The sequence below is a fragment of the Vicia villosa genome, unplaced genomic scaffold (genome assembly GCF_029867415.1).
Source record: "Vicia villosa cultivar HV-30 ecotype Madison, WI unplaced genomic scaffold, Vvil1.0 ctg.000680F_1_1, whole genome shotgun sequence".
Classification (NCBI taxonomy): Eukaryota; Viridiplantae; Streptophyta; class Magnoliopsida; order Fabales; family Fabaceae; genus Vicia; species Vicia villosa.
This window is the reverse complement of record NW_026705304.1, coordinates 38,910-110,998: the sequence shown is the minus strand read 5'-3', so window position 1 is coordinate 110,998 and position 72,089 is coordinate 38,910. Positions and strand designations below refer to the sequence as shown.

The 72,089-nt window shown below is 39.0% G+C and overlaps 1 protein-coding gene and 1 long non-coding RNA gene across 4 annotated transcripts; one reads left to right on the top strand and one right to left on the bottom strand.

Moving 5' to 3' along the window:
* The first annotated feature begins 25,026 nt into the window (after positions 1-25,026).
* LOC131630408 (uncharacterized) lies at positions 25,027-26,316 on the top strand. Its single transcript, XM_058901187.1, has one exon. The coding sequence runs from the start codon at positions 25,027-25,029 to the stop codon at positions 26,314-26,316; it is 1,290 nt and encodes a 429-aa protein (XP_058757170.1).
* A 17,535-nt stretch (positions 26,317-43,851) lies between these two features.
* On the bottom strand, positions 43,852-46,188 carry LOC131630424 (uncharacterized). 3 transcript variants are annotated; one of them, XR_009292326.1, is made up of 5 exons: positions 45,696-46,188; positions 45,488-45,598; positions 45,105-45,397; positions 44,834-45,027; positions 43,852-44,650 (listed from the first exon to the last, which is right to left on the bottom strand). It is a non-coding gene; the product is annotated as an uncharacterized LOC131630424 (long non-coding RNA). The 3 variants fall into 3 exon arrangements; XR_009292325.1 differs by having other exon boundaries at positions 45,279-45,397; positions 45,696-46,161; XR_009292324.1 differs by having other exon boundaries at positions 44,834-45,397.
* Between the last annotated feature and the right edge of the window lie 25,901 nt (positions 46,189-72,089).

Below are 72,089 nucleotides of genomic sequence, written 5' to 3'. Positions count from 1 at the left end.
TGATTCTGAAGAAACCCCAAACTAATGATTTGAAGTAGATGTTTAGGGCTTTCCAAATTGTTCTCAACCTTCTCCAAATTCATTTTGAGCTAGGAGTTATGCTTGTTCAAAGTTGGCCTCATGAAGTGAAATTATAGGTCATGCCTCATTTTTGAACTTTGAAATTTTGTGCACATGACCTCACTTATGGATGCTACACGACCCATAACACATCTGAAAACATGCCATGCATTCATTTTCACCATAGCATAAGAATTGAGGAAGATTCCCAAAACAAGAACATGTGATTATGTAATGATTACATTTGGGAATTTATGGCAAATTGATGAATCACCCAAGGAATCTTCTCACCAACCAATTAGAGCTCATTTCTGTCTCAGAATTGTCCCCTGAGATCAAGCAAAATCGAGGGCTAGGGGATTGATCAAATGGAATCAAAATTCTCATCATTGCATAAGAGATATTTGCAAACTTCCTTCATGGCCAAGAAAACCAAATCAACCTTACTAAGCAAGCTCACTCCTCTGCAACTATACTGAACCATTTGCCTATAAATAGGAGGGCATACCTCAGTAGAAAATCACACCAAAGCAACAGAATTCTTGCTTTCTCTCTTCTTTCTTCATACTTAGTTTTTTCAAAGGTCCTTTGGCAAGAAGACTCGGATTCTTCAAACCAAAGCTCTCTCTTTGGAAGTAAGTATTCAAACACATTGGGGGAAGCATTTAGAGGTGATCCAGACCTCTGGAATACTTTTGGGCGTGGAGAATCATCATCTTCACCTCTCACTTGGAGCTGTTGCAGTTGGGGTCGAGCAAGAGGTTCTGGGCACTTTCAGTCCAAGTTAAGCATCTCAACACCTTCCAGGAGGATCACTGAAGCTATCTGGATCGTTGCAACAACTCTACAACACACTTTGATCAGAGCCAAATCTTCATTTTTCAGGTAAGTTTCAAGAACTTCAAACTCTATAATTCACGCATGATAAATTAGAAATGAGGTTACCAATTGGTTTCTGCACCTTTAAGGATCATTAGCCCTCAATCAATTGCATCATATCATGCATATATAGTATTTCATGTTAAATTTCAGTTTTAGGGTTCTTAGTGTTCATACGTGCGAATTTTGAGTTACACTGAAAATAAATGAAATTAAAGGATACCATCATGATCCTCGTTCAAAAACGAGCAAAATCCATGTTTACATCTTTAAGTTTGGTTGAGAAACGAAGGAGATAGCAAATTCAAAATTTGAAGCTTGAGGTTGAAGATGAAGATGGTGGCGCCATTTTTTGAATTTCCCAGATTTGAGTTTATTTTATTTTGAATGATGGGTGTGTTATCTACGAATTCATCGTAGTGTCCCAGTGGTTACAGCGCGCGTCCAAAAGCCTTGCCTTGCCATAGGTCTGGGGTTCGATCCCCCCCTCAGACCTTTTGTTCATTTATTTTCTTTTTTAGCTCATTCATTGCTTTGTTCTACATATAATCATATGGGCTCCCTTCTCAAACAAGCCACACGCGTGGCCCAGTTGGTATTTGTTTTGTTTGGTAACCTATAGGGCGTGGGTTCAAGCCTTGAAGGAGACAAACCCAATTTTTTACCACTATTTTCCTTTGTTTTATTCACAAATTTCACATAAATTTAACCTATCAAACTAATCCATTTTCACTTCATTTTTCACACACTTGTTATTTAATATACCTATTTTATGAATAATCAAAAAAATCATAAAAAATATTATTTATTTCATATATTTTTATTAGGTTTAAAATAGTATGTTTTAAGTGTTTTCTTAAATACTTTAAATATACATTTTTATTTTGTTTTGACCTAATTATTCTTGTGAGTAATTTTATGATAAAACCCTAATCACTTAGGTCTTAATTAGGTATAGATTTTATCTTTACCTTGATTGAGTTGACTTTTGTCAATTTGCAAAACTGTTTTCAATCTCCGATTAAACGGATGATTAAGGTTTTCAAACAACAAAACCTAATATCATTTCAATCATTTTCAACTGTTTCTCATAAATAGTAAATCATTTTTAAGTGGGCCTCTAATAGAGTGTAAGTCCCTACACCTTCTTCTCTTCTTAGCTTGTTTTCAAAACTGTATTTTCAAAATCTTCTTTCTGTTTTCAAAACATTCTTCTGGTATTTGAAGGGCATTATTCCCGGTGAAACTCTTCAGATACCTATGTGACCTATGTCCATCTTCACTTCTTCTGTTTTCAAAAACCATTAACTGTTTATCATATATATATTCAACTGTTATCCACCAATTACTGTTAAGGCTCTGTACATACTTCTTCAATGGCCTCCACTCCATCCAGGTTAGGCTTTACAAGCTTTCCATTTACAGTCTTTATTTAAATTACTGTCAAATATAAACTGTGCATATATATTAGTTTAGAACTACGTTTGAGTATAAACCTTAGGACAGTTAAACTATATATATATTATAGGAATATGACCTAGGATTGAGAATGTCTTCCCGGTGAAGGCTCTTTCCTAATTAGAGATCTGTAGTTCAAACCCCCAAGATGAATTATTCCCGGTGAAACATCTTGGCAAAAACCTTAGAATCCAAAAAAATAGGACACATCCACCCAAAGAGGAATTATTCCCAGTGAAACCTCTTACCCATTTGCTTAAAGCCAAAATAAGTTCAAAACCACATAGCCTCCTCTTGGGCTTCGTACAAGGACCCACAGGCTTCTTAAAAGCATTTCCAGCTTCCTCTTGAGCTTGTATACAAGGACCCATCAGGTTTCTTATAAACATAGGAACAGGTCTTTAGTCACCTCTTAACATACCCTGGTGAGTTTCTTCCAATTTAAACCAGACTTTAAACAAGCTAAGTTTGTCTCAATTTTACATTGAGTACACCTTTTGGAATGAGAGACATGGACAGTCTATGTCACCCTTATCTTCATCAATTTTCCTTAGCAAAGTCTAGGATCCATGTTTGCTTATCCTCAGCAAGTGTCAGCCTCCATCTTGGGCTTTAAACAAGAAGTCTCCACTAGATAATCTTTCTGTCAATCATTTTAACAAAAACCCCTGGAAAGGGTTAGCCTCCAAATCATTTCTTTCATCTTAATAAAAACCCCTGGAAAGGGTTAGCCTCCAAAATCATTCCTTTCATTCTCTTAAGAGATAATTTCCCAAAAAAAAAGAGTCAAAACCCCTGGAAAGGGTCAGCCTCCAAAATCATTCCTTTCATTCTCTTAAGAGATAATTTCCCCAAAAAAAACAGAGTCAAAACCCCTGGAAAGGGTCAGCCTCCAAAAACATGACAAAAATCAGTCTTTTAACAGACAATTTCACCAGCTAAGTCAAAATCCCTGGAAAGGGTTAGCTTCCAAAAAATCAGTCTTTTAATAAATAAATTCTTCAGTAGAGTCAAAACCCAACAAAAAACAGTTAGCCTCAACCTTGGGCTTCATACAAGGCACCAAAACAATAAAACTTCCCTGTTAATAGTAAGCCTCAACCTTGGGCATTGTACAAGGCAGATAATAGAGTCTCCCCAGTGAGTCCTTCATTGTTCAGTAGCCACAACCTTGGGCTTTATACAAGGCAGATAAACCATATGTCGTGTGTCAAAGATTCCTAACATCTAGGATCTTTTCCCATAGAGTCATCCATACTCAGTTTATTTAAGAGTCCGCCACAACCTTGGGCTTCATACAAGGCAGAAAATAATATTTTTCCCAGTTAGAGTCAGCCTCAATTCTGGGCTTTGTACAGAACACCAAATAAAACCCATCAAAATAGATTTTCCCTAAGTAGAGTCAACCTCAATTCTGGGCTTTGTACAGAACATAAAAATCCCTTGTAAATTAATCCCCAATGGAGTTTTCTCCCAGAGTCATAATAATTATCAATCAATCAAAAAGCCTCAAGCTTGGGCCTCATACAAGCAAGTTAAAAAAATCAAATCTTTTATACAGTAGATAGACATAGCTTATCTCTATAGAGAGATCTTTCCTCTATCTCACCACATTCAAACAAACAAACATTACACATTTCAATTTCAATCAAAGTCTCCCATTTAGGACTCTGAAAGACATGCTCTGGCACATCCCAAGACTTGTACACTTTCCCTAATTTGGACGAGCATCTTTCTTTCATTTAAGAGATACTAGCATACTTGCAAACACACAAGTAAGGTACCTCTCTTAATGAAATGAATTCAATCATTATGTCACTCTTTTAAAATGTTTGTGGTGGAATAGTAGAAATACCTCTCTATAAAGATGACTTCATGTCTCTTTACTGTAAACAGAGATTTAATTCAAGCTTCAACCTTGAGCTTCAAGCAAGGCACCCAAAAATAATTAATAATTAATTAGTTCCCCGAACTACATTAAGCTCTGACTTCCATTAGGGATATGTAGGCATGAGGTTCACAAGGAATCTCAGCGAGCTAATAAAATACCAAAAATAGTCAGTCTGTCTGTCTGTCTTTCTTTTATTTCAATTCAATTCCTTCTCCTAACACAAAGGAGAAACTTTCCCAATCAATCATTAGCAAACACAAACACAAATGACACAGAGAAGGTTCCTGTAGAGTACTACAGATATGTAGGGTGTTTAAACACTTCCCTATGTATAACCGACCTCCCGGACTCCAGAATTTCTAGTCTAGGTGAAATCCCCACACTTAGCAAACTCCTAGGGTTTAGTTGAGATCTTTTTTCCCCTTTCCTACTCGTAGGACAAATAAGAAAGTTCGTGTGATAAACTGAAATAAAATTCCTCCCACCACGGGCGCATTCTCCTTCCAAATTTCGCGTGAAGGGTCTAGCGTGCCGTCCTCCCAAGTGAAACGGGGAGGTAAAAACAATGACACCACACTCTCCTTCATAACCTTATGGAAAAACCTACTATTCGAATCACCTTCATTAAGCCATTTAAGCCTAGACTTTTGAACAAGCATATTTTCCTTTATTCTTAAATTTAACCAAAATCTCTTTTTCGCCCCTCTCCTTTTTAAAATTGCCTCTTCAAAGAGTTCTTCCGAAGCATTCTCCAAAACCTCATCACCCAAATTTAACTCTCTCACACTTTCTTCGACTTCCAAATCAAATCTACCGAACACATTGTTATTCCACCAAACCAACCTATCTTTCAATCTTCTTAACTTTTCTTTAAGAACAAAATCACCCCTTCCCTCCACAACCATCCCGTTCCACTCTTTCTCGACGAAAGGAAGAAAAGAAGGCAAGGAAAACCATTCGTTGTTAAACTTGAACGGTTTTGGTCCCCAATTAGTATCATCCACCACTAACCACACCGGGCTATGGTCCGAAATGTCTCTCTTACCGATAAGTTTCCCCACCGCACTCCACTTGTTTACAATATTATTCGAGATCAAGAAACGGTCGATTCTACTCATAGATCTCCCATCTCCACTAAACCACGAAAACCGCTTTCCTTTACAAGGAACATCCACCAAACCACTTTCCCCGATAAAGCCTCCAAACAAATCGGACCCAATGTCGCCTTCATAATTCCTCCTACCCTTTCTTTCACTAGAACTTTTAGTGGCGTTGAAATCCCCTCCAATTATCCATTCCCCATCACACAACCTACGTTTCAATTCCAACAAATTTCTCCACAAGACTTTTTTCTTCTCCAGACTACAAGAAGAGTAAACGTTAACCACATAATAAACACCTTCCTTCCACACAACTTTATTACCCAAAAAACCTTCGCCTCTAAAACTATGAATAACCTCCACCCTATCTGATCAGTGGTTTTCACACATATATTTATCGTGGTTTTTAAGTATGTTTAAGTTATGTTATTGAGTGTTTTATTTCTTTATTCGTCATTTTATGCTTTGGTTGTATGTTTTAATGTTTTCAGACATATATGGAGAAATCGGAGTAAATCAGTGCGAAACTCGGAGTTTTGAGGAAGTTCAGAAAACAACTTTCAGCAGGCCTGACACGGGTGGCCGTGTTGCTCAACACGGGCCGTGTCAGGAAGAGAGCTGGGAGCAAAGTTTGAGTGAAAGGAAAAACAGTGAAGCAACACGGGTTCCCGTGTTGCACAACACGGCCCGTGTTGCACATCCTGGGACTCAACAATAAAAATTAATAGGACAGCGGACCAACACGGGTGCCCGTGTTGCACAACACGGCCCGTGTTGGGTTTGACACTGATTTCAGTGATTTTTGTGATTTTGTTCAGTGGTTTGCCTGCAAGGGTGGGATTTCCAACCAACTTAAGTGAGTCTGCACTATTTAGGAGGGTTTTCAAGATGAATTAGGGATCTTTTTTGCCACACAAAGAAAAGGGAGGATTGAGAAAAGAAGCCTATGCAATTGGAGAAGAACAGAGAACTCTCATGAGCGGAAGCCATTGAAGATCAAAGTTCATCATCTCTATTGTAATGTCTTTATTTGATATCTTTGTAATTTCTTTGGATAATATGAATAGCTAAACACCCCAATGCTAGGGGGTGTCCCTGATTAACATTCGTGATGATTCTGAATTCCGAATTTCAATAACATATTTCTCTTTCATGTTCAATTTAATGGTGTAATGTTTTTAATGCTTTCCTCGTCGGACCAACTGGATTGATTTATGACTGACAATTAGGATTGACCTCCATTGTTAGGGTTTTTATACCATTATACTATAGTAGATATCACCTAGGACTAGGGATACCCTATAGTAACCGGATTGTTCTTAATTATAATAATACTTGATTTGATCACTAATTTCGAAGGACTTTGGGATTAGGATTTCAATGTTCAAAGGTTTGCCCACTAAGGACTTAGGAGCAAATACCCTTAAGAACCGGTAATTGATAAGTTGAATTTTGTTAATGAAACAAGGGTTCAGAATTGTTACATGTTAATGCACACACCTACCCTGGCATGTTACTCATATTTGGCTAAATCAACCTTTTTAAGTTTATTTGCAATTTAATTCGTACTCATAAAAACCAAAACCCCAAGGCTTTTTGTTTAATTGAATTCCTACTAACTCTATAATATCACGCAGTCCTTAAGATCGATATTCGGGGAATTTTCCCTTTATTACTACAGAGGCAAAATAGTACACTTGCTATTTTACCAATCAAGTTTTTGGCGCCGTTGCCGGGGACTGCCGAAAATTATAGAGTTTTTAGATTTATTTCAATTAGAATTTTGTTCCTCTGCGACTAAAATTTTACTTTCTGAAAAAAAAAATTATTTTATTTTTGTTCAATTCTAACTAATCTGCTCTAATCCTTGTATGCGAGGAAAGTCCTCAGTTGATTTATCTTTTGACGCAGAACCTGAAAGATCTTTACACGCTAGGCTTAGAAAAGCTAAACAAGCAAGACTGGCAGAGTCAACCATAGAACTCGTAATTCAAGAACCAGAAAAAGAGGAAGAAGCTTCAGATCATTCTGGTCGTTCAAATACAGGGTCAAAATCAGATACAGAGTCAGAGACAGAGACGGTTATGGGGGAACCTCAAGAAAGGCTCCTCGGAGACTATGGTGTTGTGAATACACCGGGTGGGAGACTAACAATTGTCAACCAACCGGTGAATGTTCCTAATTTTCAATTGCATCCAAGCACCATCACTCAGCTCGAAAGAAAGCCTTTCACCGGAAAGGTTGATGAAGATGCAAACAAGCACTTGCAAAGATTTTTGACCATGAGCACCACTCTGAAAATTGATGGTCATGCTGAAGAAGCCAAGAAGCTTAGGATGTTTCCTTTCACCTTAGCCGAAGAGGCAGAAGAGTGGTTCTATTCCCTCCCAGCGGGCAGTATCACATCGTGGGAAGAGATGGAAAAGGCCTTCTTGAATGAGTATTTTCCAGCGTCAGTCTTTCTACAAAAAAGGTATGAAATTCTGAACTTTAAGCAGAAAGAGGGTGAACCTTTGGGAGATGCCTACAAAAGATTCAAGAGGATCCTCGTAGCATGCCCAACTCATAACATGGATCATACTGAACAGATGCAAGTATTTGTTAATGGGCTCAAAATAAAGACAAAGCAGTTGATCGATACTGCAGCCGGTGGCTCAACTAATTTCTCAACAGCCACTGGTATTAAGGAGATCATTGAAGCGATAGCTGCAAATGAGCATCTAGAGTTGTATGACAGGTGTACTAACAAACCTGAGGGAATAATTGGTCTGAAGTTGGAGACTTCTAAAATTCGGGTTGAAGATGCGATAGCTGCAAAAGTTGAAAAGAAATTGAAGGCTATGAATATAGGTACACAACAAGTGGCTCAAGTTCAACAAGCTCAACCTGTCAGGTGTGAAATTTGTAATGGCCCTCACCAAACTGTATACTGTGTTGCTACTCCCAAGCAGATTGAAGAAATCAAATTCCTGAGGCAAAACAATCCGTATTCTAACACCTATAATCCAGGGTGGAAGCATCATCCAAATTTTGCTTGGAAAGATCAATAACAACAAGGCACCCAGAGGGCAGAGTGGGAAGTGGCAATTGAAAGATTGATTGGGCAGTGCTCTCAGTTCCAATAAGAAACAAGAAATAACCACAGAAACACCACCGCCTCAATTAAAAATCTGGAAGTCCAAGTGGGACAAATAGCACAACACCTCACTCTACAGGCATAAGGTACCTTTCCGAGCTCAACTATGAAAAATCCGAAAGACCAAGAGAAAATAAATGCTGTCACAACAAGAAGTCAGAAAGCTGCAGATTTTGAAAAAGAAGAGGAAATAGATGACAACTTGGTCATTGAGGTAGATTTGGAAATAAGAGAGAATCCAAAAGAGCCTGAAGTTACCATTGGTTAAGCCACTTGAAAAGAAAAATAAGAAAGATGCTAAATAGGTGATCAAGCTACCTTTCCCTTCCAGAGTGACAAAGAAAGATTCAAAAGAGAAAGACTTTGAGAAGTTTGCTGCCTTGTTTAAAAAGTTAGAAGTCAATCTCCCCTTCTCTGAAGCACTTGAGCACATGTCGTTGTATAAGAAATTTATGAAGGAGGTGATTGCTAAAAAGAGAATCGTGGGAGGAGAACCAGAAATTGCAACTGAAAAGTATGGTATAGTCTCGCCAGCAAGGAATATCCCCATCAAAAAGAAAGATCCTGGAGCAGTGGCGATACCATGCACCATCAAGAACAGAATGTTTAAAAAGGTACTCATTGATTCTGGTTCTAGTGTGAGTTTAATGCCTCTATCTATCTTCAAAAAGCTTGAATTGCGAAAGATAAGCGAAAGTGAGACAAAATTAAAGTTCGCTGATCACACCATCAAGAAATCATATGGGGTAGCTGAAGATGTACTGGTGGAGGTTGATAAGTTTGTATTCCCCGTTGACTTCCACATCATGGACATTCCTGAAGATGAAGAAACTCCTATCCTTCTTGGGAGACCATTTTTGTTAACAAGTCGTTGCAACTTTGACATTAAGAAAGGGACACTAACAGTGAAATCATTTGATGAAGAAGTAACCTTGAAGATGTTAGAAGTCAAGAAACAAAGTGCAGGTGTACATGATCAAGCTTCTGTTGGTATGATCGAAAGTGAGGGAGAAGACAAAAGTCTAAAACATCTCCAAGAAAAAGTTTCAAGCATAGCCTCTCGGGTGGAACCAAATTATGTAGCTATCAAAAATCCTAAGAAGGCTAAGGAAGTCAAGAAGAAGGTGGAAAAGAAAGAGCAAGGTAAGAAGAAGAATGTGGGAAGTGAGTTGAAGATAAAAGTTGTCCATGCTTTTCATCTTCATGAGTACGTGGTTGCGGACGTGGCAAGCAACAAGGTGTGGAAAAGGAAATACCCTCCATAATAAAGGGTAATGGACCGTCTAGCCATGCGACGTTAAACGAAGCGCTTTGTGGGAGGCAACCCACGGTTTTAATAATTAATTTCTCTGTTTGTTTATTTTATTTTCAGGAAATAAAAGAGGACGTCTCTGGTGAAAGCTTGGAAGTGATCATTAGAGTGCATTACCCTCTGTGAGTCACCTCTCTCAGGCTCGTTCTGAAACATTGAGGCCAATGTTTAGTTCAAGTTTGGGGGAGGCTCTTCTCTTCAAAAACTTGATCGGTAAAATAGCAAGTGTACTATTTTGCCTCTGTAGTAATAAAGGGAAAATTCCCCGAATATCGATCTCAAGGACTGCGTGATATTATAGAGTTAGTAGGAATTCAATTAAACAAAAAGCCTTGGGGTTTTGGTTTTTATGAGTACGAATAAAATTGCAAATAAACTTAAAAAGGTTGATTTAGCCAAATATGAGTAACATGCCAGGGTAGGTGTGTGCATTAACATGTAACAATTCTGAACCCTTGTTTCATTAACAAAATTTAACTTATTAATTACCGGTTCTTAAGGGTATTTGCTCCTAAGTCCTTAGTGGGCACACCTTTGAACATTGAAATCCTAATCCCAAAGTCCTTCGAAATTAGTGATCAAATCAAGTATTATTATAATCAAGAACAATCTGGTTACTATAGGGTATCCCTAGTCCTAGGTGATATCTACTATAGTATAATGGTATAAAAACCCTAACAATGGAGGTCAATCCTAATTGTCAGTCATAAATCAATCCAGTCGGTCCGACGAAGAAAGCATTAAAAACATTATACCATTAAATTGAACATGAAAGAGAAATATGTTATTGAAATTCGGAATTCAGAATCATCACAAATGTTAATCAGGGACACCCCCCTAGCATTGGGGGGTTTAGCTATTCATATTATCCAAAGAAATTACAAAGATATCAAATAAAGACATTATAATAGAGATGATGAACTTTGATCTTCAATGGCCTCCGCTCATGAGAGTTCTCTATTCTTCTCCAATTGCATAGGCTTCTTTTCTCAATCCTCCCTTTTCTTCGTGTTGCAAAAAAGATCCCTAATTCATCTTGAAAACCTCCTAAATAGTGCAAACTCACTTAAGTTGGTTGGAAATCCCAAAAACACCCTTGCAGGCAAACCACTAAACAAAATCACAAAAATCACTGAAATCAGCGTCAAACCCAACACGGGCCGTGTTGTGCAACACGGGCACCCGTGTTGGTCCCCTATCCTATTAATTTTTATTGTTGAGTCCCAGGATGTGCAACACGGGCACCCGTGTTGCTTCACTGTTTTTCCTTTCTCTCAAACTTTGCTCCCAGCTCTCTTCCTGACACGGCCCGTGTTGAGCAACACGGCCACCCGTGTCAGGCCTGCTGAAAGTTGTTTTCTGAACTTCCTCAAAACTCCGAGTTTCGCACTGATTTACTCTGATTTCTCCATATTAGTATGAAAACATTAAAACATACAACCAAAGCATAAAATGACGAATAAAGAAATAAAACACTCTATAACATAACTTAAACATACTTAAAAACCACGGTAAATATATGTGTGAAAACCACTGATCAAACTCCCCCAAACTTAAACCGTTGCTTGACCTCAAGCGACAACTACAAAAGTTAATGACCCTCAAAGCACATGGTGTTCATACGTGAGATATCCGTCTGTATGGATCAAGAAACAGTTGGTTCGGCATTCACATGATGCGACGAGTTTTGTTACCACATTAAACCTCAAGCTCCCGGTTCGGATACCTCTCCAACTATGCTTTGCACTTAAGTCTCTTTCCGATTTCCTCCTCTTTCATTCGGACAATCATATTAAGGCACTGCATCTCTTATAACAATCATCACCTGCATGAGACGAATCAAGGCTTCTTATTTTCTTTTCCTGGCACCAAACTAGCAGCATTGGCTACTTTTTATTACCGATGAAATTTTCAAACTTTGCAATTATATACTGTCCTTTTGGACGACGTTTGGGGTTCAATCTCCTTTGGGCTGAATAACCGGGTGAGGGTTACCCAACTTTGCGAGCCGATTGCCTTTTACCGCCTTTTCATCATTTGGTGCCAACTTTATATCTCCTTTTTTTTCTCAACCAGTCATCATGCAAGTGAATCTGAATTATGCCAGACTGTATCAATAAACTACTCGATAAGTACTTCTCATGAGACAAGTACTATGGTGCAAATCTACACGTTAGACTCGTATCTCTTTCAGGGAACCAAGGGCGCTTAAACAAACCTCTTCTTGTCACATTATTCCGCACTTCTTGTCCTCAAACAATCCTCGCTTCATCTCTATATACTATTCCCGATCGCACTTTAGGATCAAAAACTTCTTCAACAAAAATTAAACTTTCGGTCAAAATTTGGGCAGAATTCACTTTATGGTTTCACATCATACCAATAACATAAAAATTATAAAATGCAGAGAGAAGAGCCTCCCCCAAACTTGAACTAAACATTGGCCTCAATGTTTCAGAACGAGCCTGAGAGAGGTGACTCACAGAGGGTAATGCACTCTAATGATCACTTCCAAGCTTTCACCAGAGACGTCCTCTTTTATTTCCTGAAAATAAAATAAACAAACAGAGAAATTAATTATTAAAACTGTGGGTTGCCTCCCACAAAGCGCTTCGTTTAACGTCGCATGGCTCAACGGTCCATTACCCTTTATTATGGAGGGTATTTCCTTTTCCACACCTTGTTGCTTGCCACGTCCGCAACCACGTACTCATGAAGATGAAAAGCATGGACAACTTTTATCTTCAACTCACTTCCCACATTCTTCTTCTTACCTTGCTCTTTCTTTTCCACCTTCTTCTTGACTTCCTTAGCCTTCTTAGGATTTTTGATAGCTACATAATTTGGTTCCACCCGAGAGGCTATGCTTGAAACTTTTTCTTGGAGATGTTTTGGACTTTTGTCTTCTCCCTCACTTTCGATCATACCAACAGAAGCTTGATCATGTACACCTGCACTTTGTTTCTTGACTTCTAACATCTTCAAGGTTACTTCTTCATCAAATGATTTCACTGTTAGTGTCCCTTTCTTAATGTCAAAGTTGCAACGACTTGTTAACAAAAATGGTCTCCCAAGAAGGATAGGAGTTTCTTCATCTTCAGGAATGTCCATGATGTGGAAGTCAACGGGGAATACAAACTTATCAACCTCCACCAGTACATCTTCAGCTACCCCATATGATTTCTTGATGGTGTGATCAGCGAACTTTAATTTTGTCTCACTTTCGCTTATCTTTCGCAATTCAAGCTTTTTGAAGATAGATAGAGGCATTAAACTCACACTAGAACCAGAATCAATGAGTACCTTTTTAAACATTCTGTTCTTGATGGTGCATGGTATCGCCACTGCTCCAGGATCTTTCTTTTTGATGGGGATATTCCTTGCTGGCGAGACTATACCATACTTTTCAGTTGCAATTTCTGGTTCTCCTCCCACGATTCACTTTTTAGCAATCACCTCCTTCATAAATTTCTTATACAACGACATGTGCTCAAGTGCTTCAGAGAAGGGGAGATTGACTTCTAACTTTTTAAACAAGGCAGCAAACTTCTCAAAGTCTTTCTCTTTTGAATCTTTCTTTGTCACTCTGGAAGGGAAAGGTAGCTTGATCACCGGTTTAGCATCTTTCTTATTTTTCTATTCAAGTGGCTTAACCAATGGTACCACAACTTCAGGCTCTTTTGGATTCTCTCTTATTTCCAAATCTACCTCAATGACCAAGTTGTCATCTATTTCCTCTTCTTTTTCAAAATCTGCAGCTTTCTGACTTCTTGTTGTGACAGCATTTATTTTCTCTTGGTCTTTCGGATTTTTCATAGTTGAGCTCGGAAAGGTACCTTGTGCCTGTAGAGTGAGGTGTTGTGCTATTTGTCCCACTTGGACTTCCAGATTTTTAATTGAGGCGGTGGTGTTTCTGTGGTTATTTCTTGTTTCTTCTTGGAACTGAGAGCACTGCCCAGCCAATCTTTCAATTGCCACTTCCCACTCTGCCTTCTGGGTGCCTTGTTGTTGTTGATCTATCCAAGCAAAATTTGGATGATGCTTCCACCCTGGATTATAGGTGTTAGAATACGGATTATTTTGCCTCAGGAATTTGATTTCTTCAATCTGCTTGGGAGTAGAAACACAGTATACAGTTTGGTGTGGGCCATTACAAATTTCACGGCTGACGGGTTGAGCTTGTTGAACTTGAGCCACTTGTTGTGTACCTATATTCATAGCCTTCAATTTCTTTTCAACTTCTGCAGCTATCGCATCTTCAACCCGAATTTTAGAAGTCTCCAACTTCAGATCAATTATTCCCTCAGGTTTGTTAGTACACCTGTCATACAACTCTAGATGCTCATTTGCAGCTATCGCTTCAATGATCTTCTTAATACCAGTGGCTGTTGAGAAATTAGTTGAGCCACCGGCTGCAGTATCGATCAACTGCTTTGTCTTTATTTTGAGCCCATTAACAAATACTTGCATCTGTTCAGTATGATCCATGTTATGAGTTGGGCATGCTACGAGGATCCTCTTGAATCTTTTGTAGGCATCTCCCAAAGGTTCACCCTCTTTCTGCTTAAAGTTCAGAATTTCATACCTTTTTCATAGAAAGACTAGCGCTGGAAAATACTCATTCAAGAAGGCCTTTTCCATCTCTTCCCACGATGTGATACTGCCCGCTGGGAGGGAATTGAACCACTCTTCTTCCTCTTCGGCTAAGGTGAAAGGAAACATCCTTAGCTTCTTGGCTTCTTCAGTATGACCATCAATTTTCAGAGTGGTGCTCATGGTAAAAAATCTTTGCAAGTGCTTGTTTGCATCTTCATTAACCTTTCCGGTGAAAGGCTTTCTTTTGAGCTGAGTGATGGTACTTGGATGCAATTGAAAATTAGGAACATTCACCGTTTGGTTGACAATTGTTAGTCTCCCACCCGGTGTATTCACAACACCATAGTCTCCGAGGAGCCTTTCTTGAGGATCCCCCATAACTGTCTCTGTCTCTGACTCTGTATCTGATTTTGACCCTGTATTTGAACGACCAGAATGATCTGAAGCTTCTTCCTCTCTTTCTGGTTCTTGAATTACGAGTTCTATGGTTGACTCTACCAGTCTTGCTTGTTTAGCTTTTCTAAGCCTAGCGTGCAAAGATCTTTCAGGTTCTGCGTCAAAAGATAAATCAGCTGAGGACTTTCCTCGCATACAAGGATTAGAGCAGATTAGTTAGAATTGAACTAAAATAAAATAATTTTTTCTTTAAGAAAGTAAAATTTTAGTCGCAGAGCAACAAAATTCTAATTGAAATAAATCTAAAAACTCTATAATTTTCGGTAGTCCCCGGCAACGGCGCCAAAAACTTGATCGGTAAAATAGCAAGTGTACTATTTTGCCTCTGTAGTAATAAAGGGAAAATTCCCCGAATATCGATCTCAAGGACTGCGTAATATTATAGAGTTAGTAGGAATTCAAGAACCTTTTCAGGTAGTCTTCTCCAAGACATTCTTTTTCTATGTACCTTTTTAGGTAGCCGTCTTTAAAACAATTTTTCATCCTTCTCAGGAACCTCTTTAGGTGGTCTTCTTTAAGACGTTCTACGAACCTTCCTAGGTGGTCTTTTATAAGACATTCACCGTCCACTCCAGAAACCTTTTCAGGTAGTCTTATAGAAGATATTACTTCGCTTCCATTCGTCAACATATACATAAGCATAAGCATTATCCACATACATAAACATTACCGAGCCGGCATAAACATGGCCGTGGTATAGGGGCGAACATGGGTTAAACAGGTTCAATACGCTTAAGGAGATAAAATCTGGGGATTGACATCAGCATCAGCATACATACATACGCATCAGCATATGAATATCGTCTATTACATTCATATATTATAAAAGCCCAATTTTCATTTGCAAATCCAAAATCCTTGCAAAGTCCAGTTCTCGTCCTGACAAATCCTTACAAAGTCCAATTCTCGTCCTGGAAAATCCTTGAAAGTCCAGTTCTCGTCCTGGAAAACCATCAAATCCAATTCTCATTTGGCAGTCAGTTCCCGTCTGACTGTTACATTAAATCCAATTCTCGTTTGGTAGTCAGTTCCCGTCTGATTGTTACATTAAATCCAATTCTCGTTTGGTAGTCAGTTCCCGTCTGACTGTTACATTAAATCTAGTTCTCGTCTGGTAGTCAGCTCCCGGCTGCCTGTTACATCCTATCTCAATCCTATTTCAAATCCTATTCCAATTTCAATCCCAACCATGACTTATTGCGTTAATCCCTGAGCAGTAATAAGTTATGTGATATCACGTTAGTCCCTTGGCAGTGATCTCCTTTCAAATCTTCTCGACGATTCGTATCACATTAGTCCCTTGGCAGTGATATAGAGTTACATCTCTTTGCAAAAATAGGGATTTATTTTCCCTGTCTCTCAAAACAGTTCTCCAAACAGGTGAATCTTTTTCATGCAGGTAAAGTTTGCTAGAACTATAGCAAATGATTCCTCTTATGCAGGTACACTTGTCAGAACCATGGCAAGTAATTCCTTTGGTGCAGGTAAACTTGTCCAAACAAAGGAAAGTGACTCCTATTGGTGCAGGTGAAATTTGTCCGAACCAGGGCAAATGATCCAAATGGTGTAGGTGAAATTTGTCCAAACCATGGCAAATGATCCAAATGGTGCAGGTAAGTTTGCGATAACCCTCGCAAATAATCCTAATGGTGCAGGTGAGTTTGCGATAACCCTAGCAAATAATCCTAATGGTGCAGGTGAGTTTGCGATAACCCTCGCAAGCGACTCTATTGGTGCAGGCGATTTTGCGATAACCCTCGCAAATGATCCTCTTGGTGCAGGTAAGCTTGTTAGAATCATAACAAGTAATCCCTCTTACAAGTCCTCGCTATGTAAGATTCAGGCTTTAGGAGGACGATTCTTTTCTCTCACACTCGAGCAAAGGGGTTTTGCAAAGGGTTCTACAACAAAATCTTCAAAGGTTTCTTCAATTGGGTTTGTCACGTGAGTCCCTCAGCAGTGATACTCTCCAAAACATCATCAATAACACATAAAGGTTTTATCTTTCTTTTCAGAATTACTAACTTACTTCAATTAACATAACTAACAGTCATGCATCATTCAACTAACATACCTCATTCATACATAGTGCATATACATACATGGCTCTCATTTATTTTGGGAAGCTCACTGCATCATACATCGCATGCATCATAACATTGCATAAAATTCAGGTTGCCTTTTCAGGCCATGCTATAATCAAAGCACAGGGTTCCTTCCAGAAAGCATCTGCTTCACATTCTGAAGGAGAGTATTTATCTTGGGTGGCATCTTTAAGCCCATCCCCCACGAAACTTTTTCCTAACACACGCAAATTTCAGGGCATTTCAGTGTTCAATCATCTTCTACCTTTAGATCACGATAGGCAGACGTGCCTATCTGACTCTTCAGGTTTAAGAAGATTGAACAGGGGCAGCTGTCATACCCCAAAATTTGCCTTTCTCTGTTCATCTTCAATGGCTCAAGGCTCAATGGTTGAACTCAAGTCACTCTCTCCTAATCAAAGGCTCAAACTAGGGTTTTTTAACTAAAAAGTCAAACCCAACTTTGACCGGTCATAACTCTCACATGGTTTGTCAGAAATTATCCAACCAAAGCCTATTCTCTAGGAAATTTTATTCTTTATAACTTTTATGTTGGGCCCAAGATCAAGAAATGCACCATTCGGGAGATATGGACAAAAACATTACAGGTCCTCCAAAAAGTCATCAAGAAACACCTCTTGGGTCAAAGCTCATAACTCGAGCATGGAAGCTTCAATTGAGATGAAACCAAAAAGGTCATTTAGAGGACTCTTTGAGCTTTTCATAAAGTCCTAGAATGCATTCATATGATTAAAATTGAAGGAGATACAAGGCTTAGAAGTTGGGCGATTTTCAAGATGTGCATGAAACCCTAAGTGTTCCAAACTTGGTTTTTTAACTAATGGGTCAAGAATTTGTATTTCAAACACATCCATGACATATATAAAGGACCATAAAATCATCCTCACAATTTTGGTATTTTTTATTTATTATTCATATTTATTTGAATTTAAAAGCAAATAAATGGAATAAAAATATAAAATTATTGAATCACTTCATATGGTTTTGATTTTAATCATTGGATGACCCAAATAAAGAGCCCTAAATCCATTCTTCTATTATTTTTATTTCTTTTATATTGAATTTTATTTAATTAATTTCAATTTAAATTAAATAAATGATGGAGATATTCTAAAGAATGAACAAGGATAATTTTTCACTCAAGTCATTATCATAATATCATTGAGATTGGTTTGGTTTGATGATAGAAAAATATTGGATAAAAATAGAGGGAAATCATGAGATTTTAATCAATTTTCTTTCTCTTTTGATAACCTAATATCCAAGCCCAAAAAGAAACCCTAAGAGAGCCATATATATTCTAAAAATATTGAGGGATTAGGGGAGGACGAAAATTGCAGCCAAGGGCTAGGGTTTTAAGGAGAGAAAATCCAAGGAATGGTGCAAAATTCGTATTCTCCATTGCAGCCAATTTCAGAGGTTCCAATTCATTCCATCCTCCTCATAAGGTACTAAGGAGTAAGTATTGGTCTTGGGAGGTGATTAAAAATATCTCAAACACGTTCTTTTTCATTCTTCATGTACATACATCTTTGATTTTTGTTTTTGATAATTGATCGTGTTTTGAGCCAAGCTAATGATCCCTTTGAGTCCCTGACAAGTAATAGGAGAGGTTTGACGTATGGCATGGAAGCTTGGAGCCCTGAACTTGTACTTACCATTATTAGGGCATGGTGAAGGTTCTTCTTCGTATTCATGTTTCCAGGGGTTTTTAGGCAAAGCTAAAGGTGTGTTCGTGATCAGGGGACCTTGATTAGAGGATTTGGGTGCGATATAGGTTCAGACAGCGTCGTTCATGGCCGCTTGGAGGTCACGAAATTTAAAGGGAATAACCTGCGAAAATCCGCAGGTAATTCCGTAGGTATGTTCGCGGCTGAATCTGCAGGTACGCGGGAGGGAGACAATGAACAGTGCCAGGCTCTTGTTGACCACGCGTGTGATGCCCTTAGCGGCCAGTCAGCAGCCGCTGACTCTCTCCCCTCTCTGGATTGGCCGTTCAAACGCCTCGTGGGACCCAGGTTGCCAGATTCGTTGACTTTCTATATCTCTTTTTTTGTTTAATATTTGTTTATTAATACTGGTATTGTAATCAGGTTTAATGGGCAGATCGATTGGTGGAGACGGAAGCCAGGCATATCACATATCATGGGTTCGAACCCCCACCATGACATTTAAATTTTACAATATCATTTCTTTCAGATCCCATGCGTTTCACACACCAGTATGCACCATGCACCTTTAATGCTCAGCCATCAGATCTCCTATAATCCCATCTAACGTATCAGAATGGCAAGGTGCACCATGAACCCTCACAAAGGAGCTGCATGGGATTAAAACCAGGTTCTTATGTCATTTTTTTGTTATTTTGATTAGATTTAGGTTTATTTAATTATTTTGATTAGATTTAATTATTTAGAGTTAGATTTAATTAATTTATAAAATTAGGATTAATATAATAAAACTAGGATTAGGGTTAGGAGTATAACATTTCCTCGATTAGTCGATTATTTCGATTAATTTATTTAATTAGTTTTAATTATTATAATCGCATGAAAACCCTAGGAAGATTACCCACGTATTAGGGTTTGCCCAACCCCATTACCCTTTGGCAAAACATTAATCTTAATATTAATTTTCTCCCCGAACCGACTATACCTATTAGTCGCAATAGGCGAGAAATAATTTTGATTAATTTAATCTATTTGATTAATAATTTAATTAACTCTCATTAATTCTCTCCTCGACCCGACTAAGTCTATTAGTCGCTTTAGACGAGAGATAAGAATATATATATATATATATATATATATATATATATATATATATATATATATATATAAATTAAAACACATTTAATTTGCTGCCCGCGACGATCAATCTATCGATCTGAGTAACCAGCAATGCCCCTTAATCCGTTAGCTATACTGACCAAATCTATTGGTCATCGCATCTAATGGTGCCATATCAAATCAGGGTTGTACGCCCAAATATAAAACTTAAAACACATCAAACCACAAACCACAGATTTTCATCTCTTCAATACTGCGAAACTACGAAGGTAATTCAAAATACCTTTTCAAAACTGCGAAACGGTAATTCAAAATACCGTCAACACATTCATATCAATTCTAAGGCGTACAACCCTGTGCCCGAACTACGTAGACTCTGATCCTCCCTAAGGAGGTACGTAGGCACTTGGATAACCAAGGCGAGTCCCCTTCCCTAAAACCTCAATTCAGTCCAATCTCAATTTTCCCCTATTCAATTCCTTAGCTATTAACCTTAACTTTTAGCCATAATCCTCCTTCTTTTAAGCGCATTACCACACCCTCGCACATTTAAGGAACCTAAAATCATTTGTAACCGGTTGAGGACGCCGACACCGATTGCCTTTTCTCAAGGGCCACCGGAGATACACCAACAACACAATTATTAGAAAACAGACCTTTAACATTTGAAACACCCAGTGCTTCAACAGCTCCCTTTAGCCTGGCTTCATCATAAATATCCACGTGATTCCATTGTTTAAAATTATTTCTACAAATAATTTCATTCTCAGAAGAAAAAACAGCATGGGACATCTCCACCGAATTTGAGTCCTCACCGTCCCCTGCCCCTAAATTTGCATTTCCATCCTCTAAAAATAAAACTCCCTTCTTCTTCGAGACCATAGATTTCCTCTTCTTACCACCCATCTTCAAATGCCTAAGCTGCATCCTACTGAGACCACCCCCTAACTCCAACATCTTTTTAAATTTGACCTTCTTATGAACCGCCCCCCTTATCGGAACCGACTGACTCACATCCACCTCTTTGCCCTTGCCCACTGAAGAAGAAAATTCCACAGAATCCGAACCGATAACCGATGCCGCCACAAAAGAATCTTCCTTGGCCGCAATAATCGCCTTGTCGAAAGTCCCTTCCTGCCTACCTAAAACAACAGACACTGCCCCTGCCATAACCTTGACCGGATCACCCTCGCTGCTGCTACAACCACTCCCTTTCACACCCGGATTATCCTCTGCTAAACCCTTCCCCGCCGCACCAGTTTTCCCGGACACCACCTCTTCTTTGCAACGACCCCTAACCACAGCCGCCTCATCAAAATATTGATCTTGCCTGGCCGAAGAATCCAAACTGTTTTCCGAACCCAGCATCATATCATTAGACCAAAGTTCCTCTGAACCAACCGATTCAGACGAATCCGAATCCACACACACAGTAGAGGAGGCTCCTGCAATTTGCCTGTGCAACACCCGGTGTTCCTGAAAAATAACCAGGCCAAACTGCTTGCCACCGATATCAGCTTCAACATTTACGGGGATAGTCTGAGTCAAACAAACCTTCACCTGGAATCTCGCCACGTCCAAACTTCTTCCATTTGTTGTACTATCATCGACAGAAATAAACTCACCATCTTAGCCAAAGTCACAAAGAATTCAGAGTTCCATGCTGTCAATGGAATTCCAAACAAATTCAACCACACCACACGGAACTGGTCAATCTCCTCTTCTTTCCACTTATACACCTCTGAAAACCAATCACTCCACCAAGCCTCTCCGTCCCCCAAGAACTCCTTCAGAACTCCCTCTTCTTCTTCCTCCAACAGGCACTTGGTTGCCCCTATCGCGAAATACGAATAGCGAAAAACCCCGCCCTCTCAATCAACGCTTGAATCTTGTGAGCAGACCCAGGGAATCTGAGGATTCCTACGAAAGCTTTGTCAAACCTCAAACTCGTCTCCTCCTTCGGAATAAACTTGAGAGCCATAACCTCCCGCTGAACCTCTAGCACCAGATTATTGGCCACAACATCAGTAAAACACCTGTAACCCCTGCTACTGTCAAAACTGTTCCACGCACCACGACCCCCAAACACTTGCCTACGCACGTCCTTCCCCCCGATAACCTCCGGCTTTCCCACACCTTGCTTCCCCAATACAACCGATTTCCTCTCAAACCTCGGCACATTAGCATGAATTTTCATTCCTTCGATAATCACATTATCGAGCTTCACAGCTAGCAAGCGAGCGTCCACTACCTCCATGAACCTTGCAAAGCCAAACCTCTTTCCTGCCCCGTTCCTTCTGGGAGAAACAACGACCTCCACAATCTCGCCTATACACCCAAATAAACCACACAGATCCCGCGCTTTGCTACTATCTGGAAACTCTGAAATATAGATCGAACACAGCATTTCACCCTCCTGAATCTTCCACGCCCTAAAAATGACCCATTGAGGAACCCAATTCCTGAACGCCCTTTTAGGAACCTGTTGCCACTCCCCACTGTTTGGAAATCGACCACCACTCATGGTGGCTGCACCCGAAAACCCCCTCACAAAAACCCTTAACTCTCTCCCCCTTTCTCTCTCTATCAAAGAAAGAAGTTACAACATTATCTTTTTGATTTGTTGTTTAGATTCCACGTTTCGATTTGGCATTTTTCTAGTGAAACTAAATGTGAGAATTGTATGGCTATATTAAAGGTAACTTTATCTTTATTTTTATTGAATTTTGTTCCGATAATCAATAAGTAACATTATGAAATTGCTTTTGTTCCGAAGAGTTTTGTATTTTTCTAGGGGAAATGACTCAACAGAAAATTAAAAAATTAGAGAGCATAAGCAATCATTGAATAGGGAGCAGTTAATAACTTTTGAATGTAACGTGATATTTTCTTGGTGTTATTTCATTTTCCCTTATTTAAGGTTGGAGACTTAGCAATTGCTTTTGTTCTTAGGAGGACCCACCATTGAGGTGGGAAATATTTTTTATGTATAGATGAGTTGTTAAAAGATGAATATTATTTATATAAAAGTTAATTTTGGATAAAAACTAGTGCAATTCTTATTTTAAAAATACTTGCATGAACACAAACAATAACAAGTGGTTTTACAAACAACCAATCACAATTTTTTATTAATTAAAAAACAAAAATAAATTTCTCTCTCCTACTTAATCACAATCACCCCATAAATACAATTAAAAAAGAAATTAAAGTTTAAATAAATTTAAAATTTTCTCTTTTCTTATTGGTTGTTGGCGATATCTCCGAGGAGGAATTCTTTCGGGAAGAGGTTCATATTTGCGCGGTTTGTGGAAGTTTCCGATGGAAGACTTTTAGCGGTGCGCTTGGATAATATCATCATTGGAAGCAAGAAGATCCACGTCAACTTACCGAGGTTCAAAAGGGGTCTTCACAGGGGTGCCAAGAAGTTCGAGAGGCCTGTTTAGGGATATCACGGTGTTTTCCAGCACAGGGTTGCTCCGACCCGTGGGGGTATCTCTAGGTCTGTTTTTGGTAGAAATCAATCGTATGCGGAGGTTGTGGGCTCTGGTCAAGCGGATAGTGGTTCGAAAGGGGAGGATAATAAATTTTTGGTGTTTCAGTCCTCGGCTGACTTAAAAGACAGTTTGGCTAAAGCGTATGTGGGCAAAGTCCGTATTCCGGGTTCGGCGCTCAGTATTCAAACTCATTTTGAAATGGAAGGCGTTTTTGCTATTAAAGTGTCTCCAATGGGTAGCAATTTGTGTCTGTTAGAGGAAACTGAGGAAGGTTTTATTGAAGACTTGATTGGTGAAGGAGAGGAGTGGTGGAAGGGTTGGTTTTCAGAAATTAAAAAGTGGGAGGTTGGTTCGGTGGATCAGAATAGGGACGTTTGGATCAGAGTATTCAGAATTCCTCTCCATGCTTGGTTCTCTGAATTTTTTATGGCCTTGGCCGAATGCTGGGGGAGGTTTATTTGCACTGACGAATCTACAGCTAAAGGTGAAGTGTTTGACGTTGCGAGAATTCTGGTGACCTTGCCTATAGCTTGTAAGATTCTCGATTCTGTTATTATTAACTTAGATGGTCTGGATTTCAAATTGTTTATTAAAGAAGATGCTCAGGGACAGTTTAGAGCCTTTACGAAGAATCCGGTGGACACGTCGTTAGCTAGTAGTTCTTCCGACTCGGCTGCAGGGTGGTGGAGTGATCAAGATGGTAAGGAAGGTAGCCTATCGGACAATATTGAACAATTCTCAGATAAGAATTTGGAGGATAGAATTGATAAAGATGCCGACGGTAAGCTGTTTGAATCGGAAGCTGATAAGAATTTTGGTGCGGTTCAGCCTGTTGATAAGGAGGTTTTAAGGGGTGGTAAACACGAGCAGAGCATGAATGTATTACTGGGGGTTTTTGACGCAGCTCTCGATAAAGTCAGGAGCTGCTCTCAGAATACGCATCGGGATGAACAGTCTGGAGGGAAATCCATTCCTTTGTGCAGGAATTCTGTTGGTTTCAGGTTAAGGGAAACGGATTCTGTGCTTGGGGCTGCAAATCAGAGTATGGGACAATCTAACTCGGGCGCTGTTAGGATGATGCTAGAGGGGCAGAACGATACTGGCAGTGAGGCCTGTTCTGGGACGGTGTTGCAGCCAGCCTTGTTGTCTAACGTGGCTGAGCATTCTGTTCGACCCAATCTAGGGTCTGTTGTTCCTTGGATTGTGGGGGTGTTAATTATTTGAGGAGGAAAGTAAGATATAGATTTCTTGATAAAGTGGGTAAGTATTCAAGAAGTGGTAAGGCAGGGGGGCGGAAAGACATGATTTCCAGTAGCAGTTAGGTTCGCGGAAAGGCAAAGAACACTGCTACTGTTCCGCTGCGTTTGGTTAATGAAGGTGATAGTTATGGAGTCTCTTCGTTGTGTTATGGAAATCAACAGGAGGAGTCGGACATTTGTAGGATTAACGATAGGCAATGGGATTTTCTTAAAAGGGATGTCGAGGATAAACTATTGGAGGCGATTGTGGCTTTGGGGGTGGTTGATGCGAAAGGTAGGAGCAATCTTGTTAGGAGGATTGAGGAATTGGGAAAGAGGATTGAGGTATCAACGGTAAGAAGGAAGGAGCATAATAATGTGGATCAATGATTATCGGTTCCTTGAACATTAGAGGGGGAGCAAATGCGCTCAAAAGAAGGAGAATTAGTTCCTTGATCAACAAAGGTAATGCGGATATTTTTCTTTTGCAAGAAACTAAGATTTCTAATATGAATGAGGCCTATGCCAATAGTATTTGGAGACACCCAGAGATTGGCTTTTCTTTCACTAACGCGGAGGGACGGTCGGGTGGTTTGATTATGTTTTGGAAGAAAAGAAATATGGATGTTCTTCTTAGTTTTAAGGGGGGAGGTTTTTTGGGGTTGAAAGTTAGTTGGAAGGAGGATTTTTATTACGTTGTGAATGTTTACTCTTCTTGTGATTTGATTAAGAAGAAGGCTTTGTGGGATAAATTATTAGATTTGATGAAAATTTACTCCGACGGAGAATGGATTGTAGGTGGTGATTTTAATGCTATCAAGAATGGTAGAGAAAGAAAAGGGAGAACGGGAGTGAGTTACAAGAAGGAGACGGAGCTTTTCGCGGAGTTCATTCTTAAGAGTGCTTTGGTTGACACTCCGTGCAAAGGGAATAAATTTTCGTGGTATAGCGGAGATGGTAAGTCCATGAGTAGGATTGATCATTTCTTATTATCCAACATTGTGGTGAATCGGTGGGAGGTTATTGGTCAAATGATTGGCGATAGAGATATCTCGGATCATTGTCCAATTTGGATTATGACGGATAAATATAATTGGGGACCGAAACCGTTCAAGTTCAATAATGAATGGTTTTCTTTTGATTCTTTTATTCCTTTCGTGGAAGGGGAGTGGAAGTCTTTGAAGGTGGAAGGAAGAGCCGATTTTATTTTGAAAGAAAAGCTTAGACTTTTAAAAGACAAGCTCAAAAAGAGGAATAAGGAAGTCTTCAGTAAGATTGATTTGGATATTGACAAAGGTGTTCACGAAATCAATCAAGGTGATGAAAGGTTAGCTTCTTTCCCTAATGCTAATTCTTTTTATTCCTTGGAAGAGAATGTGGAGGCTAGAAAAGAGGCGAGTAGTTGCTTTTGGCAGAACTTGAGGATTAAAGAGAACATGTTTCTCCAAAAATCTAGTTTGAAATGGCTTAAAGAAGGATATTCTAATAGTGGTTTTTTCCATAAGGTGATGAAGAGTAAAAGAAGACATAATCATATCGGTCTGATTCTTGCATCGGGTTCTATGGTGGAGTCGGTGGAGGAGGTTAGGGAGGAGGTCTTCAAACACTTTGGGAACAAGTTCATTGAAACAGAGGAGGTTAGACCCGTTTTAGATGGCATTTCTTTCAATTCTATTAGTAGTGAGGAGGCGAGGGAAATAGAGAAACCTTTTTTTGAAAGTGAAATTAAGAAGGCGGTGTGGGAGTGCGGTGACTCTAAGAGTCCGGGGCCGTATGGTTATTCTTTTCTTTTTATCTAGAAATGTTGGAGCTTTATTAAAGAAGATTTTATCAATTTCTTTAATTATTTCTTTCATGGGAAACCCATTTCTAAGGCAATCACTTCCTCTTTTTTAACTTTAATTCCGAAGTCTAATAATCCCATCGGATTAGACGACTATCGACCAATTTTCCTAGTTGGTTGCATCTATAAAGTGGCGGCGAAGTTATTGGCGGGGAGATTAAAAGGGGTGTTGAATTCAATTATATCCCCTTGTCAAAGTGCTTTTGTTCCCGGTAGGCATTTGTTGGATGGGGTGGTGGTGGCTAACGAGATGGTGGATTATGCGAGAAAGGAATGAAAGGAGTGCATTTTATTCAAAGTGGACTTCGAAAAAGCTTATGACAAGGAGTGCATTTTGGAGGCGGTTTCTCATTTTTTCTCTTGCAAATTGGAAGATAGCAACTTTTATTTCTTGGTATTCCCATTGGTTTTAATCCGAGGAAAGAAGCTACGTGGAATCCTCTTTTGGCTAAGTTAAAGAATCATTTGGAAGGATGGCCGAATCGGTTCTTAAAATTGGGTGGTAGGATTACGCTTTTAAAGTCCGTGTTAAGTTCCTTGGCCATTTTCACCTTATCTTTTTACAAAATTCTGAGAAAGGTGGCTATGAAGATCACTAGTATTCAAAGCAAATTTTTATGGGGAAGGGTGGAGGAAAGAAGAAGAATTCATTGGGTTAAGTGGGATGATGTCACTCTTCCAATGCATAAAGGGGGACTTGGAGTCAAAAACATTAATTTGTTTAATTTGGCTCTTCTCAACAAGTGGAGATGGCAGATTATTCAAGGTCAAGATTCTTTGTGGTTTAAGATTTTGCACTCGCGGTACGGAGATGTTTCTACCAAAATCTTCAGAGGAGGAGGAAGTATTGAAAAAGCTTCAAAAGTTTCGTTTTGGTGGAAAGATATGTTAAAAATTATTTCTTCTTCTTTCCGTGATCCTATTGTTGATTCTTGTAGGTTTTCCGTTCATAATGGTTTTTCTACCCCTTTTTGGGAGGCTATGTGGTTGAATGATCTTTCTTTGAAAGAGATGTTCCCGGAATTATATGATATTTCTCGGTTAAAGTTTGTTTCGGTGGCGGCCATGGGAGGATGGAAGGATGTAGTGTGGTTTTGGGGAGATTTCGGCTTGTCGGTGTTAGAGGTGGGAGAGCTTTGTTTGGAGGTGGAATTTGCAGATTTTATAGGGCGGGTGGAGGGATTTAAAGGTTGGAAGGAGGGAAAGGATTCCGTTGAGTGGATCTATTCCGAGGAGAAGGTCTTTACGGTTGCATCTTGTTACAATTTCTATAACAATCTTCGTTTTCACCATGGTCCCTCTAATAGGAATGACGAAGCTTTTGGGTTGTTGTGGAAATTGGAAGTCCCGTTCCAAATCAAGGCTTTCGGGTGGAGACTTTTCCTTGATAGGCTTTTGGTGAAAGAATTGTTGAAGATCCGAGGTATTTCTATCCCTTTGGGTGATTTAAAGTGCTTGTTTTGTGGTAATTGGTTGGAATCTAGTTCCCATTTATTTTTTAGTTGTTTGGTGGTGAAAAATATTTGGAGTGAGATAGCTAATTGGGTTGGTAAAGGGGATAGAGTAGATGTTGAGTGTTTGTCGAATTTTATGGATTGACACTTGTTTTTTCTTATTAAAAAAGTTAAAGTTAGGAAGTTGGGCGTGGTTTGGCTTGCTACCACTTGGATTATTTGGTTGGTTAGGAATGGAGCTTGTTTTCGGAAGGAAGCTTGGAATGTGAATAATACCGTTTGGAACATTAAGCATTTGGTGTGGAGGTGGTCTTTTTGCGTGAAAATTACACACCCCAATTACTCTTTCTACGAGTTTTGCATGGATCCTTTGCATTTTTTGTCGTAGTCGTAATTGGTTTGTAATTCTCTTTTGTCGGGTTTTCCCGTTTCTTCGTGTAATCAGGTTGGAGAACCCTTAGTTCTCCGGTTATTAATATATCTTGCTTACAAAAAAAAAACAAATGATTTATGTTCTTATCCATGTAAGCTTTTTTGTTCTTACTTTTTCTTTCTGTCGACTTTTTTTATTATGCTCTCATTGAGTCTATGTAACCCATTATTTTATATATATATATATATATATATATATATATATATATATATATATATATATATATATATATATATATATATATATATATATATATATATATATATATATATATATATATATATATATATATATATATATATATATATATATATATGATCTTATTTTAATTCAGGTTTAAAAACTTTAATTTAATAGTATCATATAATTAATAACACTATTGACAAATGAGATACTTATGTTTAAAAAATCTTCTTGTGTAATATTATTGAAATAATTGATAACATGTTTTTCTCTAAATGTCAGGTACTATTGTTGATGACGAAAAGGAAGAAAAATATTACAAGATATAAATTCAAGCACACAGAAACTTTAAAGAACTATCCATTGAACTATAGAACATGTATAACGTTCTAATCTTTGTCAAATAGTTGTTTCAAAGTAACAAGTATGTGAAATTTGTTTCATTTATTACAATCTTTTTCTTTTAGTATAGTTACTATATTAAACTCAAACTCATCTATCTTTATATCCTTATAATTTCTGATTTTCTATGTTTAGTTAAATGGATAGAATAGGACTCACTAATTGGTCCCTTGTATAGTAAGATTTTTCAACTTAAGTTGTGGTGAATCGTGATATCAAAAATATGTGAAGCGGTTCATAACAACTTTGTCGAAACAATCAAGTTTGTACTAGTTTTTCACTTTTTCCTGTTGTCTAAATTGTATTGGCTTTAGTAGTTAATGTTGGCTTTGGCTAATATGCATAAGGATTTTCTTTATGCACCATGCATAAGCCTACATAAGTCATTGGATCATGTTTTTTTAATCCAATATTGAGTATTGAGTGGTGAGTATTGAGTATTGAGTAATAACAATTGATGTCTAAAATTTGATCCAAGAATCCATAATAATCTATGCACGGTAACTGCACCCATTAATGTTGTTATGATGTTGTAGTAAGAAGTGTTGTTAAATATTCGGTATAGTGCTGATATATAGGTATTATGTATTGAAGTTTTGGCTATTTGATATGAGGCCTGTATTGCATTCCGATTCTTCTATGCTAAACATAGAACCAAGTTATTCTTTTTTTCTATAAGCTTATTGACAATTGTTAAAGATCAAAACTTCATGTTTGTGGGGGTTGAGATGATGAGATTTTTTGATAGAGAGAAATGGTGATATATAAGTAACCTGATGTGTTTATCTTATACTTTTAAATCATTGTTACTGCTAGTGATATTTTACTATGAGTAGTTTCGTTAGTTGTTTGTTAGTAAATGTATTGTTGTAGAGTGTGAATGACAAAAAATTGATATTATAGTAAAACATTCCAATATAAATTTTACCATTTAAAGATTCTGATACGTCTAAAAAAGATGTTATTTTAAATATATAATATGGTTAGCGTCAGTTAAATCCGACACTGTATAAATACATATAACCAATTCACATCTCAATACATTGAAACTTTATAATTGAATACAACACTATAGTGTCACCAAAGGCTAACGCTAACTAACAACACACACATTATAGTGTCAAGACAGATTGACGCTAACGCAAAATATGTTTGTACTCTAGCGTCAGCTTTTGTGTATAAGCGTTTCATACAGTGGATGCTAAAATTAACGTCGTTTGAACATTAAGTCTTGCTTCGAGCTTTAAGGTGTCCGCCCCGACCTCAAAGCTAGAACGACGCTAACACCCTTAAGCGTCGATTTTTTTTCCATTTAGCGAGGGATTTTTGGCTGATGCTATAGTGCTGTTTTATTGTAGTGTATGTGTTATGGAGAAAGCTCTACAGACTTAGACATGTTATAAAGAACAAAAATGCCCAAAACAAGATCAAAGGCACTAAAGATCAAATTGCTAAAGCTAGAGAGAGTCTTAAACCTTCCCAACTTTAGCTTGCCTAAAACAAAATGAATGTTCAGTTGATTGACAAAACTAAACTTCTTACTTCTGATGTCCTAAGGTGTAATAACATCGAGGAGCATATATTGAAACAAAGAACAAAAATTAACTAGATGAGGTTAGGTGATGATAATAATAGTTATTTCCATCCATCTTTTATAAATAAGCAGAAGCAGGCCCAAATCACTGACTTGGTGAATGAGGAAGGAACTGCCTTAACTGATCAAAAAGACATTGAAACTGAGATTCTTAATTTCTATGATAAACTAGTGGGGACTGCCACTACTAGTTTTTTAGGTATTGACATAGTTTCTTTAAGGGATGGTTGCCAAATATCTAGTGATCAATGTGCTCAATTGATAGCTCCTATAACAAAAGACGAAATAACCACAACTTTGAAAGGAATCAAAGATCTTACAACACGTGAGATTGATGGCTATGGAGCCAAATTCTTCGAATCCATATGGGAGGTTATTAAAACATATGTTAAAATTGTTGTTATGGAGTTTTTTTTATAAAGGTAAATTGTATAAAGTCATAAACAACACCATTTTTACTCTAATTCCCAAGACTAGCAATGCAAATATGGTGAAGGAGTTCAGGCATATCTCCTGCTACACTACTATCTACAAAATCACCTCCAAAGTCCTAACCAACAAACTTAGCAGAGTCCTTGGTAGCATTATAAATGAGAGACAGGCAGCCTTTGTTCCTAGGATGCTCATTCAAGACCATGTACTTTTGGCCTTTGAGCTCATCAAAGTATACAGTTCTAAAGGTGGTCTCCCAAGTGTATGTTACAGATGGACCTTCAAAAGGTTTATGATACTATGGAATGGATAGAATTATAAGCTATTTCGAAGGAAATGGGATTCTCTGCTCTGTTCATCAATTGGATTATGGTTAATTTTACAACTTCTTCATATAGATTAAGGTGAATGGAGAATATACTAGGATCTTAAAGTCCAAGAGAAGCTAAGGCAAGGAGACCCTCTATCTCCTTTGCTCTTTGTCATTGTGATGGATTATTTGCACAGAGACCTACAAAGGCTTAGCCAAAATTCTAATTTCAACTTTCCCTCCAAATGTGAAAAGCTCAAGGTGATTAACTTTGCTCACTTCCAAGATCAACCAGCCGAAACTTATTCTTTTGCATAAGATATACAAACTAAACATTCAACCTAACTCCAAAGAGAGGGTGGAAAAAAATAATCTCCCAAGTCAATTAGCTAATAAAAGAGGCCATGTCACCAAAAGAATGGTCCCATATATCCTTTCTAAATTAAAATTATCGATGATGGATATAACTTCACGGGCCATGCGATCACTGGCGAGGGGAGGAAAATGAGAATCATGGGATATCTCCATCTCTAAAATAGAAGAAACATTGCAATCGGAATTACTTATTGTATGAATAAGGCTATCATTCATCTTGATCAGAAAATAGGAAATGTTGAAGGTAAAATCTTGAGTTGAGAAAGGCAACTAGTTATACAAGGTTAGTGAAGCGAAGTAACGGAGAAAGGTTGAAACTTTTAACACCATAACCCGTATACCCGCGCCACACTGAATTTGACGGATCTAAATGCATCCTAGGCCTAACCCAATACTTTTAACACCCCCAGTTTTATTACCCCAATGCAAAATACACCCCATTGGCGAAATAAAAAAAACAAATAAATTGGTTTAATTAAATTTTAATTAATTTTGTTCAATGGCTTCTTATATTTTCTCCTCGATCCGATCATACCTAATGGTCGCATTGGCGAGAAATAAATTTAATAAAATGAAAATTAATTTATTTGTTAACATTAATTCTTATTCAGTTGATCCTTGGTTAATTTTCTCTTCGATCCGATCATACCTAATGATTGCATTGGCGAGAAATAAGCAATAAAATACAATAATGAAATTCGCTATCATTTAATAATCAAATCTATTGATTATGAGAGATAATGATAAAACTAATAATTTAATTATCTAAGACTAAAATACATTTTATTTGCTGTTCGTGATGATCGAATCTATCGATCAGAATGGTTGGCAATCCTTCATCTAATCCGTTAACTATGGTGATCAAACCTATTGATCATCGCACCTAACGGAAACATATTAAACTAGGGTTGTACGCTATAATTAAAACACTCCTTTCATCTTAAAATTACAAATTTCTAAAACTACGATAAGGTAACTCAAAATGCCTTCAACAACCTCATATCTTTCTAAGGCGTACAACCATGTCCCGAACTACGTAGACTCTGATCCTCCATAAGGAGGTACGTAGGCACTTGGATAACCAAGGCGAGTCCCCTTCCCTAAAACCTCAATTCATTCAAATCTCACTTTTCGCCCTATTCATTCTAAGGTGCATGAAGATTTTCTGTGTTTAAGTTTTTGGCCTGCGTGCCATTGTTTTTTGTTGTTATGTTCTGGAGGTATGCCCCCAGTTTTTGATTTGTAATGATATTACCGGCTCGGCCGTTATGGCCATAGTCGGGCACACTTATCGGGCTATATGTTTGTTTTAATTTGCAAGTACTTTATTTTTAACGCCTTTATTGTGCCTGTTTTTTAAAGTCTGTGTGCACGCGTTCTAACTCCTTGGACGGTGTGTCGTTGGTTTCCAACGGCTTTGTCTTTTAATGACTTGTCCGTTTCCCAAGCGTTTCTGTCCCCTTTCTTTTTCTATAAAAGGAGGTCTTATAGGCCTTTCCTTCTTCATTTTTATTCAGGAATGGGTGGCGCTAAGGGAAAAAGGGTTTCTTCAACTTCATGTACTCGTGGAACAAAGGAGGTGAAAGAGAAGAAGAAGAAGGATTCGTCCGGATCTGCTTCCCATTCTCAGGAGGCCCGCAGTCTACACGCGCAGGCTCAATCTTCAGGCGTGAGGGTAGTGACCAACGCTGATGGTTCCGAGACTGAGTGGGATGAGGACTGGTATCAGTACCTTCATTCGGAGGAGTTTGTACGTCGGGCAGAATGACGCATTTTTCCTTTGTTTGATGTGTGTATTTTGTAATGCTTTTTGTGGACGATGAAATAAAGTGTTGTTGTTGCTATAATTTTCGCGTGTATATTTGTTTTTGCTTAATTAGGATATTTGCTCGACTGTAATGTATCGATCGCCAAGTGTGTGGAACTGTGGTCGATGGCCGGGGATATGTGCCTGGCGAGGGCAAATCTCAGTCCTCGTTGTGCTGAGTTCTGAGCCTTGTGGCGTGAACGGTCCCCTCGCGAGTGGGGTGTTCTGCCGTCATGGTACTCGTTTACGACGGGGATGCTCGGTATCCGCCCCCCCCCCCCCCCGAAGGACAAGGAGTCTGCTCGATTAAAAGAGCGGACTTCTGTCTTTTAGTTTCATCTGGAGGTGCTCGGCGTGTACTCGGGCCGCACCTGCGTTTTAGCTGTAATATTGCTTGAGTTTTTTAGCGTTCCAAAATCGAGCGAGTTCTTCTCCTTGTAAGTTTTCCAAATAGTATGCCCCATTTTCGGTCTTAGCCCGGACAGGATAGGGGCCTTCCCAATTTGCCCTCGCGAGAATCCTTATGGTTTCTTTTGAGTACAAAGCTATTTATCTCAAATTCCCGTTTGATGACCTTTGCGTCATGTCATAGGGCAATTTTTTGTTTGAGTGAAGCTTCGCGCAGAGCGGCTCTTGCTCGGATTTCTTCGACTAGATCGAGCTCTTCTCTAATTGCCTCGAGGTTGCCCTCTGTTTCGAGGGGTTCCTCGACACGCCTGGTGGGTACATGTACTTCGACGGGGATCACGGCTTCCGTCCCGTATGTAAGTCAAAAGGGAGTCTCCCCGGTAGTGGAGTGGGGGGTGGTGCGTAGGCCTAGAGGATGTTGTGTAGCTCCTCGACCCATCCCTTTTTGATTTCGTCCAGCTTTCTTTTGATGCCCCTCAGAATCACTCTGTTAGCGACCTCGGCTTGCCCGTTCGTTTGGGGGTGTTCGACTGATGAGAAGTGTTGCTTAGTTCCTAACTTCGTGACGAACTCCTGGAAACGATCGTCGGTGAACTGGGTGCCGTTGTCGGTGATGATGGCTAGGGGTACTCCGAATCGGGCGAGGACGTTTCTTTTGTAGAAATGTAGTACGTTTAGAGATGTGATTTTGGCCAATGGTTCGGCCTCGATCCATTTGGTGAAGTAGTCAACCGCGACTATGAGGTATTTGTTCTGATTGCTCCCGGTCACGAATGGGCTGAAGTAGTCCATGCCCCACCATGCCAACGGCCAAGGAGAGGATAAAGACCTGAGTTCGTTGGGGGGCACGAGGTGCATGTCCCCGAAGCGTTGGCATTTGTCACACTTTTTTACGTATTCTTTAGCGTCGTTCTGCATGGTGGGCCAGTAGTACCCTGCCCAGAGTGCTTTCCTGGAGAGGGATCTTCCTCTCGGGGTATGTGGGGGGCTGTGCCCTCGTCGACGCATTTAAGGAGGGGTATGGAGAACCCTCGTCAGTAGAGTCGATTCTCGACCAAGACATACGAGCAGGCTCTTCTCCTAATCACAAAGGCCTTTTTAGGGTCATTCGGTAGGAGATCGCTTGTTAGGTCGTTGTACACGAAAGTCATCCAGCAAGACGCATCTCCGATCGCGCTGACGAGCGTTAGCACGACCGGAGTTTCGGTGCTGGGTCTGGGTAGTATCTCTTGGATTACGAATTTATTGCCACCTTTCTTCCTTGTGCTGGCGAGTTTTGATAGAACCTCTGCCCGAGAATTATGCTCTCTCGGGATATGCTTTACTTTGGCGCTTTTGAACCGGTCCATCTTTTCACGTACGAGGTTCAGGTATCCGGAGAGATGGTCGCTTTTGACATGGTATTCACCCGAAATGTGTGAAGCTACCAGTTGGGAATCGGTGAATACTTCGATCTCCTCGGCCTCTAGGTCGTCGGTGAGACGTAGTCCTGCGAGCAGTGCTTCGTATTCCGCTTGGTTATTAGAGGTCGGGAAGGAGAGTGATAGCGATACTTCTATTAGCGTCCCTTCTCCATTTTCCAAAATGATGCCTGCTCCGCTTCCGGACGAGCTGGAAGCCTTGTCTACGTATAAGGTCCATTTCCGAGTGCTACATGTCGTTGTGTCGGGGAAGGCCATTTCGGCTACGAAGTCTACTAGGACCTGTGCTTTAAGTGCTTTCCTTCCCTCGTACTTTATGTCGAATTCTGAGAGTACTAGGGACCAGCGGAGCATCGTTCCGGCCATGTCGGGGCACCCTAGCAACTGCTTTATGGGTTTTTCAGTGCGCACGACTTTGGTGTGTGCCAAGAAGTAGTGCCTCAGCCTCCTGGCCGCTGTTATTAGTGCGAGGGCGACTTTCTCGATCTGTTGGTACCTGATTTCTAGGCCCTGGAGCGCTTTGCTCGTGAAGTAAATGGGCCTTTGGCCCTCCGGGGTTTCTCTGATGAGGGCGGCGCTGACGGCCTCGGTCGCGACGGCAAGATAGAGATAGAGGGTTTCCCCGGTCTCGGGTCTCAAGAGCACGGGTGGGCGCGAGAGGGCTTGTTTTAGATGGGAAAGGGCGTGTTCGCATTCGTCCGTCCACTCGAAAGTTGTTTCCTTACGGAGGAGTTTGAAAAGTGGGAGGGCATGCTGGGCTGATTTGGCTACGAATCTAGATAGTGATGTGATCATGCCGTTTAGGGATTGGATGGATTTCTTGGAGTTTGGCGTTGGGAAATTTGAAAAGGCTCTGCATTTGTCCGGGTTTGCCTCGATTCCTCTTTATGTTAGGTAGAAACCGAGGAATTTGCCTGCTCGGACTCCGAAGGTGCACTTTTCGGGATTAAACCTCATTTTGCACTTCCGGGCTTGTTCGAAGAATTTTTTGAGGTGAGGGGCGTGATCGGTCTCCTCGTGGGACTTTGTTCATCATTCGTTGGTATGTAGCTCCGGCGTTTTTTAGACCGAAGGGCATTACGTTATAGTAGTAGTTGCCAGACTCGGTCATGAAAGCTGTGTATTTTTTGTCCGTTTTAGACATGGGTATTTGGTTGTACCCAGAATACGCGTCCATAAATGATAAAATTTTGAAACTTGCATAATTATCGACTAATTTATCTATGCTAGGCAGAGGGTAAGCGTCTGTAGGGCAAGCCCTATTAAGGTCGGTATAGTCAATGCACATGCACCATTTTCCATTAGATTTCTTTAAAAATACAACATTGGAAAGCCAAGTAGTGTACTTGGCTTCCGATATGAATTTATCCTCTAAGAGGTCCCTAACAGCTAGTTCGGCCGCAACTGTTTTCTCTGGGGATTGCTTTCTTCTCCTCTGGGCGATGGCTTTGCACGCGGGATCGATCATTAGGTGGTGGCACGCTACTTCTGGATCGAGGCCGGGCATCTCGGCCGCGCTTCATGCGAAGAGGTCGGCGTTCTCCCTGAGGAAGGCCTTGAGTTGCCTTCTGGCTAGTTCGGGTAGGTCTGCACTGATCCTAACTCCTCTGGTCAGGTCGTTGCTGAGGGCTATCAGCTTGAAGTCCCCATCGGGGACAGGACGGAGACCTTCCTCTGGTCTCTTCGCCTCTGCTTTTCTTTCAGATTCTTTATGGAAGCGGCTGTCCAGGTCGATGGTGTTAATGCGGGGCATAGATTTGTTGGGCTCGGGGCCTGCGTTGGATGTTGCTTTGTCCTGGGCGGCTGCTTTTATAGAGTTGAGGCCTTTGGCGGATGCTTCGAAACACCTTCTGGCCGCTTCGATGTCGCCGTTGAGCGTTGCAACCTGTCCTTTAGTCGTGTAGTACTTAAGTTTGAGATGTACGGTTGAGGGGACTGTGATAAGCTCGGCCAGTGTCAGGCGTCCCAAGATGCATTGGTAGATCGAGGGGCAATCAATGACCACAAATTGGACTTTGACGGCCCTTGCGGTTTCCGCCGACCCGATCGAAACGATAAGCTCAACGAACCCCCATGGTTTTGTCACAGTGTTGTTGAAACCTTGTAAGTCTCATCCTACGTAGGGGGTGAGGTGGTTGTCGTTTAGTTGCAGCGTTTTGAATAACTGGGAGAACATAATGTCCACTGAACTCCCCAGATCGACCAGAATGGGGCGCACATCAAAGTTGGCCATTCGAGCCCGAATAAGGAGGGGGATGGTCGCGTTGAGTGCTCCGCCGGGCAGTTCCTCTTTGTAGAAAGATATGGAAGATGAGCCGCCCTTGGCGAGGTCGAGAGTAGCGGCTTTGCTCGAACTAGCTGAAATTAGCTCGTCGAATTTTCGTTTCACGGATCCGACGGTGAGTTTGCTGAATCCTCCCCCACATATGAACATGGCGGAGGGGAAAATTTCCCATGGGTTGTGAGGAGAGGGAATGGAAGACACCCGAGCCCAACCGGGGAGGTAGAAGTCCTCTGGTCTGGTGATACTCATGGCTACTTGCATGGCGAGCGTATCTTCCGCCGGTGTTTCCTCGGTGATCGGCTTGGCTTCTTTAGTGGCCTCTTGCTTCTTCGCGTATTGCTTTAGGTGTCCTTCTCGGATTAATATTTCTATTGCGTCCTTCAGGTGGATGCAGTCTTTTGTGTTATGCCCGTGGCCTTTGTGGAACCGGCAGAACTTCGATTTATCCACGTTTGGCCATGCAGGCATGGACTTCGGGAAGCAGACTTTGCTTGTTTGGAATTCTGCGTTCGCGCACTCGGTCAAAATGCATTCCCTGGATGCATTCAGCGGGGTGTATTCCCGAAACTTTCATGCTGGTGCCTTGTAGTCTTTCGGATCTCGACATTTATCTTCCTTCTTCTTATCAGTTCCTCGACGAGAGTCGTCTTGACGGGCACCTTTAGTGTTCTCTTCCTGTCTTGAGTTGCGGACTATGTGAGTCGCCTCCTTTTCCTTGTATTGTATGTATGCTTGGGCCTTGAGGAAGAATTCGTCCAAAGTGGCGGACGTTTCGATTCCGACGGCTTTAGAGAAGTCTGAGCGCGGCCGGAGGCCTCGCTCGAGCAAGAACTTCTTCATATGGGCTGTCGTGGACACTTGCACGGCCTCTTTGTTGAATCTTTCTATGTAGGCCCGGAGGGATTCGTCTTTTCCTTGGATGATGGCCTCTAGGGAGGCTTCTGATTTTGGATGTCTTCGGGAGGCCGTGAAGTGTCTGGAAAAGAGTTTTTCGAGCACTTTCCATGAAGTGATGGATTCATCGGGCAAACTTTTGTACCATGTCATGGCCCCTTTGTGCAGGGTGGTCGGGAACAAACGGCACTTGATTGTGCTAGGCACCCCTCTATAATCTAGGAGGGTGTCGATGTTTTCGATGTCTTCGTCCGGGTCGGTGGTCCCGTCATATGTGCCTAGTGGCGGGGGTTTTTCAAGACAGACCGGCAGCGGTGCTTCCAAAATTGCGTGGGACAGAGGGCCCTGGCGCTCCTCTTCTTCGTCGATGGCGGAAGGAGTGGAGGACCGGCTGTGACTCCGTCTGTGTCGCCTACGGTTATCGTCGGGCTTCACGGGAGGTGACCTGTATCTTCTTTTCGGTCGAGGAGAATGTGAGCGGTGTCGGAAGCGGTCATCGCTTGACCTTTTCTTGGTAGCGGGGCCCGCGTTCTCCTTGGGGGAGGGCGAACGAGGGCGTTTCTTGGGGACCGTGTCGTGCTGGGAGCGTGTCTTGTGGCCGGGAGGAGTCTTCGAGCGGCGCTTCCGCTCGAGTGCCCCGATCCTGTCGTTCTGCTGTTGGATAAGGGCTTTTGTCTGCGCAAGGGAAGCCAGAATGGCGGTCATGGTTTGGTCTTGGGGACCTTGACCCTTGAAAGAGAAAGGGTTTTCCAGAACCTCTTCGTGGCTGCCTTTGCCCTTGGCGTCTCCAAGGTGATGGAGGGCATCGTCTCGGAAATCCTTCGGGGAAGGAGATACTGTCATGCCGTCCCGAGGGACGGTGTTTCTGGGTGGAGGAATGACGACAGAGATGTCGTTCTTATTGAGTATTGTAGTGTCCAAAGAAGATAAGTCTTCGTTATTGCCATCCATGAATAATGGTTGATTAGAGCTTTGGTTTCTGGATTCTTGAAGGAGGCAAGAACGGATCAAGAACTGCAAGAAGAGAAACGGGGGAGCTGAAGGATTCCCACAGACGGTGTCACTGACCTTACCGAGCATATCAGATGGCCAGCAACAAAGAAGGTTGAGAGGAGGAAAAAGGGGTTGTACCTGCAAGGCACTCTGATGTCAAAGTAAGTATGTGTTCAACAAGGTACAACAAACTGGGGTTTTGGGGGTAAGAAAAAGATTACCTTGCCCTCTGAGACTAGAGGGCTATTTATAGGGTTATCCCAAGCGAAATAGGCTCCGCTTTCCAAGGCGTAGATCTAGATGACGCGTGAGCTGGCTGCTACCGGGCACAAGGCTCCTTTGTGCTCGGTTACGTCTGGCGTTTGCCCGGAGTAGACCGGGGAGGTTGTCGCGCGCGTGTCTAGAGGGCCTTGGGCCGAAAGCTGGAGTGGCTCAATTGGAGTGGTTGGGCCGGTCCAGAACAGTATTTATGATTCAAATATTTTTTATTCAAAAATGATATACGGGAAAAAATATACTATTGATCTAAATATTTTTATATACGAAATTTACTATTGATCCAAATATTTTTGTAAATGATACCTAAATAAAAATAAAGTTTGTATACGGGAAAAACTATATTATTGATCTAAATATTTTTATATACGAAAAATGTTATTTATGATCCAATTATTTTTTATTCAAAAATAAAATAGGCCAAAAAATCTATTATTGATCTAAATATTTTTATATACGAAAATTTGATATTGATCTAAATATTTTTGTAAATGACACATAAACAAAAATAATATTTATATATGAAAAAAAATTTGTTATTTACGAAAAATGATATTTATGATCCAAATATTTTTTTTCCACAACGGTATACGGGAAAATAATCTACTATTGATTTAAATATTTTTATATACGAAATTTACTATTGATCCAAATATTTTTTTATAAATGACACCTAAACAAAAATGAGGTTTGTATACGGGAAAAAGTCTATTATTGATCTCAATATTTTTATATACGAGAAATGGTATTTATTATCAAATATTTTTGATCCAAAAATGATATACGAGAAAAAATTATATTATTGATCTAAATATTTTTTTATACGAAAATTTAATATTGATCCAAATTTTTTTGTAAATGATACCTGAATAAAAATAATTTTTATATTATTATTTACAAAAAATGTTATTTATGATTCAAATACTTTTTATTCAAAAATGGTATACCGGAAAAAATCTACTATTGATGTAATTATTTTTATATACGAAATTTTCAATTGATCCAAATATTTTTGTAAATGATACCTAAATAAAAATAAAGTCTGTATATGGGGAAAAAAATCTATTATTCACCTAAATATTCTTATATACGAGAAATGGTATTTATCATCAAATATTTATGATCCAAAAATGGTATACGGGAAAAAATATATTATTGAACTAAATATTTTAATATGAGAAAATTTAATATTGATCCAAATATTTTTGTAAATGATACCTAAACAAAAATAATATCTGTATACGGAAAAAAATCTATTATTTACGAAAAATGGAATTTATGACTCAAATATTTTTTATTAAAAAATGGTATACGGGAAAAAATTTATTATTGATCTAAATATTTTTATATACGAAATTTACTATTGATCCAAATATTTTTGTAAATGATACCTAAACAAAAAAGAAGTCTGTATACGGAACAAAAATCTATTATTGATCTAACTATTTTTATATACGAGAAATGGTATTTATGATTAAATATTTTTAATTCAAAAATGGTATATGGGAAAAAATATATTATTGATCTAAATATTTTTATATACGAAATAATCAATTATTTATCTAAATTTTTTTTAAACATTTTTATTTAAAATAAACGATGTATCCAAATTTACGTAACCGAACAGAACCCGTCCGTATGCACGGGTTTATTACTAGTTTTACTTCTAATAATTGTTAGGACGGTGAGGTCGATGGTTAAGATAATAAGATTGAAATCCAGCCAAAGAATGAAAACAACTCTAAAGTTATGAGTGGTGATTTACTTGAGAGAATATAAAAAAAGGGCGATGTATCAAACTTAAATTTAATATTAAGGTTGGCACAATTTTTTTCCATAATTTATTGACCGACTATTAATCATTGTTTACTATTTTTTAGGTTCAAAATGAAAAACACACTGGAAAAGAGAAAGATATTGCTCCAAGTTCTCTAAACTCTTCAAAATTTTCTCCTAAGATTGAAGATAAAGTGAACGATTCGAAAGTTGAAAATATTTGTTGTTCTCTAATCATCAAGGTCAAAGGAAATAATCCTCAAACTGAAAATATTTTTTGTCCTCATGAAATCGAAGACAAAGAAAAAAAATTTGGAATCAAAAATTAAATTTTGTCCTCTAATGCATGAGGACAAGAAATTATCTTTGGATAAGGTTTATGATGTTAAAATCGAGAATAAGGATGAAGGAAATCTTGATGTTAGGAGTGATGACTTACTTTTTCCTAGTGCCTATTGTACCTAGGAAGAAGAGAAACTATAAAAAGAGGGCGATGCATCTAACATATATTAAATATTATTATTGATATATTAGTTTTCTTACATTATTTTCACTAACTATTTTGTATTAGTTTTTTTTAGGTTTAAAAAGAAAAGTAAGCTGAGAAAGAGAAATATTTCTCTAAGCTCTCAAATCTCTTCAACACTTCCTTCTAAGATTGAAGACAAACTGAACAATTCAAAAGCTGAAAATATGTCTCTTCCTCTACTCGTCAATGTCAAAGGAAATAACTCTCAAGCTGAAAATGGATTTCGTCCTCCTGAAATCAAGGACAAGGCAAAAAATTCAAAATTTGAAAATATTTCTGGTCCACCATTATCTAAGGGTAAAGAAAACAATTTAGAAATGGAAAATTATGTTTTTCCTCAGAGAATGGAAAACATTGAAAATATTTTGGATGTGGGAGATTTTTCAATAAAAACTTTATTAAACCCACAGGATGTTCAAGTTGGATCTTTGTTAAGTATTCTTGAAGTGAACCCCATTGATCATGTTAATCAAGGAGTGTTGGAAAATATGTTGAAAGCATGCGATCATAATAATCTAATATTAGGGAAGGGCGACAATAACTATTAAGTATGAAGTCTTGTTTGAAATTACCGAATATTTTTTGAAATATGATGATCTCATAGAAAACTTTTTAAAATAATTTTTAATTTCTTTGTTTACATTAATATGTAAAATTATCATCAAATACCAACTAAAGGATGATATGTTATTATTCACATTAAACTTTTAGGAATGTGGTTTTGTTAGTCCTTTTAAAACCGTCCTTCATAATTTGAGTCTTGGAAAAAAATTTAATTATTTTTTTATCGAACTCTATATTATTAGAGCATTTTTATATTATATATGTAATTTTAACGGGCAATCAACTTAAATGTCAATTTTGAATATATGAGTATTATAGGTTACTAAAACGTTTCATCACTTCTAGACAAAAAACTAAAATAAATTTCTTAATCATTTATTTAAGCTAATTTCTTACAATATTAAAAAGTATAATCAAAATATAATTGTAAACTTTTTATACAATTAGTTTATTTAAGATTTTGTATACATATAATCCTTCTAATTTCTTTAAGGATCAACTAATTAAGTCCTCAAATAAAAATACAAATTTATTTGATAAAATCAAAATAATTTAGTTGTAAAATAAATTTACTAAGAAAAAAAGACATAGAAACAAACGAAAAAAAATTTAAATGAAAAGAAAATAATTGAAAAAATATGTTTTAATTAGTTTAATATTTAAAAAATTAATTTCACGAACCAAAAGAGAGATTTTTCACAGACGAGCTCATGAATAAATTTATTTTCCTTTACTTTTACCTCATGTAAGTAAATAAACAAAATTAACCTCTTTTTCTCATAACCACAAGGAAACCCTAACGACATCCCCTCCCATTTGTTGTTTCTAACTCAAAACCCAACTTATGTTATCGTTTCTCAAAAACCTTACTCTCGTTGGAGTTCTTGTTGTTGTCGCGAATCCAAATTTGTTTTGAGCACTGTGACATTATAGACCCACCGAAAGAAAACAACAATCAACAAGTATCACTTTGATCTCTCCTTCAACCGGTTAACTTGAATGACCTCTATTTATAGGTCAATAAATGGTGTTAATTGGGAAACAATTCACTAAGCTAATCGATTATGGTATGCCAATAATCTATTGTAGCTTCCCAAAATGGAAGGTTAAGACAAATAGTTATTACAAATCACTAAGATATTGCCATAATGCATTAGAGATCTATTAGACATCATCTAATTAATTAGGAGATAAATCTAATCTATTAGATAGTTAGAAAATGTTTTCCTAATCAAGTAGACAGTCCACTAGTGAACTAGGTAGGTTCAAAAACATTTTTTGGTTAGTTTAATTAAAAACAGAAAGACTTCTCAATATTTTAAAAGTGTGTTGGATTTATCCAAAATACTTCCAAAATTTCTCATGTGTCTTTATAAGACACTAATCACTCAAACAAACATGATCAACTAAACTTTCAAACTTCCTCTCTTTCACCCCAAAATTTGCCCTCTTTATACGTGCTATAAGTTATCAGCGACGTTTATTTCGTCGTTCAAAAATTGAGAAAATAATAAAGAGTTTCTATTGTTTTGAGATTGTTAAGTCAAAAGGTTTATACTCCGAGTTACGAAGGTTAAGTCATGATGTAAGGGATGATGATGGACTCATGTTGTGATCTCTATTATGGGTTGTTGGTTTTGCAAGTGGAATTGAGGAGCAAAGTTAGATTCATTCAAGTTTCATTCATTCCATGTGTCATTGATTTACGAAGGAGATTGAAGTTCGAATTGAGAGTCCATTCAAAATTTGAGTTTTAAATATATCCAATACAAGATAAAAATCCATTTATCAAGCCCATTTAAATTTCTATCCAAATTCATTGTTCATACAAAATCCATTCAAATATCATTCATTCAAGGCCCATAAACTATACACTAATATCCATCACAAAAATTCAAATACACAAAAAAAGCCCATCATGGTTCAATACAAAAATCTATACATCCATATCATATTCAAGTCCAATAAATTACATGTTTTCAAGAGTCCAAGTCCATTATATCATAAATATACAACCAAACATTCTTTACAAAATGATCCTATTACAAATCCATTACACCATGGAGACCGCCCTGCATCCAAATTAAGCTCAACATGGTAGCCTGCAAAGCCGAACCGCAACTCCGCCATAAAGAAAAACCGGCAGCCATCAAACCTTGCAAAAAACAAATTCGAACCGAATCGAAAAGAGCCAATTGGTAAGAGCAAACCGGTTCAGAAGAAGATTAACAAAATCACAATAGAAATAGAATTTCCAGAACAGAGCCAAGGGGGATTTCAAAAGCTTTACATCAGAAGAGGAAAAAAAGCTATAACAAAAAAGAGAATTGAGACTCACCTCGAACCGAAAAGGTAATAAGCTTCTCCACCTTCATCTTCCTCCATTGGCGATCTCAACCTTCTTCAACCTTCAAACTCTCTCTACACATCTTCCTTCAATTCACCACCTCTGAATCCACTCACCACACAAGATTCACAAACCTTCAATCTCATATATCTCTGTAATCGTTCATCAGTTCTCCGATCTTGATTCTGCAGAAAATGTAATAGAAAAATGAGAAAGAAGAGATAGCAAACTCACCATAACAGAATTGGGAAACGTAACAAACTTCTAAGGAAAAAACGCTCTGAACCGTTCTTCATCACTGTTCTTCATTATCTTCATCATCGAACTTCTCTCAATCGACTTCTTCAATCTCTAACCGATGCAATTCTACGACCTTCAACACTCCATAATCTTCTTCAATCACAAAAAATCAGAAAAAATACACAAAGAAAATCACCTCTTGATCTTCGTTCAACCTTCAATCCATTGATTCATCTTCTTCGCATCTCAACAATCTTCTTTGCATAGTCGTATCGTTACCGAATCAATATCATTGCAATTCGTTCTTCATCGCAACTGCATAGAATCAATAATAACAATGACGAATCGTTCGTAAATCACCATAACAGAAGCTCTCTCAAAAAGTACTCTTGATTCTTCACCTACATTGATAATTCAGAACCTCTCCTTCCTCCAATTGTCCTTCAATTTTCATAACTTCAAGAAATCCGCAAATCATCATCGATTTCAATCATCACCACACTCTCCAGCTATTCTCTGCAACCATATCAACGTATCCACAGTAATATCATCATCATCGCAGCAACAACGAAAATTAGAAGGAGAAGAAGTTCTAAGGCAAGGACGCGCATACCTGAGTACCTGATATGTTTCTCCAGATTACTCGTCGATCTTCTTCGAAGTGCCGGTGACGTTAGCAAATCGGAAAGGCTTGGATACAAATCGAGATAACAGATCGGAGAGGTCTTGCGAGAGAGAGAGGTAGGCGACGTCGATTGAAGCTAAGACGGAGACGGGAGCGGCGCCGTCGCGTCAATTATCCGAGAGAGATGTTGAGAGTCTGAGAGTGAAAGACGTCAGAAAGGAAAGGTGAGAGGTTGGCGTGGATTCGTTGTCGTGGTTCACGGCGGCGATGGAGGAATTTTCCCGCCGGTGAAGGTGTACATGAGCGGCCGCCGTCTGCGTGTTTTCACGTACGTGAATATTCTCTTAACCTAGTTCCTCTTTCAATTTCTTCCTGTATTAATATGTTTTAATTAGCATAATGGTTGAATTAAGTATGAATCTGATGGTTAATTGAAGATTAAGTGTGAGTTAAATCTGATTAATTGGATGTAAGCGTGATTAATGGATAGAGTTTGGGTTGACTAATTGAAATGGTATAAGGTTTGGGTTAATTGACTTTGAAATGTAAACTTGAAAATCATTTGGATCAAAATCATCTCCTTGGGCTTGCGCATGAATTGCGGCTAGCACACCCCACTGTGAGCCCATTCCACACCTTTTTTTTGGCATGAGGAGATATTGAAACAAGAAAAACTCTGTTTGGACCATCAGACTTGGGCCCCTGCGCCTTATATCTCTTTACACTCCTTAATCCAGCAATAAACCCCTCTGCATAAGTTTTCTATTTGAGATTAGTTTTTTTACTAGTTTATTTTCTATCTCTTTTAGTATGATAAATCATTGATATTTTTGTTATATTTTGATATGATAATAGAATATAAAATCATGGAATTTTTTTTAATTTGTGTTTGATGAAAAATAATAAAAAACATGTGATCTTTTTAGTTAGAATTAGATTTTGTTTGCTATGTTTGATTTAGATAAAAAAAACATGTTTTCCTTGTTAGAACCTAGATGTTTAGTCACATAGTTTTGTTCTATTATTGTTAGATGAAAATGTCATAAAAAAAACAATTTAATCTTGTTAGGTTTTGTTTTAGAATTTACTTAGGACTTAATTGCTAGTATTTTCTATAGCGTGCTTTCTTGTTATTACTGATTCAGTTGTTGAGATGTGTGAGGTACTTCGAGAGAGCCTCCGATTGTGATTCGACTTGCTTCTTGTTCCACTTTATTTGTGGGACACGAATTTGCTTCCGATGCGACTTGACTTGTGTTGTGTTCCACTTTATTTGTGGAACACGAACATATTTCTGATCAATTCACCCGATCTCTCATTCATTGAGATGTATATTCCTGTATTGTCTGGCTTGTGTTTCTCTTGCAGGTTGCTTATGTGGTTGTGTCTGATACGCCCCACATGTCGCTCGTGATTTATCTTCACGACGATGCTTTCTGACTTTGCTTGATGCTAGCTTACACGAAGTATTTTGGATTTCTTTGCTTACGCTTGCTAGCTCACTGCGGATTTGCTATCCGTTCGGTATTGTTCCCTTGTCCCTTTTACTCTTTTGCGCACCATATGATGCCATGAGAAGTAGGGTAGGCATGCAGCATCATATTTGCCATGAGAAGTAGGACCTAGGCATTCATCTGGCCAAGCCCTCGAAAGAGGCTCTGTTTTTGCTTGTATATTATTCCTCGCTTCTTTCTTTTACTTTCAGCCTGTCTCGGGTGGCTTTCCCCGTTGACAATAGCTTCGGGTGGCTTTCCCCGTTAGCTAACAGTCTGTGTTGTGCCTGTCTCGGGTGGCTTTCCCCGTTGACAGTAGCTTCGGGTGGCTTTCCCCGTTAGCTAACAGTCTGTGGCGTACCTGTCTCGGGTGGATTTCCCCGTTGACAATAGCTTTGGGTGGCTTTCCCCGTTAGCTAAGAGTCTGTAGTGTATCTATCTCGGGTGACTTTCCCCGTTGATAGCAGCTTCGGGTGGCTTTCCTCGTCAGCTAAAGCACTTCCCCTGTCCCCAGGTCACTACTTCGGTAGTTTGCTTGCTTTACGAGCCGAGCTTGTTTGTGTGCTGCATTTGCATTGATTACTACTTCAGTAGTTTGTTTCTTTTTCGAGCAGAGCTCGATTGTATGCTATATCTTTGTGATGCTTGTTCACTATCTTCTTATCTGCTATGCATGTTAGTGTGATATTTTTGTGATGCTTGTTCACTATCTTCTTATCTGCGATGCCTGTTTGTATGATATCCTTGTGATGCTTGTTCACACACTTGCACATGTATACCTGTTACATGTTTGCGATGCTTGTTTGCATTTTTATTCGTGATACTTGTTCACATTTGACGTGTATGCCTGTTACATGTTTTCCATGCATGTATGCCTGTTACGTGTATGTCATTTATCTGCTATGCCTGTTAGTATGATATCACTCGTGATGCCTGTTCACACACTCACATTCGTGTATGCCTGTTACATGTTTGTCTTTCTATCTGCGATGCTTGTTCGTATGATATATTTGCGATGCCTGTTCGCCTATTCTTATCTGTGATCCTGTTCACATGCCATGTTTGCTAGGATCTTTGTGATGCTCCTTGTTTGCATGCTCCCTTAGGGTGTTCGGTTCCGTTTCTCTAGGAGACGCGAATCGAGATAGAAACATAAACTTTTGGGCCGAACTACGGCGCTCTGATTTCTCCATTGCACATTGGAGGTACGTAGGCACAGGGTACGAACACCCTAGCGAGCGATATTTTCTCTTTTCCTTTATTTTGTTCGACCTTTTCTTCTTATCTTGTTTCCCTCTTATTTGTATATTTCCTGCTATCTTGTATATCTTCCATTGCATGTTTCCCTTAGCACATAGCATGATACACACACACACACCCTTAGATTAGAAAACTAGCAAGAATGGATCCTGTGGAGTACCACAGACGTGAGGGGTGCTAATACCTTCCCCTCACGTAACAGACACCCTTACCCTTTCTCTGAGACCATTGCTTGTTATTTGGTTTTTTTCGATATTTTCCATTCCTTATTGTAGGATAAATAGATGTTCGATGGCGACTTCATTGTTTTTGTTTCGATGAGTTTTCCAGTTGCTTCACTAAGCACCGGTTCCCCATCATATTTACCATCATTTCCCCATCCGCTGCATCAAGCTCCTTAAGAACATTAACTGCAACAAGCACCAGTTCCTCGCTCACATTTTCTATCTCTGCTACTTGAATCATGCATTAAAATACTTCCCCGCGTTTCCCCTAAAAAATATAACCATCTTCCAGCGTTACTAAATCCTTCAAACGTTTAACCCTATCCTCTAGAATTTCTTCTTCCCCATGTTCATCAAAAGGTTTCTTATTCATAGGTTTCTTATTCATAGAAACCTGTTCTGCACAATGGTATGAAGAAAAGCGAGAATCGGAACTTGCCGGAACCACGAGCTGAAGCCGATTGTTGAGGAAAACTAGAGGGGAGATAATAATCTTCCGATTGAACGCGAGGACAATGAAGTAATCTTTCCGGTGAGTTCTTTAGCTTATTCTCTTTGGGAATTCTCCTTCTTTTTGTGTTTTTTATTCTTCTTTTTTTTCTTCTTTATTTTTGTGTTTTCTTCTTGAGCTGATTGCGTTGTGCTGAGGGAGATTCAGGTTGTAGTTGATTGTTGAATAGAGTGTGAGAGGATAGGAAGATGAGGATGAGTTGAGAGAGAGCTGAGAAATAAACTCAGCGAAAGATTTAATAGTGTGTGAGATTGAAGGCTTAGCTCTTGTTGTTCAGAGTTTCAGAGGTAGAAACTCTGACGACAATGGCGGAGAGCGTATGAGTGAAAGGAGATGAAGTTGCCGAGAATGATAAGAGAGTGGAAGAGGATGAAGATGAAGATGGGAGTGTGAAGTGATGAAGGTGGAGAATGATGATTATGGTCTATGTTGTGGAGGGAGATTGATTTATATAGAGTTCATGAGAGGATGTGAGCCATTGGATTGGAGGGGAGTTTGTTAGAGATTGAGAATTTGTTAGAGGGGAGTGAATTAGAGATGTTAGATTGAAATCACTTAGAAGATTGGAGGGCTTGGATTGAGAGGTTAGAGAGTTAGTTTTTCTTGTTATGAGTGTTGGTTGAAGTTAGTTATTGAATCGGTTAGGGTAGTTATAGGTTGTTATGTTAGTTAAGAAGTTTGCTGAGCTGGATTCGGTTAGTTAGTTTAGGAAGTTATAATTGGTTATTTCTGTTACAGGTGTGTGAAGTAGTTAGATTGGTTATTTGAACTCAGGCTAAAAGGGATGGATATGGTTTAGTTATTTAGACTGGTTAAGGGTTATATGGTATCGAAACAGTTTGGTAAGTAGATGATGTAATTAAATCAATCTAAGGAAAATTGAAAAATGCTAGTTAGGAAACGTTACTGCTAATAGAATTGTCGGTCTTGAATGTTTGGAATTTCAATGGTGATGCCACTGTTCTTTTTTGTATGCGGGATGGATAATTTGTATGGTAGCGGCGACTCGGAAAATAGCAGGTCTATTTTTGGGTCTTGATGTAGGATAGCATTGTGATGAATTGCAGCAGGTTTAGAACCGCGAGCCATTAGTAACACATTTGTTTCGAACCCTCTTGATATGTACTTCTAACAGTGTCGCTTGCTTGAGTTTGGAACCATGAGGTGAGTTTCTTTTGGATTTTTGTATTGGTGTATCGGATTCTTTCGCACCACTTTAGTGTAGGACAAACTACTCGAAGCTTTGCGGTATCGCGGATGCTATGGTAGACTGTTGTACTTAAATCCTCCACTTTAAACAATAAACCACTGCTTGTAGTTATTTGCTTCACATCCCCATTTTTGTAGTTATTTTCTTTGGCCAAATTTCTGAGGTATTCTGGTGATGCTTTTGTTTCCTGAGTTTATTCAGCTTGAATTTAAAGGTAATGGTGTTGGTATTGAATCTCTGTTTTGATACATGTCTATTAGCTGATCAGTTAGAACATGGCTCGGTTTGTGGATGCGAAGGAACGGTCATGATACAACATATTGGTGTTCCTGAACAAAGAGTCGGTTATCGGTTGCTGAAGTGGTTAATGGTAAGTAGGGGTGGCAAAATGGGCCGTGGCCCGCCGGGCCAGCCCGCGCACCCACCAAAAGATGGCGTGTTGGGTTGGGAATTTTGGTCCGCTGCTCACCAAAGTCTGCCCCGCCAAAACCCGCCGCCCGCCATAGCCCGCCCCGCCAATGCCCTCCGCCCACCGAAGCCCGTCCCTCCTCCAAAATTCCCTCTTTTTTATTTAATTCTAGTAATTCCAATTCTTGATGGTTTATTTTATATATTTTTTTGTAAATATATGTAATTTTTTTTAAGTAAAATTTGTTAAAAAGTTGCTTTTATAAAAAATTATTTTAAAAAATAAGTGAAAAATTTAATTAAAAGGTAAAAAAACATATTAATCTATTAAAAAAATGAAAAAAAATATAAATAAAAATAGGCGGACAAGCCCGCCGCCCGCCAACCCGCCATCTTGGCGAGGCGGTCATGATTTTTATGCCCATTTCACTTGGCGGGCATGTCCGCTCCGCTCGGTTTTTGGCGAGCTTAAGGCGGGGCGGACGGCCCGTTTTGCCACCCCTAATGGTAAGTTACTATCTGTTATTGAATGAAATTAATATTTAGAGATGGATATTTTATGTGGTTCAGTTGGCTTAGCTATGTTGAATGCGTGTGTTTCGGTTCAAGGTTATGATTTATGGATTGAATTGGGATTGGATTAAGTCATGAAATTAATATTTAGGGATGGATATTTTATGTGGTTCAGTTGGCTTAGCTATGTTGAATGCGTGTGTTTCGGTTCAAGGTTATGATTTATGGATTGAATTGGGATTGGATTAAGTCTGGTAACTTTGTACATTGGATTTATTTGTTGTAGGGAGTTTTAATTGTATGAAGGTGCAAGATTTTTTGGTTTAATGTCGTGACCTGCTGCAGTTTTATTGCTATGGAATTTACTTGATGCAAGATAGAAGCAAAAAGGATTGAGCATGGAATTGTATGAAGAAGCGTTGAAGAAACTTTGAAGACAAATGTTGAAGCTTTCAGGAATAGGTCCTTTTCTGTTGTAACTCAATTCGTTGATGATAATTTGATGAATGATTGAACCGTGGTTGTTTGGTAAGTGAATTAATTATGCTGAATTGTAATTGTACAGAGTTAGCATTAGTATGAATGTCATTGGATGATGGTTTAATGATGCTGATGGTTTTTCGGACAAGTGGTGTAGTTGATGTTAGTGTGCAAAAGGCTATTTAGAATAAAAATGTATATGGCTTAGATAAAATGGTTTTATGGTGATTGAATGAAGATTTATTGTGATGTATACCTGAATCTGTTTTTGTGAACTAAATGAATGGATTGGTTCATGTGAACTGGGTTAATTGGTTTTGTCTCAATGCAGGTTGAATGGTGTCATGGTTTCCTGTGTCATTTTAGCAACCTTGACATTACTTGGACATGAAGTAACTTGGAAAGGTGAAAATCAAACTGAAGTGAAGTGGGATAGGTCCCAGGTCAAATTCCGGTCAATGGTCAACAGTTGACTAGAAAGTCAACTATTAACCCCAAAAAGTCAACTGTAATTTCACTTTGAATACCCTTTCTTGTAACGACTTCCTCTTGTAATATAAGCGACACTTCCACGTACTCTCTTAGTTTTGGATTTTAAAGAATGTGATTTCCCTCCATTTTGTTTTCTCTTTGAATTTTCAAGTATTTCCTTCACTTTTGAGATTTCTACCTTGCTTGTCAGAAATCCATATAAATGAACCTTAAATCTCAATATCATGACCAATGTTAAGCTCTTTAATAAATAGGATTCATGGAATCACTTGAACAATCCTTGAATCATCCGGACTTCATAAAATTATTAGAATGAATACCTCAAATCCGATTCTAACTCCATGAAATCCCAATTCCCCAATTCATGTTAACTTGCATGGCAAGCAACAGGCCACTTAAAGAATAATGCCTTGACCACCAATTCAATAGCAATGCCTCGATCAATCTTTGAAGATGAATTTGACTGATGACTAGAGATTGGGGAAAGAACCAAATTATAATTCTAAACAAACTCATTTGAATCCTTGATGAAGCCATATGCGCCTGGTGTTCTTGAGAAATTTTAGTGATGATGCCGGCGTAGCTTGATAATCTTGAACAAAGAGGAGGGCCTCAAAACCATAAAGAACCCTTAGCAAGATTCTTGATCCCATGTTCCAAATGTCTATTCAATGAATGAATGTATGATGTGCAAATGATCTAATGAAGGTATGCGAATGAAGTGAGAAGCGTAAGCCATATAAAAATAAAAGAGTAGGACAAATTTAGGGTATGACAAGATACAGTATAATTCTGCTAATAAGATGTTCGAATCATATATTTTTATATAGTAAAACGTGTTCGTTATGCAGTCTTCTAGTTCACTTTTCGATGATTCTTAGATCAAGTTTATTGCTGACGAGATAAAAGATACAGTACAAAAGAAACATGATTATTAACTTTTTGGTAATGATTATTCTAGCATGCTATAGCGACAATTGGTATTTGTGCTATGTTTGGAGGAGATCGATTTAAAGACTTTGTTGATGGTAACTTCTTTAAGCTCTTAAACATATAAGACTGGAAGTGTGTGTATTGAATTGCTTGGAATATGATAAGTAATAGGTTTTTTCGCAGCCGGTATCTACAACCTATATGTTGAAATGAAGAAAAGTCTTTCAATTGATAAACCATTTGAAAATACAGATGTAATGTTATGTGATACCGCAGTTGCAGCCCTTGGAAAAATCTATGAATTTCATGGTGACATTATAGACCCTAAGGTAATACAAAATAGATTCTCTATGTAATACGGTGAACTGACTTTTATAATCGAAATGTCGCGGTTAAGCAAGAGTCGCCACCGACTTTTATTTTATCCAAACAAGTTAGAAAGGCTAAAAGAAACAGGAAAAACCTTTTAAATAAAATAGGGTTCGGGGGGTAATTATGCAAAGGGAAGTGTCGCGGGCGAAAAATCGTTTTGTTCCTCTTTTTTGTGGATGAGACACCTGATGCCTTCTTTGGGCTCGAGTGCTCAAAAAAAATGATTTTTCTTTGTTTCGACCAAACTTTTTATTGTTTCCAAAAGAGGAAAAGGAAAAAAGCTGCAATAACCTAAAAAGTGGGGGAGAGATTCCGGGTAAGAGGGTTGGTTATACGAAGGGAAGGTATTAGCACCCAACGTATCTATAGTACTCTATAGGTTTCTTTGTTTTGTTTATTCCATTCTTGTTGTGGTGGAGGTTCTTGTGAAATAGGTGGGACCTAAGGTGTTTGTTTGATTATGCTCGCAAAGATCATCGCGATCCTCTGCATACATATCCCCTAGAGGGAATCAGAGCATCTGTAGCTCGGGGTCTACGGGTGCTAAGGTTTGAATGGTTTTTTTTTTTGTTTTGTTTTGCTCGCCAAGGATCGACCTTGTGCCTACGTATTCTCAAAGGGATGTTGAGAAAGTCAGAGCAATCGTAGTTCCCACTTATGCTAGTGGAAGCAAAGGAAAATAGACAAATGTCGTCTAAATGCTAGATGTATCTAATCTATATCATCACATACATCTGTTTGATTTTTTTGTTTGTTTAACCAGCCTTGTGGCAAAAACTTTCAATGAAGTCAGCCTTGTGACAAAAAGTTTTGATTAATCAGCCAGCCTCGTGGCAAAAGTTTCAATGAAGTCAGCCTTGTGACAAAAACTTTGATTAATCATCCAGTACGGTGGTAAAACAGTTTGATTGATTAGCCAGCCTTGTGGCAAGAAAAAAGTTTGATTTTGATTGATTGATTGTTTGTGATGATATAGAAGAGATACTCCTAGCATAGAGATGAAAAATGTCTAATCTCCTAGGGTATTTGTTTTGGATATTGGGGATGCTTATAAGAAGCCCGTGGGTCCTTGTACGAAGCCCAAGAGGAGGCTATCCGAGGGTCCTTGCATTGTAAGCCCAAGAGGAGGCTATGGGAGGGACAATCTAGGGTCCTTGCATTGTAAGCCCAAGAGGAGGCTATGGGAGGGACACTCGTTTGTACAAAGCCCAAGGGGAGGCATGGTATAGTTGGTTTGAGCTCTTAGAGCGATTTCACCGGGAAACCATACTCTATGTCCTAACCTAAACTAGGGGAGATTCTTTGCACGAAGCCCAATAGGAGGCTATGGGGAACCTAGTGTTGTACTAAGTTAAATAAGCATATAACACAATCACAAGTATGAACAAGTACGAACAAACATGAACAAGTACATGAACAAATATGAACAGTTATACATATATGACAGAGTGTGTGTATATAATGGAGTTTATGAAGGAAATATACCTGCAAGCATGATCCATTTGTATACTCAGGGCTCGGGACTCACACTCGGGGAGAGGTCCATTTGAATTTATTCAACAGCTATGTAAACAGGTATTTACAAAGGGGCTCGGGACTTATACCTACATGGAGGCCCATGGTATATTTTTGGGAAGATTTAAAGAAACCTTCGTTTTTGGTTTGTTATTCAAAGTTAAAAAGAACAGATTGAGCTATGTACAAAAGGCGTACAATGAAATACCTAATTTCATGTACTGGAATGGGTATGTACAAAAGGGGCTTGGGACTTATACCTACGTGGAGGCCCATGGCGTTATTTACAAAACATGGTTGATCGTTTTATTTACAGTCGCGTTGTTTGAAAAACGGTTTGAAAGTTTGTTTTGAAAGAAAGTTTATTTATTTTGAATAAAAAGACTGTGTAAAAAGAAAAAGGAGTGGGTCTTATACTCTCTAATATTCGAGAGGCCCCACATCGTTTTGAAAATCAATTGATCAATTAAAAGATTTAATCAAAAGTTTCAAAAAGAAATGGTTCATTGTTTTTGAAAAGAACCGCGATCGCTCGTTTTAAAACGATTTGAATTTTGAAAGAAGTCAATTTAATCAAGAGATCATCCTCAATTAACACTTAGATGATTAGGATTTGTTTCAAAAAATATTTACAAGTTACTAAGTTTGAAAATCAAATGAAAAATAGTATTTAAAAGTATTAAAATTACTTAAAAACAAGTCATTTTAAAACTATTTAGAATGTATCAAATAAATATTTTTTGATGATTTTTTTTGATATTCTTAAAATATATATATTAAATGAGGGGTGTGTAAAAAATGAATGAAAAATGAATTGATTTGGTTAGTTAAATAATTAATTGAAGTTTGTTAAAAAATGAAAGAAAAATAGTTGTAAAAAAAATGGTTTTGGTCCCTAGAGGTGTTGAACCCACGCCCTTGTGTTTACCAGCCAAAACACTTGCCAACCCAGCTGCGCGCGCAGCTTGTTATTATAACAACTTCGTTTAATTATATTTGAAAACTGATATTTGAAAATTATGAACAGAAAATGGCGCCAAGAACACCATCCCCATTTGATTTTGAAAATTCTTGAAACTGAACCAAATTGATCAAGTGAAGGGTCTATCTTGCTCGGTTTTGAACGAGGAACATGATGATAACATTTAATTTCATTTATTTTCACTCTAAGACTATCAATTTTCTGATGAACACGAAGAACCCTAGAACTGAAATTCAATGTGAAATCGTGTATGATCATGTTATGATGCAATTGATTGAGGGTTAATGATCCTCATAGGTGCAGAAACAAGATGGTATGCTCATATTTCATTTATGATGCGTGCAAGTATGAGTTTGAAGTTCAAGTGCACTTACCTCAAAAACGGCCAAACTGAGAATTGGATTTTGATCTGGAGATGTTACAGATGCTTTGTATCAATCTGAATAGCTTCAATGATGATTATGGAAGGTGTCTGGATGCTTGGAACCATATGAATTTATCTGTGCTAAGCTGTGGTACCCGAACTGCATAACCTTGGAGTGTGAATCGAATCTGAAGATTATGAGGTTACAGATCATATGTGAGTGTTTGGATAGTTCATATGTGATATATGTGAGGTGTTAGAAGTGTTATTTTGGACAGAAATGATCTTGAATGGATTTTGGCATGATAAGGCTTAGATTATGCATATTTGAGAAGTGAGGTAGTGATTTTGAGTTTGAGATGTTTTTAGAGTGTGTGAGTGGATCAAACACATCCCATATGATGTTTGTGGTTTGTGGGAAGCATCACTTTGGTCAGAAATTCAAAGGTTTAGAGGTTGAGCATTTTACCTCTTTGAAACTTAAGAAACTTGCATTCTAAGAAAGAAAGAGAAAGCCTACAATTTGTGTGACTTTGGTGTGATTTTGAATGGAGTTTGGACCTCTATTTATAGGCCAAAGAGTCTGCACTCAGAGCTTTGCAACTTGCTTCAAAGTTTGATGATTTGGCTTAAGGGATAGAAAGGAATCTTTCACATTTAATGCAATGGTTAAAAGTAACTAAACCATGGTTATTTTGGCCAAGCTTCTTATCTCTTTCCTATCTGATCTTAAACCAGAAAATATCATTCAATCATTGCTTTGGTGTGTCATTACTTGCATTATTTGGCAAATTGGTTCATAACTTTGCAAAAATGGCTTGAAATTTCAAGTGAAAATGGTCACTAATGTCAAAATTCAAAACCATAGCTACACTCCATATTTTTTCATGCTCTTGGACATTTTGGAAAGCTCATATTACATACTTCAAAACCCTAGTTGAAAGTTTCTTCAAGATCTTTAAGGAAGTGGGTGAAAAAGATCCATGAACTTTGAGAAAAATGAGGTTTTAAGTGAAGTTTTCAAAAGATACCAACTTTGAAGCTCCATATTTCTTAAATGGTTGATCTTATGGAAAAAAATTATATGTGACAAAGTTGTTCATTGGATCAAAATCTACAACTTTCATGTTGGAAGTTTTTTTCAGTTTGTAGGTGAAATTTTGAGAAATTCCCTCCCAAAGTTTGGAAAAAACCATGAAAAACACTTAGAAAAATTTTCTAAGTATGAAAGTCAAACTTTTGACTTTTTGATTCTTGATTGATTTTCTTGATTTTTCTTGACCAAATGACTTCTCATATCATATATTGATGATTTAAAACTTCAAAAGTCATGGTTGACCAAAATTCCCCAAAAGTCAATGGTGATTCTGTACAGTTGACTTTTTTAGACGAATCGCGTTTCTGGAGTTTTCAAATGAAACAGGCTATCCTCACCAAATGAGTGGTATGAATGGATCATATTGAAGCATTAGAGGATATTGAGCCATGGTTTGAGTTGTGGCACCATGCCTTGATTAAAAAGTCAGTTATTCAGTGAATTAGGTCAAAACCCTAATTGTCGACCTGATGAAATTGATGACTGTGGACCTTGAATTGAGATGCAATTCCCATGGGATATTGTCATAGGGATTATTTGAGGATGATTGAAACCTTTGATTGACTTCCTGGGGATTTTTAGGGTTTCCCAAATGTGATCCCTGATTTCAGTCCCTGATAGTTCAAAACCCTGATCTGAGGATTTGTCTGATCAATCTTTGTGTAGGAGATGTTATGAGCCAATGGATTAGGTCAAAATGATGCACTTGAGGTCTTGATATCATGTCCCAAGCCATTAAGTCAAATTCTGAGCAAAAGTCAGGAGTGTGCTGTCTTCAGTCAAAACCCTAATTCAGTCGATTCAGAGCTGTTGAGCTTGTTGAAATGAATCTCTGAGGACCAAATGTTGATTATTGATGAAGATGATTCATTTGAGATGAAGGGAGAACAAAACCCTAATTGAGTGTTATTTGTACTGATGAGTGATTTCCTGATTAAATCCTGCTGAGTCACAAGTAGCAAACACAAGCTATGCAATTTGTTAGAGATGCAAATGATGCATATGCAAATGATATGAGGTGGTATCTTAGGTCAAAAATTGGGGTATGACAGATGCCCCTATTTAAGTTTCTTCAACCTGAGACATGAAGATTGAAAATCTTCGTTTTGATAGGGTGGAAGAGACTTAAATATCAGAAGACGCAAATTTTGGACCTAAGATACCAAAATTGCGAATGATGCAAGGATATCTTTACCGAGGGAATATCAAAACTGACTCCGCTGGGGAAAAGAGGTTGGGAAGGATGTCTCAATCCGTTTTAGGAAGAGAATCCGTTTTTTTCTTTTTTTTTTTTTTCGGGAAAGCAAGTGTATGCTTCACCGGGGAATGATAGCTTTGTAAGAAAAGCTTTCCTATCGACATTACCGACTATCAGCACAGGGATAGACTTGTTTAATAATGCGAAGAAGAAAGATATGAAACTGTATTACCGACTATCAGCATTGTGATAGACTTGACAAGGTAAAAATAGTTTCAAAGGTTCGGTTAATATTACCGACTATCAGCCTTGTGATAGACATGTTAATAATATAACCAGAACAAAAGGTTACCGACTACCAGCCTCGTGATAGCGGTTTTGAAGACATGGTCAATTATCAGCCAAGTGATAAAATGATTTCTGGAGACTTTGCTAGGGAAATTACTGGTTATTCAGCCTTGTGAACAGTAATAAGGCCCTGATTGTCACATGGTCTTCATGATTGATTTCCTAGAGAGGAAAAGTCTTTTGGAAGAGACATAAGCTGCTCAGATGAGGCATTTTCTTATTGTCTATTTTTCACGACTCTATTTAAGGAATCGGAATTTGAATCTCTGGTAAAGACAGGATTCTAACCAAGAATGAATTGGAAAGAGACAGTCAAACAAGACTTTGTACCCATGAGGAATGAACTCAACTGGGTATTTTCTCCTTTGTTTTGAGAGGAAAAACTAATGCAACCTTCTTCCACGAGGAATGATCTCAGTGGGGAACTGGAGAAAGAATATGTTTTTTTTTGCTTATGGGTGACGACCTACTGGAGAGATGACACGCCCATACCTATTTCTTTTTTTTTCTCTTTTTCCTTCTTCTTTTTTTTTTTCTTTTTTTTTTGGGATAGATATATCCTGAACAAGTGATTTCGAAGCAAACATGAAAAATGCGAGAATGCATAAATGATGCAAATATGTATGAATGATGAATGTCATGAATGTAGCATGAATGCTGACGATACTGACAGACAATGAAGTATATACTGGAGATGGACCAGCGTCGCAATACAACCAGATACTTGGCAAATGTTTTTCAACATGGTGTAGGTAAAGACGAGTGATGAATGGTGCTGTGTGCTTTAAACTTCTCTGGGGAAGATGAGCATCTTTTCTCATTGAGATGAAAGAACTTCTTCACTGGAGATGGAAAATCTTCTTCACTGGGGATAAAAGACCTTCTTCACTGGGGATAAAAGACCTTCTTCACTGGGGATAGAAGAGCTTCTTTACCTCGAGGGGTAATTGCTTCAAGAATTCTTTTCTGGGACAAGAATACCGTTGTCTCAACAATTTTTCCGGGAGAATCCTTTTTGTTCATCCTATGGAGACGACTGCTGATGTTCCTTCCGTTGTTCACAACTCAAAGGAAAATTTCGCTTTTATTTTGAAAAAGAAAAGTGAAGTAAATTCATTTAAAACTTATTTTTTCTTTTTTTTTTTTCAAAAACGAATAACACAATTAAAGCGTCATTTTACAAGCTAAAAGAAATTAGAGATTGCAAACAAATGGGCACAAGGCTCAAATTTATTTAATAGGATGGAAATCAGCTAAAGGCGTGATTCCTTGGAGTATTTACAAAATTTGAAAATGGTAATTATGCGGAAACGGCTACATTGAAAGCAATAACCACTATTCCCCCTAACAACTTTGAGTTCCAACTGTGCTTGTCGCTTCAGATTGACAATGATTTGATTGAAGATCCTTTGATGAAGTACAGACTCTTCAGGTGACGAAGTATAGACTAATGCAGTTACTTTGTCATAAATCCCTAATTTTTGCCTAGATTGCCCTTTCAGGTTTTCAATCTACCAGGATGAATTTTTCTGTTTATTGTCTCTAATTTTTGCCTGGACCGCCCTTTCGGGTTTTCAGTCCACCGAGACGCTCATTTTTGCCTAAGTCGCCCTTTGCGGGTTTTCGACTTACCGAGCTGTTCTTTTGTATTTTTTTAGACAAAGTATTTCTTGACCGCATCAGCATTCACAGGATGTGGGAGTTCATCACCATCCATGGTTGTAAGAATCATGGCGCCGCCAGAAAATGTTCTTTTGGAATTTGAATCTCTGGTAAAGACAAGGTTCTAACCAAGAATGAATTGGAAAGAGACAGTCAAACAAGACTTTGTACCCATGAGGAATGAACTCAAATGGGGATTTTCTCCCTTGTTTTGAGAGGAGAAACTAAAGCAACCTTCTTCCACGAGGAATGATCTCAGTGGGGAACTGGAGAAAGAAGATGTTCTTTTTGCTTATGGGTGACAATCTACTGGAGAGATGACACGCCCATACCTGTTTCTTTTTCTTCTTTTTTCTTTTCTTCTTCTTCTTTTTTTTTTTTGCTTTTTTTTCTTTTTTTCTTGGGATAGATATATCCTGAACAAGTGATTTTAGGCAGACATTTGAAAAAATGCAATGATGCATAAATGATGCAAATATGTATGAATGATGAATGTCATGAATGTAGCATGCATGCTAACAATACTGACAGACAAAGAAGTATACTGGAGAGGGACCGACGTCGCAATACAACCAGATACTTGGCAAATGTTCTTCAACACGATGTAGATAACACAGGTGATGAATGGTGTTGCGTGCTTTTAGCTTCTCTGGGGATGATAAGCATCTTTTCTTATTGTGATGGAAGAACCTCTTCACTGGAGATGGAAAATCTTCGTCACTTGGGATAAAAAACCCTCTTCACTGGGGATAGAAGAGCTTCTTCAATGGGGATAGAAAAGCTTTTCCTATCATAATCTTTGATTTATCCTATGGAGATTGCTGTTGATGTTCCTTCTGTTGTTCACAACTTAAAGGAAAATTTCGCTTTTATTTTGAAAAAGAAAAGTAAATTCATTTAAAACTTCTTTTTTTTCTTTTTTTTTCAAAAGTGAATAACACAATTAAAGCGTCATTTTGCAAGCCAAAAGAAATTAGAGAATGCAAACAAATGGGCACAAGGCTCAAATTTATTTAATAGAATGGAAATCAGCTAAAGGCGTGATTCCATGGAGTATTTACAAAAGTTGGAAATGGTAATTATGCGGAAAAGGCTACATTGAAAGCAATAACCACTATTCCCTAACAACTTTGAGTTCCAATTGTGCTTGTCGCTTCCGATTGGTGATGATTTGTTTGAAGATCCTTTGATGAAAAAGACTCCTCAGGTGACAAAGTATGGACTGATGCAGTTACTTTGTCATAAATCCCTAATTTTTGCCTAGATTGCCCTTTCAGGTTTTCAATCTACCAGGATGAATTTTTCTGTTTATTGTCTCTAATTTTTGCCTGGACCGCCCTTTCGGGTTTTCAGTCCACCGAGACGCTCATTTTTGCCTAAGTCGCCCTTTGCGGGTTTTCGACTTACCGAGCTGTTCTTTTGTATTTTTTTAGACAAAGTATTTCTTGACCGCATCAGCATTCACAGGATGTGGGAGTTCATCACCATCCATGGTTGTAAGAATCATGGCGCCGCCAGAAAATGTTCTTTTGACAACATACGGGCCTTCGTAATTAGGAGACCATTTTCCCCTAGAATCTGGTTGAAAAGACAAGATCTTCTTAAGCACGAGGTCGCCTTCTTGAAATTCACGAGGTCGAACCCTTTTGTTGAAAGCTTGTTTCATCCTTGCTTGGTATAACTGTCCATGGCATAGAGCAGTCATACGTTTTTCTTCGATTAAGTTCAACTGATCGTATCTGCTTTGACACCATTCAGCCTCTGATAACTTAGTCTCCATGAGGACCCTCATTGATGGGATTTCAACTTCTACGGGGAGCACAGCTTCCATGCCGTATACTAGAGAAAAGGGAGTTGCCCCTGTTGAAGTACGCACTGAAGTACGGTACCCATGTAAAGCAAATGGCAGCATTTCGTGCCAGTCTTTGTAAGTGACGACCATTTTCTGGACGATCTTCTTAATGTTCTTGTTAGCAGCTTCAACAACGCCGTTCATTTTTGGTCTGTAAGGAGAAGAGTTATGATGCTCAATCTTGAATTCCTCACATAATTCTTTCATCATCTTGTTATTCAGGTTTGAACCATTGTCAGTAATGATCTTGCTGGGAATACCATATCGGCAAATGATGTTATTCTTGATAAACCTCACAACCACTTGTCTTGTAACATTGGCGTAAGATGCTGCTTCGACCCATTTGGTGAAGTAATCAATTGCTACTAAGATGAAACGATGACCGTTTGAAGCTTTTGGTTCGATCATTCCAATCATATCGATACCCCACATGGAAAAAGGCCACGGAGATGAAAGAACGTTGAGTAGAGTCGGTGGCACATGGATCTTATCTGCGTAGATCTGGCACTTGTGACATCTCTTCACGTGTTTGTAACAATCAGATTCCATTGTCAACCAATAGTATCCTGCTCTTAAGATCTTTTTGGACATTGCATGCCCATTTGAATGAGTTCCAAAGGACCCTTCATGCACTTCATGCATTAACATGTCTGCTTCGTGTCTATCCACGCATCTGAGCAAAACCATGTCGAAGTTTCTTTTGTATAACACATCTTCATTCAGGAGGAAACTGCCAGAAAGTCTCCTTAGAGTTTTCTTATCTTTGTTTGATGCCCCAAGCGGGTACTCTTGAGTTTGAAGGAAGCGTTTGATGTCGTGAAACCACGGTTTATCATCGATGACTGCTTCAGTTGCAAACACATAGGCGGGCCTTTCAAGGCGCGTAATTCTGACTTTAGGCACATCATTCCAGTGATTGACTTTGAACATGGAAGATAGAGTAGCCAAGGCATCTGCCATTCGATTCTGATCTCGAGGTATATGATGCAATTCAACTTTGTTGAAGAAAGTCAACAGACGTCTTGCATAATTTCTGTAAGGAATCAAGCCAGGGTGGTAAGTTTCCCACTTGTCTTTGATTTGGTTGATCACGAGGGCTGAATCTCCATATATGTCAAGGATCTTGATCCTTAAGTCAATGGCTTCTTCGAGACCCATGATACAAGCTTCATATTCTGCGATGTTGTTGGTACAATCAAATAGCAATCTGGCGGAGAATGGGATATGAGTACCCTTGGGGGTTATGATGATTGCCCCAATTCCATTGCCAAAAGCGTTTACTGCTCCATCAAAAATTAGGCCCCATCTTGATCCAGGATCAGGACCTTCTTCAGGTAATGGTTCGTCACAATCTTTCATTTTCAAGTACAAGACATCTTCATCAGGAAAGTCGAACTTGAGAGATTGATATTCATTGATTGGTTGATGCGCCAAGTGATCGGCGAGAATGCTTCCTTTGACCGCTTTTTGAGCACGGTATTCAATGTCATATTCGGATAACAGCATTTGCCATCGGGCAATCCTTCCTGTTAAGGCAGGCTTTTCAAAGACATACTTGATCGGATCCATTTTGGAGATTAACCAAGTAGTATTGTTGATCATGTATTGGCGGAGACGTTTTGAAGCCCAGGCCAAAGCACAACATGTTTTCTCGAGCATGGAGTAACGAGACTCACAATCTGTGAATTTCTTACTCAAGTAATAGATGGCATGCTCCTTCTTACCAGTTTCATCTTGCTGTCCAAGCATACAACCCATGGATTCTTCTAACACGGTAAGGTACATGATTAATGGTCTTCCTTCAACTGGAGGAATCAATATTGGTGGTTCTAACAGGTACTCTTTGATACTGTCAAACGCTTTTTGGCAATCTTCAGTCCATACAACCCCTTGATCTTTGCGGAGAAGCTTGAAAATTGGCCCACATGTAGCAGTCATTTGAGAGATAAATCTGGAGATGTAGTTCAATCGTCCGAGAAATCCTCTTACTTGTTTTTCAGTTTTTGGTGCAGGCATCTCTTGAATAGCTCTGACTTTGTCGGGATCTACTTCAATTCCTCTTTGGCTGACAATGAAACCCAAAAGTTTTCCAGATCTAACCCCAAAAGTACATTTGTTAGGATTCAAGCGAAGCTGATATTTCCTTAGTCGTTGAAACAACTTCAAAAGGTATTCAATATGTTCTTCTTCTGTGCTGGACTTGGCTATCATGTCGTCCACATAAACTTCTATTTCTTTATGCATCATGTCATGAAAGAGAGTAGTCATTGCCCTTTGGTAAGTTGCACCTGCATTCTTTAATCCAAACGGCATCACTTTGTAGCAAAAGGTACCCCATGGGGTGATGAAAGATGTCTTCTCCATGTCTTCAGGAGCCATCTTAATCTGATTATAACCGGAGAACCCGTCCATGAAGGAAAAGACGTTGAACTTAGCGGTGTTATCAACCAACATGTCGATATGCGGTAATGGAAAGTCATCTTTTGGACTGGCCTTGTTCAAGTCACAGTAGTCAACGCACATTCTGACTTTGCCATCTTTCTTCGGAACTGGCACAATGTTAGCCAACCATTGAGGATACTCTGAGGTGACTAGAAAACCTGCGTCGAGCTGTTTTTGAACTTCCACTTTGATCTTGTTAGCCATATCAGGGTGAGTCCTTCGCAATTTCTGCTTAACCGGCGGACATTCTGGCTTCAATGGCAAGTAATGCTGAACAATATTGGTATCCAACCCAGGCATGTCTTGGTAGGACCAGGCAAACACGTCAACATATTCTTTGAGAAGGTCTGTCAACTTACTCTTGATATCAGCATCAAGCAGCGATCCAATGGTCACTTCTTTTTTGTCTTCTTCAGAACCCAAGTTGATCTTTTCTAAAGGCTCTTTGTGAGGCAGAATGGCTCTTTCCTCGTGCTTAAGTAATCGAGAGATCTCGTCCGGGATCTCCTCTTCTTCCTCTTCTTCGGCTTCGAACACAGGAAACTCAAAGTTGGGAGAGGGCATAGGGTTATTGCATTCAATGGGTTTATCAATAGTAAATCTGCACATGTGATTTATATTTATTTCAGAAAATTTATGAATGCAAGAGTGTATGCAGATTTTTTTTTGAAAAGTTTTTTTTTATTTTGGGTTTTTTAGGATTACCATTTCCAGAAAAAAGCAAAAATAAAACATATAATGTAGGGAATTCAAAATGACACTTTATTTATGATTCATTTTTGAAACAAAGCCCTAAACACAAACTCATTTGCCTTGGGCGGGACAAAGAGGGAAACTTTTAAAACAAAGCCCTATACACAAAGTTATTTGGGCGGAACATTTAAAAGCGAAGCCCTATAAAACATCTCTCTGCTTTGGGCAAGGCAGGAGGTCAAAATAACAGCGAGGTGATTACTTTGAGCGGCGAACAACATTCGGAACGTCAACAGCCTTCCAGTAGCAACGAACTCCTCTGTGTATTATGTATTCAGGAAAATTCTCCTCAAAATTACCTTCAGTTTTGACATTGACCGCTGGTCGAGCAGGATTTGAAGGTCCTGGTTTGTCAACCTTGTTCTTTGTAGAGTTGAAACGGTCTTCTTCTACTTCTTGAAGAGCATAAGATGAATCACAATCTTCAGAATTTTCAGGATGTATTTCCCAGTCTTCAGGATGAAGAGACTCATTGTCAGCGACACTTTCCGAGTCAGTTGCGGGGCCATCTTCCCCTTCATCTTCAAAAATGGCATTTATGTGATAATAACCATCTTCAGGATTGTTAATCTTGGTAGATGCATTGAAGCTGAAACCTTCAGCAATTTCAAGCTGCTGAGGAAATTGACAGGGCTGATAAGCCTCTTCTGGTTGACTGTTATATTCAAAGGATTCTCCCCATCCGGTTGGTTGGATATCCTCAATCGCAATCTTGTAACTTTCAGGTGCAGTGTATTTCACCATGTAATCAAATTTTCCACTTGGTTGTCCCAAGGTGTCCCAGATTTCTGCAGGAATAGGCTCAGTTTCATTGCCTTTGGCTTTCTCTGACGGAGGATATGGTTCTTCCTGAGATATGTATCCCGAGTCATTGAGATAACATTTCCATTCTTCTTCAGTATCGGAGAGACCTTCTTCGATGCATTCTTCAATAAGGACATTGACCTCTTGAGGAATTGGGTTAAGGAACCCTCCACTATGGAACGTTTCTTTGATCGGACGAAGGGTTTCATCCTTCTTGGTGCAGTTTGAGAACGTTGGTGAACATCCGAGACCTGCTCTAGTTTCATTCTTGGTCGGGATCACAACTTGCCCCCAGCCGGTGGTAGTTCCATCTTTCACTACTTTTACTGCCTCTTTGTAAGAAGAGATTGATGCTTTCTTTTTGGAAGACTCGTCTTCTAAAGAGAGACCTTGGAACTGAGTTCCTTCCACATCATCAGCACCAATGAAAGAGAAATTGGATAAATGACTTACCATTAAGGCTTGCTCCCCACTTATTGTTACCAATTTTCCATTTGTCACAAACTTTAACTTTTGATGGAGCGTAGAAGTCACTGCCCCTGCTTCATGGATCCATGGTCGTCCCAACAGACAGCTATAAGCAGCTTGAATGTCCATGACCTGGAAGGTGATTTGAAATGTATGGGGACCAATTGTCATGGGAAGGTTGACTTCGCCGATAACAGATTTTCGCGATCCATCAAATGCTTTGACTACTACACCACTGAACTTCATAGTTATTCCTTGGTAAGACAAACGAGCAAGGGTCGTCTTTGGCATCACATTCAAGGAAGATCCGGTGTCTACCAACACATTGGACAAAGAGTCTGACTGACAGTTCATAGAAATGTGCAAAGCAAGGTTGTGATTTCTGCCCTCCTCGGGGAGTTCTTCATCACAGAAGCTTAAATTGTTGCAAGCTGTTATGTTAGCTATTATTCCATCAAAGTGATCAACAGTCACATCATGGTCTACAAAAGCTTGATCTAAGACCTTCATCAGGGCTTCCCTGTGGGCTTCTGAGTTTAACAGCAATGAAAGTATTGAGATTTTTGAAGGAGTCTGCATAAGCTGATCCACAATCTTGTATTCACTTCTTTTGATAAGCTTCAAAATTTCATCAAAGTCAGGATTGACATTGGTTCCACTGGATTGACCAACATCAATGTTTGTATTACTGACAGGAGTTTCCTCAGGATTCCCCACTGGCGTATTGACAGGATTTTGCCTGGTTGCAGGAACAACAGACTGCTTTGGAGGTAGTGGAGTATACACACGTCCACTTCTTGTTACACGACTCACATCAGCGATGTTTACGACAGATGATAGAGTTGGTAAAGGAACTTCTTGTCCATCCTTTATCATTGTTGCATTGTAGTTGTATGGAACTGCCTTGTCAGAGTCATAAGGAACAGGTCCAGGTAGACAAATGATCAAAGGAGCAATAGGAACCCTTGGCTTGTTGTAAGTAACTTCCATGCGCTCAGGCATGTTGAAATGAGGAACGATGACGTTAATTGTAGGCATTTTCGAGTTGATATCTGAGACTAAAAGCTCATGCGGATAACATCCTATCATGTTAACTTCATTTTCATCCCTATTTCGGTAGATCTGAAGAGTACCATTATCCAACAGAACTTGGAGATCTCTTCTCACAATTGAACATCCGTGAGGATCTACACAACATATTCTGCAGGAACCGTATTGATGCTGGCGAAAATTCTGCCCTCGACAGAGAGTGGCATGCATTTGTACCAAATCGGCTCTTGAGTAATTGATATTATAGACTCGATATGGACCAGGACATCCATACACCATGTTTACAACATGCCCTCCATGATTGGGCAGCGGATTTGCTTGCACATTTGGATTCAAATTTCTGAAAGAGAGAAGATTAGATCTAACCAACCTCTGGACTTCATATTTCAAGGCTATGCAATGCTCAAGATCATGGCCAGGTGCTCCTTGATGATAAGGGCATGATACCTCAGCTTTGTACCACCATGGGAGTCTCTCAGGTACTGGTGGTGGTGCTTTAGTTTGAATAAGGCCTCTTTCAATCAGTGCAGGGTACAATTCTGTGTAGGTCATCGGAATCGGATCCAACTGTGGAGCTCTTTGCACACGATTCTGATTATTGTTCAGCTGCTGAGCCTGTGGTCGAGGCTGTTGTTGCTGAAATTGCGGGGTAAATCCCTGATTCGGCGCTGTATTAACGACTGGCGCAATAGCAGCAATCTGTCGTTGTCGACTGACGTTTCCTCTTGGCTTCCCTTGGGATACCATGTCAACACTTTGTTCTTTCTTCTTTGGGATACCACTTCCGAACTTTTTGGTTCCACTCGAAGATCCACTTTCTTTAGTCAGACGTCCGGTTCGGACTCCTTCTTCTAGACGCATCCCCATGTTTACCATTTCGGTGAAATCACTTGGAGCACTAGCAATCATGCGTTCATAATAAAACGGACTGAGAGTATTCAAGAAGATCTTTGTCATCTCTTTTTCTTTTAATGGTGGATTAATCTGAGCAGCAGTTTCTCTCCATCGTTGGGCATACTCTTTGAAAGCTTCATGGTCTTTCTGAGCCATGGATCGGAGCTGATCTCTGTCTGGAGCCATATCCGAGTTATACTTGTATTGTCGGACAAAGGCCTCACCTAGGTCATTGAAAGTCCGAATATTAGTGCTATCCAAGCCTGTGTACCACTTCAGTGCGGCACCAGTCAAACTGTCTTGAAAGTAATGGATGAGCAACTGATGATTATCTGCATAAGTAGACATCTTTCTAGCATACATCACAAGATGACTTTGCGGACAAGAACTACCTTTATACTTCTCAAAGTCAGGGACCTTGAACTTAGCCGGTATTTGTACACTGGGAACCAAACATAGCTCCTGGGCATTCTTTCCAAACAAATCTTTGCCACGAATAGCTTTGACTTCTAGTTGAATCTTGTTGAACTGTTCTTGGAGATCTTCCACAAGATTACGCGGATTTGTGCTATCACCTTGATCATGATAAATCTCATTGTCTCCGTAAGGAACAGTGTGAACCATAGGAGTTGGAACCGTCATAGTGGGTTGAGAAAGTGCCATAGTGATTTGGGAAAAAGTTACCCCTGAATGTGGAATAAACGCCGAACCTTGTGCGGCAGGCGCTTCAGTTGTAGCTGTTTGAACCCCAGAGAAATTATGGCGGAATCCTGTACCAAAGCTGAAAGGCGGGCCCCAACCTTCTGGCATAGAGAAAGATGGAATACCGAACGCAACTGTAGAAACTGGAGTAGTGACTTCAGATGTTACCGTTGCTTGACTGTTGGGTGGCGGCGGCTGATTCTGTGCGGCCATTAAAGAGTCAACCAGAGTAGTGAGACTTTCCAACTTTTCCTGAAGGGTGGTCACTGTACCACGGAGCTCAATATTCTCTTGTTCAGAGTGTTCCATTACTCTTCTTCTGCTTGAACGAGTATTGTATCTGTAATCTGATTGCGAGCGCGGTCGAGAAACTTTGAGACGCGACAGCTTGACGATCTATTGGAGAAAGATCCAAAAGATGAGACTCTATACAACAGACTCGATATGCAGAATGATGTATGCAAAAAGAAATTTATGATTTTTCCAAACATTTTATTTCCTTGCAAACATTGGAACATAAACAAATCTTTTATTCATTCATTATTTTTTTTGCAATAATGGGAAATGTTACAACATTGGAGCGTAGCTCCTTACAAAAGCAAATGATAAAAAAAAAAAACTAAACAAATCCTAAGCATCTTCATCAGACGAAGAACCAAATGCATTGTGCAGCTTGAGCTTCATGATTTCTTTCCCATAGTAAGCTTTCAACTTGGCCTTTTCAGCTCTCAGTTTGTCGACAACATTCTTCCAATCATCAGGAGTCGGAGCGTTGCTTGTCGAGGCTTCAAGATTCTTCTTGCTTTCTTTGATGTATCTTCTGATTGCGGCATCTTTCCGACGAATCTTCTCATCTTTGCTCATGAGCCATCCATCTTGATAATAGAGAGTTTCTTCGTGATCTTTCACTCTTTTCCTCAACTTTCTATTTTCCTCATCAGTTTTACGAAACTTTTCTTCCCAAGCGTCTTTTTCTAACCTCATCTTGGCTAAAATCTCTTGGTATTCTTCCGTAGTGTCAATGGGAATGTTGGGTAGTTGAGACACCACAGGGAACATGGGTTTTTCATAATCATAAGGCATTTGAAACTCCTTTGCTCTTTTCTTTACCCAGCAGGTATAGGCGTTCGTAGCAATGCAGTTCCTTTCCCCACCTTTTTCTTTTCTTCGGACGTCGTACCAAGCTCTTACCATTCTTGTCTTCAACCTTTGAGGATCCTCCCCTTCTCGGTAAAAGTAGCATTCCACTGCGAGACCAATTGGTTTAACTGAATTTGCATACCCGAGTTGTCGTCGGGCTAGGACCGGATTGTAGTTAATTCCTCCTTGTGTGCCAATGAGAGGTACGTTGGCGAACTCCCCACAACTATCAATGGTTTCTGTACCACAGCGAGCCAAGGTATACCAATGAATATCATTATTAGTAAGAGACATAAGTCTTCGAGGCCAACGTAAGCCTTCTCGGTTTTCCGTGAAAATAGGGGGCTTAGGTAAGTGTGAAACAATCCATTTGTACAAAAGAGGTGCACAACATACAATGATTCCACCACCTTGGCGATTCCTATGATGGATAGAGAAATACGTGTCACCAAGCAAAGTCGGAACAGGATTTCCAATCAGAAAGATCTTTATGGCATTGATATCAACAAAGTCGTTGACGTTGGGAAACAGAACCAACCCATAAATGAGCAAGGCTAATACAGCTTCAAAAGCTATCATGCTACCAGTGTCAATGAAATCAAAGGCTTTCTTTATTAGAAACTGCGAAGTCAAACCCGGAAAGTTTCCCTTGGTAGTCCAATTACTTTCTATTTCAGATTTCTTCAAGTGGATACTTGCTGCAATGGCTGGTGACTTAGGAATGGCTTCCAAACCATTGAAAGGTATTTTGTCAGACACAGGAATACCCAAAAGATCGGCGTATTCTTCCAAGGTTGGTACCAACTGATAGTCTGGAAAAGTAAAACACCGGTAGACGGGATCATAAAACTGAACCAGAGTTTTGAGAAGTCCTTCATCAACATGAGTGTTCAAGATAGGCAAAAGCTTTCCATGGCTTTTCCTAAAATCAGAAGGATTTTGTACAGAAGATGCTAACTCTTTCAGCCTTTCCACATTAGGCATTTTGAAATCATACTTTTTGGTATGCCTTTTTACCCACTCCATAACTTAATCCTATAATGTTTGCAAAGAAAATTCTCTAAATTTTTTTGGAAAAATCATGTTTTTATGGAAAAAGATGGTTTTTTTAATGAATGTATGAATGCATGGATGCGTGGATGCCACATATTCAAACATGGTAAAGCAAACATGGTAGTTCAAACATGGTAACGCAAACATGGTACTACAAACATGG

What these genes read in the sequence shown, in the direction of transcription:
- LOC131630408 (XM_058901187.1), top strand. Translation starts at nt 25,027, where the DNA reads ATGAATGAGGCCTATGCCAATAGTATTTGGAGACACCCAGAGATTGGC.